This window comes from Juglans regia, chromosome 6 (genome assembly GCF_001411555.2).
Source record: "Juglans regia cultivar Chandler chromosome 6, Walnut 2.0, whole genome shotgun sequence".
NCBI classification, from domain to species: Eukaryota; Viridiplantae; Streptophyta; class Magnoliopsida; order Fagales; family Juglandaceae; genus Juglans; species Juglans regia.
In genome coordinates, this window is record NC_049906.1 from 26,331,531 (window position 1) to 26,403,619 (window position 72,089).

General features: G+C 38.4%; 4 protein-coding genes across 4 annotated transcripts; 3 read left to right on the forward strand and 1 right to left on the reverse strand.

The window, feature by feature from the left end:
- Positions 1–6,574: 6,574 nt before the first annotated feature.
- On the forward strand, positions 6,575–7,882 carry LOC118348657 (protein FAR-RED IMPAIRED RESPONSE 1-like). The gene is made up of 2 exons (XM_035690730.1): positions 6,575–6,742; positions 6,850–7,882. Exons 1-2 carry the CDS (start codon positions 6,575–6,577, stop codon positions 7,513–7,515), a joined length of 834 nt encoding a protein of 277 aa, XP_035546623.1. The 3' UTR covers positions 7,516–7,882.
- On the forward strand, positions 7,622–10,042 carry LOC118348658 (protein FAR1-RELATED SEQUENCE 5-like). The gene is made up of 4 exons (XM_035690731.1): positions 7,622–8,173; positions 8,275–9,121; positions 9,222–9,311; positions 10,023–10,042. The coding sequence occupies exons 1-4, from the start codon at positions 7,622–7,624 to the stop codon at positions 10,040–10,042; spliced, it is 1,509 nt and encodes a 502-aa protein (XP_035546624.1).
- Positions 10,043–22,463: 12,421 nt separating this feature from the next.
- On the forward strand, positions 22,464–25,421 carry LOC118348772 (myrcene synthase, chloroplastic-like). Its single transcript, XM_035691246.1, has 7 exons — positions 22,464–22,699; positions 22,789–23,056; positions 23,153–23,528; positions 24,014–24,229; positions 24,323–24,461; positions 24,557–24,805; positions 24,904–25,421. The coding sequence occupies exons 1-7, from the start codon at positions 22,508–22,510 to the stop codon at positions 25,204–25,206; spliced, it is 1,743 nt and encodes a 580-aa protein (XP_035547139.1). The 5' UTR covers positions 22,464–22,507; the 3' UTR covers positions 25,207–25,421.
- Positions 25,422–63,138: 37,717 nt separating this feature from the next.
- On the reverse strand, positions 63,139–64,411 carry LOC109014300. The gene is made up of 3 exons (XM_035690732.1): positions 64,316–64,411; positions 63,941–64,195; positions 63,139–63,480 (listed from the first exon to the last, which is right to left on the reverse strand). Exons 1-3 carry the CDS (start codon positions 64,409–64,411, stop codon positions 63,139–63,141), a joined length of 693 nt encoding a protein of 230 aa, XP_035546625.1.
- Positions 64,412–72,089: the final 7,678 nt, after the last annotated feature.

The window sequence follows — 72,089 nt, forward strand, 5'->3', positions numbered from 1 at the left end:
ATTTCTAGTCTCATCATTGCATTGTTTACTAATTTCTAGTCAATAGAAATTTATTAAAGAAAATGATACATGAACTGATGCTTCTAGATAATTTTGACCGAGACTTTATTTATGTGATTAAAATTTTTTTATTTAATGATTAAAGAAGTGATTATTAATAAATTTATATATTTTTAAAAAATATTTAAAAATAAATAAATAAATAAATTTTGAACATCGATATACTGGGTGTAAAAACATCGGCCCCCTATCATATCCATTTATCAATACTATTGCATAAAAATAATCCTAATAACTTGAGGTAAAAAGTTTAATTATTAATATTATTATAAATGTTTAATTTAAACTTTTTTTTATAAGTTTAAACTTTTCAAATAAATAGTGATTTAATCGTATAATTTCAATGCAGAAGTCTTAAATTTGAATCCCAATTCTATATTTAATTTTATTTAATTACATATTTTATGTGCTGGATGAATTTATTAAAACGAAGTCTGCCCACACGTGAGCTTTCATCAACTAAATTGATGCTGAGTACTACTTTTGTCTAGTTTATTTGTTAAATCAAGAAAACTCATAATAAATAAATAAATTAATAATTGTTTATTACTAAATTTTGGAAGACCTTAAGGTAACTTAGAATAATTGATCTAGTCAAGCTTGACTAATGATCACCATGTGATAGGCAACTAAGAATAATTTAGCTACGTAATGTCAAGTCCTGTATCTTAATTGCCCATGTGTAAGACGTCCGTTCAGTTAAATATTTAAAATTGAAAAGTATTTATATTTATTATGTTTGGATATTGAGATGAGATGGAAGCATCTTTCCGACCAAACTGGGTCTTAGCCTAAAAAAAAACACAATACATTATTGCCCCTAGTGTACGCACAAAACACGTTGAACGTATATTACCAAACTTTGAACGACCTTAACTAATGATTATGTGTTAGGCGACTTGGAATAATATATATACGTATTTAAGGTGCAAGTCCTGTGTAGAGTTTTTCAAAAAAGTGAGATCATCGTGACAAAATGATTTTTTTCATATGGGTCTCACTTTTTATAATGAACAGTGCTTGCAGACTCTAGACTTTGTACAAATTATTTTCCAAAATTCAAAACATGAACAAAAATATCTAATTAGTGAAACCCAAAAAATAAAAAAGGAAAAAAAATTACCCCAAATTTTTTTTTTTCATTCAAGGAAGACAGATTAAGAGACTAACCCAAGACTTTGGCATCAATAACATTATTAAATAAGACCATTCCATGAAGTACTTGTAACGATGCTCACTAACCATATATAAGTACACCACCTGTGATATGCATTTCAAATAAAATTTGACACCTCGGTTCCATGTCTAATTAAAAATATTTATCGTGCAGAAATATCTACACTTCAAAAATATTTATCTTAATTTTATAGATTCTTTTAAATATATATTTATTCTAATTTTTAGATTTTTTTTTTTATAAGGGTGTTGACATGGCATTTATATGTCATGGGTCAAGTTTTGACTGGTTAAACTAGTTTCGAATAGATGAATTGATGGTAGAAAGACAAGAGGACTTAGTTATAAAAATTTGCATACTCATTGCAAAAATTATAAATAATTTAGACCCGATGGAATGATTTACAAATAGACTAAGGTCTCATTTGGATGATGAGAAGAGATGAAAATTTTGTAAATAGTAGGAATTGTAGTAAAATAATTTGTAAATAGTAATAAAATTGTTTGAGTTAAGATATCGTTTTATATGATTTTGGGAAAAGAGAAAAAAAAAATTAAATAAAAATATTATAAAATTAAAATATTGTTAGAATATAATTTTTTAATATAATTTTTATTTCTAGATTTAAAAAAATTATAATAATTAAGTAATTATTAGATAAAAAATAAAAATAAAAAATATTTATATTTATGATATTTGAATATTGAGATTACTTAAAGCGCGCAGGAAGCCACAATATGCATTATTGCTTTCCTTTCCTTGAAGACTTGCTTGATGACTCCGTGATAGGGCTAAAGACGAGTCAATGCTTTCGTTTCCTTCCAGCCAAACCAAGCTACATGTGCATGTCTATGTGCGTCTATATAAATAGAAAAAAACTATACAACCTCTTATTATTTACTAATCTCTACATATTATATATTTTTTCAATTTTTATTATTTTTTTCTTTTATCAAATATTTAATATATGAATAATAAATAAAAAAATTAAATTAATTTAAAAAAATAAACTAAAAATAAATAAATAAAATATTAAAAATTTTAAAAAATATAATACGTGAAAGTTGAGGAAGTTGTGTAGCATTACTCGTATAAATATAAATATATATATATATATATATATATATATATATATATATATATATATACACTGCCAACAATGACTGTAGGGCATGCCATATAGTACAAATTTTTATTTTTATTTTTTTTAATGTATTTAAATATTTTTTAAAAATAAAGAAAATGTATCAACACACTAAAAATTAATTCTTTAATCATTAAATAAAAAAAAGTAAAAAAAATTTAAATACATAAAATGTCAAAATGAGTAAACAAACTCAGACTATAGTATTTTCCATATATATATATATATATATATATATATATATATATATTTAGTCTACACATTCGAGATTCCGTCTAAAATTATTTCTAGTCTCATCATTGCATTGTTTACTAATTTCTAGTCAAAAGAAATTTATTAAAGAAAATGATACATGAACTAATGCTTCTAGATAATTTTGACCGAGACTTTATTTATGTGATTAAAATTTTTTTATTTAATGTTTAAAGAAGTGATTATTAATAAATTTGTATATTTTAAAAAAAATATTTAAAATAAGAAAATAAAAAATGAATTTTGAACTGATCGATCTATTGGGTGTAAAAACATCGGTCCCCCTATCATATCCATTTATCAATACTACTGCATAAAAATAATCCTAATAACTTGAGGTAAAAAGTTTAATTGTTAATATTATTATAAATGTTTAATTTTAACTTTTTTATAAATTTAAACTTTTCAAATAAATAGTGATTTAATAGTATAATTTTAATGTAGAGGTCTTAAATTTGAATTTAAATTCTAATTCTATATTTAATTTTATTTAATTACATATTTTACGTGCTGGATCAATTTATTAAAAAGAAGTCTGCCCACACGTGAGCTTCCATCAACTAGATTGATGCTGAGTACTACTTTTGCCTTATCCACTAGTAGAAAATTTGTTAAATCAAGAAAACTCATAATAAATAAATAAATTAATAATTGTTTATTACTAAATTTTGGAAGACTTTGAATAATTTAGCTACGTAATGTCAAAGTCCTGTAGGATTTTTCAGAAAAGCGGAACCATTGTGAGAAAGTGAATTTTTTCATATGGGTCTCACTTTTTACAGTAAACAGTACTTGCACACTTTACATTTTGTACAAATCATTTTCCAAAATTCAAAACTTGAATAAAAGATATCTATTTAGTGAAGTGTCACAAAATAAAAATCGTAAAAAAAAATTATTTCTTTCCAGGGGAAACATAGATTAAGAGACTAACCCAAGACTTTGGCATCAATAACATTATTAAATAAGACTGGAAGGAAACATAGATTAAGAGACTAACCCAAGACTTTGGCATCAATAACATTATGAGAAATGATACTTGCAGTCGTGAGCGTGCAGTCGCCGTGCAGTCGCTTTGAAAAAAGTGAATAAATAAGGGACCCACCTGAAAAGAAATTAATTTTTTAATAGTGAATCCCACTCTTTTTCAAAGCGACTGTACGGCGTTTGCGCATTCCACGACTGTATGTAGCATTACTCTAACATTATTAAATAAGACCCTTCCATGAAGTACTTGTAACGATGCTCACTAACCATATATAAGTACACCACCTGTGATATGCATTTCAAATAAAATTTGACACCTCGGTTCCATGTCTAATTAAAAATATTTATCGTGCAGAAATATCTACACTTCAAAAATATTTATCTTAATTTTATAGATTCTTTTAAATATATTTTTATTCTAATTTTTAGATTTTTTTTTATAAGGGTGTTGACATGGCATTTATATGTCATGTGTCAAGTTCTGATTGGTTAAACTAATTTCGAATAGATGAATGGACGGTAGAAAGACAAGAGGAAGGGCAGGTTTGGGGGATGAGATGAGAATTTTGTGTTTTGTTTTGACGTTTAAAATATTATGTTTTAATATTATTATTATTTTGAGATTTGAAAAAAATGTATTGAGATTTGAAAAAGTTGAATTGTTTATTATATTTTGTATGGAGATTTGAAAAATATGTAATGATGAGATGAGATGAGATAAGAATTTTGTGTTTTGTTTTGGTTACCAAACTTGCCCTGTTATAAAAATTTGCAAACTCATTGAGAAAATTTATAAATAATTTAAACTCGATAGAGTGATTTACAAATAGATTAAGGTCTCGTTTGGATATTGAGAAGAGATGAGAGATTTGTAAATAATAATAATTGTAGTAAAATAGTTTATGAATAGTAATAAATGGTTTGAGCTAAGATATTTTATAGATTTTGAGAAAAGAGAAAAAAATGAATAAAAATATTATAAAGTTAAAATATTGTTAGAATATAATTTTTTAATATAATTTTTATTTTGAAATTTTAAAAAAAATTAATTTTTTTCTTTATTTAAAAATATTAAAAAATTATAATAATTAAGTCATTATTAGATGAAAAGAAAATTAAAAATTAAAAAATATTTATATTTATGATATTTGGAGACTACCTTCAGCAAGAATGCATTATTGCTTTCCTTTCCTTGAAGACTTGATTGATGACTCCGTGATAGGGCTAAAGACTTGGAGCCAACGCTTTCCTTTCCTTCCAGCCAAACCAAGACTACAGCCTACAGCCTATAATATATATATATATATATATATATATATATATTGAGTAGATTATTATATATATATATTGAGTTCTTCTATTATTATATATATATATTGAGTTCTTCTATATACCACCGGCTCATGCAACCTTTGGGCAACAAAAAAAAAACAAATGCAAGAAACGAGAGAGAAGATTTATTTCAATACAGTAAAAGAAAACATGAAGAACAGCTCTGTTCCTCATAGCATCGTCATCGTTTTTGGATCTCCCGTGTGTGAATCATAGCTCTGTTTCCTTCCTCACTGCGTCATCTCCATGTGTGAATCATAGGGTACCAGTTTGGCCAGTTTTACCCATTTTTTTGTGGTCCATCTCTGTTCGACTAGTTTGACGGAGAAGAAGGTAAATCTCATCGTGAGCATGAAGAACTTGTAGATCAATCTTGTATTTTTTGTAGTTTTGTGTTGTCTCTGTGGCTAGCTTCAGTTATATCGAAATCATCAAGCCCTCATTTTCATGTGGGTGTCTACCATTTTGTTTGCTGTTAGAGTTTTATTTTTTTTGGTTGTATTTGGGCATTTGAAGGGGAGATTTGCGTGTGGGTGTCTTGTCATGACCATTTTGTTTGCTGTAAGTTGCAAAGATTGAGAAAAAGCGACAGATCATTTTCTGGTGAAAATGAATCCAGTTTGCTTTTTTTTTTTCTTGAAGCGACGGAAGAAAAGGAATGGAATGTAAAAGGTCTATTCTTCAAAATCTTTTGGTTTTATTTTTTTTTTTATTGAGTTTGTTCGATGGTATTACTGGATTCCTTCTCACCAGTTTGATATGGAAGTGGCACCCCATTAAATATTATGAAGATCATACTTACTTTTAAGCACCTATCATTATATTGATTGAATCTGCATTCTGTTCTTGGAATGTCCAAAGTGGGAATAGCAGCATGACTAACTAGATTTTTTTATGACTTATGAGAAAGGTGCCTCAAACTTATTAAATTTTAGATTGCTTAAAGATTTATTTACCAGGACCTTTTATATCATTAAACTGAAAAATTTTAGATTGCTTGTGGCCAGCTATTTTTAGGTTTACATATTTCCATTAGTATAAAAACATACTAATATGGTTAATCTGGAATAGTTATTACTTTTGAATACTTCCCATGCACTTACGTTGCACCTCTCTGCACTTTTAATAAAAATTTTGCATTAACTATCTAAACATAGTTGGGAATTTGTTATTTACTCCTCAGAAATGCAACAAAGCCTGTCTAGATTATTGTTATGACATAGGTTAGTACTCTGCACTTCAGAAAATACATATTTGAAATCATTGGCTCGAAGTAAGTAGGCAAAAGGTGTTGTCCTATTCTAATTAGCTAATGTCTTTCTTTAGCCAGATTTGAAACTTAGTTGTAAAAGTGATTGTATGTATATGATTACTCATTTTCGTATAATATAATTTTTTTTTTTTGTGCTCATCAATCATTTTACTTATAAATTTGTTTATTTTTATACTAATTACATTATTGATATATATATATATATATATAAGATCATGTGAATTATATGATAACATCATATCAATCAATTTCATTTTTAATATTTGATGTATTTACAACTAATTTGAATTGAATAACATAAGTTGTTATACTAAAGCGCCAATATATAGCTCTCCTTGGAATTATCAGCATGGAAAAAGGAGAAGAACACTCATCTCCTCTTATACCATCTAGCTCAAATCCTTTAACTGCTCCAAACCTTTCAAATTACATGCACGGTTGGCATGGACTAGTGGCTGCATGGTCACCGGCTTTTATGCCATACCCAAATGGCGACCAATATCCAAGCAACATTCAGGTGGTGATGCAACTCTGTTTTTGTATTTTTTTTAACATTATATTTTTTTGGAAGTTTAATAGCTTTCATTTTTGTGTTTTAAGCAAAATGTTGGTTACCATTTTCAGTATGGGATGAGACCTCCGATTTCTCTCATCACTACAAGCTCCGTAACAAGCTTAAGAGTTTGTACAGAGGATACACCCGATTGTAGGGAAACTGAAGCGCTATGTACTTCCTCTAAAGTCAATGAGGAAAGTAAAGAGGATAGTCATGCCAGGACACCTGAGTGTGTCCAAAAAGATGGTGGTGATGAAATTGAGGTTCCAAAGTCGGGGATGGAATTTAATTCTTTTGAAGAATTATTGAGTTATTATAAGGAATATGGCAAAAAATGTGGGTTTGGGGTGATGACAAAAAGGAGTAAGAAGGCGGACGATGGGACTATTAGATATGTCACCCTTGCTTGTGCCTGCGGTGGGAAGGCCCGGAATAAATCGTTGAATCTCGCCAAACCACGTCTGACAGGAAAGACAGAATGTAAGGCAAAGATTAATGCCTTAAAAGTTGAGAGAAATGTGCGGTTGACAACAGTTCATAATATCCATAATCACGGCCTTAGTCCACAGAAATCTCGCTTCTTTCGTTGTAATAGAGAAGTTAGCGAGACTGTAAAAAGAGTTCTAGATACAAATGACTTGGCTGGCATCCGAATGAATAAGAACTTTGGCAGTCTTGTTGTTGGCGCGGGAGGATTCGATAACCTCCCATTTTTTAGAAAAAGATTGTCGTAATTATATCGACAAGGCAAGACATTTGCGACTTGGGAAAGGTGGCGCTAGAGCACTTCGAGAGTATATTTTAAGGATGCAGTACAAAAATCCAGGGTTCTTTGCGTTGATGGATTTAGATTATGACGGGAGATTAAAGAATGTCTTTTGGGCAGACCCCCGTAGTAGGGCAGCATATCAGTTTTTTGGTGATGTGGTTACATTCGACACCACATATTTGACGAATAGATATGATATGCCCTTTGCACCATTTGTTGGTGTAAGCCACCACGACCAGTCAATTTTGTTGGGAGCATGGTTGATTTTTAGTGAGGATACGGAGACCTTTGTATGGTTATTCCAAACTTGGTTGCATTGTATGGATGGTATAGCTCTGAAAGCTATTATCACAGATCAGGACAGAGCAATGAAAAATACAATTTCTATTGTCTTTCCGGAAAGCCGACATAGATTTTGTTTATGGCATATACTGAAAAAAGTCCCCGAGAAGCTTGGCTCTCATGGTTCCTACAAAAGTGGGCTGAAAAGTGCATTGATGAAATGTGTCTATGACACTCAATCTGTTGAAGAGTTTGAGAAATGTTGGGATGAGTTAATCACCACGTACAACTTGCATGAAAATGCATGGCTGCAAAGTCTATTCGCTGAGCGTGAGCATTGGGTACTGACATTCTTGAAAGAGTTTTTTTGGGTTGGAATGAGTACAACCCAGTGGAGCGAGAGCATGAATGCATTTTTTTTTACAGTTATGTGCATTCTAAGACAAACCTGAAAGAGTTTGTGGACCAGTTTGACAACGAGCAAAAAAAGAAAATTGAGAATGAAAATAGCACGGACTTTCACTCATTCAATGTCACAATTCCCTGCATATCTAGATCTCCAATTGAAAAGAGATTTCAAGATTTGTACACGAATGCAAAATTCAGGGAAGTTCAACAGCAACTTACCGGCATCATCGATTTGGATCCAGTTTTACTTAAGAGGGATGGTGTAGTAAAAACCTATCTGGTAGAGGATGAAGTTTGTGTGGAAGAGTTCACTAAGTTGGTTACATATTCTGTGGACTTTAGTGAGGAAGATGCAGCTGCAAAGTGTTCTTATGGGTTATTTCAGATGAAGGGGATATTGTGTATGCACATTTTGACTGTATTTAAGTGTAACGGGATCAAATCATTACCAGATAGGTACATTTTAGATCGATGGCGGAAGGACATCAAAATGAGATACACGTTAATTCACAGCAGCTATGACGCAGGGGATCAGTGGGCAGATGCTAACAGATATTCAAGTCTACTGAATATTTGCTATAAGATGATTACTCATGCAGCGGGTTCGAAAGAGCATACTGAGGATGCAATTGCAATGTTATATGCAATGATTGACTTATATTCTGTGGACAACCAAGAACCCCCATCGATCACCCTAACGGATTCCAATGTTGGTTGTACGACGAAAGACACACCTACAGCTGGTAGTTCAAAGCAAGTATTCAGTCCACATGTTGTGAGAGGAAAAGGCAGACCCCCATATTTGAGGAGAGCATCTAGGATGGAGAAAGACATGCAGAAAGTTAAAGCGAAGACAAAGAAAGCACCAGTAAAGAGGAAAAGTAAACAAGTGCACATTTTAAAGATTTACATGTTTGTTTTATATTTTATTAATGCAAATATAATCTAATAAAAAAATGTTATTTGTTACTTGATTATTAGCGAGATGGACGAGATATACCAGTTATGGATACTTGCAGGAATTTATTTGGCCATTCAGAGATAGATATGTCTACAGCAGGTGGCATGCAGGTATATTATTAGTTATATATTTAAAATTGAATTACAATATTCTCCCGTTTCCTGACGAGTATTTATCACCAGTTTGTTCCAGACAGCTCAGCTTTTGACATAAGTGGAACCCAGCTCCAAGAAACAGTGATTCCGAGTCAACAAAGTGTTTGTTCACTAACATTTGAATATTTAAATAGTAATATAAATATCAGATTAATATTTGAATATTATTTGCTACAGATGCAATTTGGGTTGGATGGATCACAACCGGTGCAACTTGACTTGGATGGATCACAACCAGCGCAATGAGATGGTTGCATAATATTCTGATGTCCAATGTGTATATTTTGGTTGTAATTCATTGAAACACAAACATAACACATTTTTGTTGTGTATTGGATGTATTGGATGTATTGAATGTAATATTCTGATGAATAGTTTTTTTGTTGATGGAAATATGTGGAAATATGCTAATCGAAATATGTGGACAAATGGATCTTGAAATACCTTGCTCATGTTGTGAAAGGTCATGTAATATTCTGATGGATAGCTTTTTGTATTGAATATAATATTATGATGGATAGCTAGATAATGTAATTATTTGTATTTTTTGAGCTAATAATATTCTAATGGATAGCTTTATGATTCAAGTAGCCATGATTCCAAGAGTTTTTGCATTTTTGTTAGGCATTCCAAGAGTCAACATGAGTCACATTGATTTTTGCACAGGTTCTGATAATTTACAATAATAATAAAAAAGAACATGAGTCGCATTGATTTTTGCACAGGTTCTTGATAATTTACAAAAAAAATAAGGAACATAAGTCACTTTGATTTTTGCACAGGTTCCTGATAATTTACACAAATAAAGAACGAGTCACATAGATTTTTGCACAGGTTCCTGATAATTTACAAAAATAAAAAGAACATGACACATTGATTTTTGCACAAGTTTCTGATTATAAGAGTTTCATCCATGATTTACAAACCATGACACAACAACTACAAAGGCCCAATACAACCTTCCAAAAATCACCTAAATACTACTAAGCAATATGATACAACAACTACAAAAGCCTAATACAGTCGGAGTAGTGTGCGTAAACGCCTTATTTCATCCGCCATCTTACGGAGCTCAATCTCCCTCTTCTTGATATCGCGGAGTCTCTGCTCAACCTCTTTCTCATTCCTTAACATTTCATTTTTTCTTTCTTGTAGATCCAGGCTCTATGTATTGATCACTATCTGCCTCCTTGAAATACTTGCAGTATAGTAATCCCTGATATTTGCAAACATATATAAAAAATGTTAGATGTACGTAATATTAATCAATTATTAAACATGTTACATTAGAAGTCATGTAATTACCTTTAGAGCATTCAACAAATGCATGTGTAGCGATAGAGCACTCAATAACCAGCAATGAAAGCTCAAATAGTCAAAATATGAGACAAAGTTTTCCCAAACTGCTAACATCAAGGATCTTTTAATGGGAAGGAAAAAACAAATATAGTACTGATGTATAAAGCAAGACATTAGCTTTATTGAATTCCAATTGTGAGATGCAAGGATCTTTCCCAAACTGTGAGATGCAACAAATATATTTGTTATTACTTCACCCATTAACATATTCTATTGGGCAAAGCAGCTAAATATTAGCTTTATTGAATTCCCATTGAAAACCTTCAAGTTCAAATCTGGCTAAAGCAAGACATTAGCTAATTAGAATAGGATAGCACCTTTTGCCTACTTACTTCAATCCAGTGATTTCAAATATGTATTTTCTGAAGGACAGAGTACTGACTTTTGACATAACAATAATCTAGACAGGCTTTGTTGCATTTTTGAGGAGTAAATAACAAATTCCCAACTATGTTTAGACAGTTAATGCAAAAATTTTATTAAAAGTGCAGAGAGGTGCAACCAAAGTGCATGGGAAGTATTCTATAGTAATAACTATTCCTGATTAATCATATTAGTATGTTTTTATACAAAATTTAATAAGTTTGAGACACCTTTCTCATAAGTCATAAAAAAATCTAATTAGTCATCCTGCTATTCCCACTTTGGACATTCCAAAAACAGAATGCAGATTCAATTAATATAATGACAGGTGCTTAAAAGCAAGTATGATCTTCATAATATTTAATGGGCTGCCACTTCCATATCAAACTGGTGAGAAGGAATCCGGTAATACCATCGAACAAACTCAATAAAAAAAAAATACAACCAAAAGATTTTGAAGAAATACACCTTCTACAATCCATTACTTTTCTTCTGTCGCTTGAAAAAAAAAAAACAAACTGGATTCATTTTCACCAGAAAATGAACTATCTGTCGCTTTTTCTCAATCTTTGCAACTTACAATAAACAAAATGGTCACGACAAGACACCCACACGCAAATCTCCCTTTCAAATGCCCAAATACAACCAAAAAAATAAAACTCAACAACAAACAAAATGGTCACGACAAGCAAGAACAGATTTCATTTTGAGATACGTTAAATTATATTACTAATCTGCCAATAAGAAAATGCAATTAACTTGGTGCAATTAGATGCAAGAAAAACCATGATGCAGAAGACGGCTGGAGCCTATTAACTTCATGCATAAGAATGAATAGAAATTCCAAATATAGTTCCTTATGTGATGAAACTGCAAAGTAAGATTCTTTTTGCTTGCTAGAAACATATAGGATCTGGCTTGTCACATATAATTAAGATATAGTTTAATGTATCTTTGCTTACCAAATATATGAACGTGTCCAATACATTGTTGTTTGAGCTTTCATTGTTGGTTCAGTTAAATCATGTTCTGTATTATTAACTTGAACTGCATTTATTTAGTCTTTTTTTTTTTTCATTTTTATGGACCATGTATGTCTCAACCACCAGCAAAACAACCAGCAATAGAGCACTCAACAAATGGATGTGCAACAGATTTGAAATTTTCACTCTTTTAGCTAACAGTTAATACAACTATTTAAATCTCCATCAAGATATCTTCTCAAATCTGACAGACCAAAATTTCTCATGTTGTTGCTATATTATTGTAAATTTCTAGTCCAGGACTCGTGAAATTGAAACGTTATTTGTAATTGAAATCGAAATCAAAATCAAAATCAAAATCGGGGAGGTTACCTCAATGACTTGATTGATTGCCCAGATTCACAAAATCGCTTCCTTCCGTTTCGTGTGGGCGTCCGTGTCTCCAACAAATCTGCCTTCGTGTGCGAGCTTCGTGTTAGGGTTCGGGAGAAGGGGACGGACGCAGAGAGAAGGGAGAAGGGAGAAGGGGAAAAGTAAAACACACCGTTTCACTTGAGTCCATTTGGTCCTTCGGTTGACAGTTCTCTCTTAAATGAAACACACCGTCTCATTAAACTGATGTGGCGGTTACAATTCGGTTGCATGAGCCGGTTGCATTTAGCATTTTCGATATATATTAGCAGCTACCAATTTGAAATCAATTATATTAGATTCTTTGAAATTCGTGCATGAGTGTTCCCATGCATGATATCGTCACAAAGAGATTATAGCCACCATGATCGATATAAAAAGGTCATATGGTTGAAGGCTAAAAGCATATGTTTCACAACAATCCATTTAAACAGAAAAGCAAAGCTTAAGTACTAATGGCTTACGCAATGCATCTTAGCATTCTTGATTCAATCCAAAATTGCAAACTCTCTACATTGCTCCCACCTAAAAGACCCGTCTCAACTTTAACAAGAGGAAAAGGTGGCGATGTATCTCATCCTTTCCAAAGAATGGCTCCTGAAGAAAACTCAAGTATTGACTCTACTATTGTCCGACGATCAGCAAATTACCATCCTACCATTTGGCATTATGATTACATCCAATCAATAAGAAGCGAATAGGTGGTAAAGTGTGCGATTTCTATTTTTTTATTGTTTGTCTCAATAGTTTTTATAATTGTTGTTGGTTTATTTGAGAATTGGTTTATTTGTTATTTTGGATAAATATCAACTAGTTAGATATTAATTATTTATAAACTTTTGAAAATTTTCTAATTCAATAGAGGTTTTACTTGTTAGTTGTAAAATTCAATATTAGATCTTTTATTTACTTATTTATTTAATTTATTAATTATTAAATCTTATTTAAAAAATAAAAATAAATAAACAATTCGAGCTCGAGCTCGAGCTTGAGTTGAGAGTTTAGCTTATTGAGTCGAGCTCGAACAAAGAATAAAAAAAATCTCGAGCTCGAGTATTTTGAGTTGAGCCGAGCTTAGCAAACCAAAGATCGGCTCACTCGGCTCGATTACAACCCTAATCTCATGATCAAATATTTTTTCTTAGGAAAGTGTTTGACCCTTAATATATTTTATTTATTTATTTATTTTTAAATAGTTAAAAAAGTTATCACTAGCTACTCTTAGGTCTCGTTCACTTTTACAAAAATTTTCATCGCATCTTATTTCAACTAATTATTACAGTTTTTTCAAATTCTCATACAAAATAAATAAATAATTCAACTTTTTCAAATATCAAAACAAAAATAATATTAAAAAATATATTTTAACAATATTTATTCAACTTTTAGCTTTTAAATTTTATTTCAATTCATCTCATCTCATCTACAAAAATAAACGAGGCCTTATTTTTTTTAAAAAAAAAAAACAATGTTTAAGAATGCTAAACAAAGTCTGAGTTAAAAGGAACCTGAAATGTGTCGTACTATATGTGTGGTGTGGAGAAGCCTGAGTTAAAAGATTTTGGTTTAAGACTTTATTCACCATGGATCTTTCAGGAAACACGCTAACACTAGGTAGACTTTCAAAGCCACAAGCTACCTTTATTGATACATATTACTTAGTCTAAAGAAAATTTTATGCTATTCTGTTCTTTAAAATATTTTAATCAGGTGGGAGATTGTTGGTTTTGTAACTTAGAAATGATTAAAATATTTGATGTAAAATGAAAATAATGTGAACCATTACCATTGTTCAATGTATCGGTTCGGTTATCTAGGTTTAAATGAAAATGTGTCTTGGTACTTGAACCAATGTATGCCTCTTAGAGATATGAGCCTTAATCGCTTCCCAACCAAACAAAGGGTTGTGCCATTTGGTGAATTAGAAACATTTTCAATGTATTCTCTAATATTTGAGAAGTTGTGACTTCTCAAAAGTGTTCATTCATTTAAATAAGTTGTGACTTTTCACAAGTGTCTTTTTAAATAATATTTGTCCGTTGGAAGAAGAAATGGGGAAGAAATGTTTCTTCCCTATTCCTTAAACACGCCCTAGACTTATCTAGGGTGTCTATATTTTTATTTTATTTTTGTATACCTATTACAAAACCTAACGAAGACATTCTGTTTAGTAAATAAACTTCTTGCAATGACTTTTCAAATGCAAAGTCGTTGCATCAAGTGCCGCAACGTTCGAACGTTAGTCTATTTACGTTCGAATGTTGAGACCCTAATGGTTCCAGTGGATCACACGGGAAAATTCCCACCATTTTTTCATTAACGTTCAAATGTTAATCCATACACGTTCGACCATTCGAACGTGTATTTGAATGGTAGTCTATTTATGTTCGAACGTTTGAACATATCATTTCAACGTTTGAACGTCACCAATAACATTCAAACGGTTTTGTATTTCCATACAATTAATTATATAATTATGTTTTAAATTAAGAATATTTTTGCAAAATATGATTATTTTTACAAATTATTTTATAAAAATACTCCTCATTTAAAGTATGGTCTACGAAAAGATTATAAAAATGATTATATGTCTTGTTATAAATGCATACATGAATTTAATTATATTGTGAATTGTTTTTCCATTATATATATAGTATTAGTGTATAGTAAGTATATAGTAACATACAAATATACTAGTTATTATTATATTGGACTATAATATATATAATACTATATAGTATACTAATATATAGTAATACTAATATAATATTATTATTAAGAACATAATATATTCTTAAAATCTAATATCAATTATTGGGAATTAATTGACACTATTAGTATCGAACATTACTTTAATTTCATTACTTTATACTTTAATAATTTATCCAACATTATTAACACAATTTCAGAAGTTTTAAAATTCTTAATAAATTGCTTTATTTAAAATTACTAATATGATGTTCACATTTAGAAATAAAACAGTATATATTTAATTAACGAGGAACAAATTAATGCATAACATAGACATTTGGCTATAATTAATAAAACTAACAACAATATACTATATTATGCTATATGTTACAATATACATTATAATATATAACATATATTAATAATATAATATATTATTAATCGATTTTTGGAAATTCAATGGCAAAATGTTCGAACATAATATTTTCTCAGGTTCGAACGTTTCCTTCTACATTCGAATGTTAGAATGATGTTCAGATATTTTGTGTATATAAGCCCCAAACCGAAACGGGGAAATGTCATTTTCACGTCGTTACCAATATCTCTCCACCGTTGCATGCCGCCACTAAACCCCGCCACAACCGTCACAAAAAGGTAAGAATCTCTCTTTTGTCCTCTTACATGTCTCTTTTCAAGATTTAGTAGGAAACTTGTAAACCGAACTCTAGTGGTAGCCAGATTTTCAACTCTATTTTCCAGCCACCACGGGTTGCTATTGGCCAAATGGTCACCGTAGAAAAATTTCTTGAAGGGTATACTTCATTTCTTTGGTGGCATTTGCCCACTTAGAATCGTGGTACGTGATTTTCGAGAATGGCTGAGTCAGCCATTCTGTGTCGTAACATTCAAATGTTTTGACAGAACGTTTGAACTTACGACGTTTCAAGTACATAGCCATTATGCCTTCCACGTTCGAACGTACATAATAGAGGTTTTACTTGTTAGTTGTAAAATTCAATATTAGATCTTTTATTTATTTATTTATTTATTTTATTAATTATTAAATCTTATTTAAAAAATAAAAAAAATAAACAATTCGAGCTTAAGCTCGAGCTCGAGTTGAGAGTTTAGCTTATCGAGTCGAGCTCGAACAAAGAATAAAAAAAATCTCGAGCTCGAGTATTTTGAGTTGAGTTGAGCTCGGCAAACCAAAGATCGGCTCACTCAGCTCGATTACAGCCCTAATCTCATGATCAAATATTTTTTCTTATGAAAGTGTTTGACCCTTAATATATTTTATTTATTTATTTATTTTTAAATAGTTAAAAAAGTTATCACTAGCTACCCTTAGGTCTCCTTCACTTTTACTAAATTTTTCATTGCATCTCATTTCAATTAATCATTACAATTTTTTCAAATTCTCATACAAAATAAATAAACAATTTAACTTTTTCAAATATCAAAGCAAAAATAATATTAAAAAATATATTTTAATAATATTTTATTCAACTTTTGGCTTTTAACTTTTATCTCAGCTCATCTCATCTCATCTACAAAAATATACGAGGCCTTATTTTTTTTTTTTTAAAAAACAATGTTAAATGCTAAACAAAGTCTGAGTTAAAAGGAACCTGAAATATGTCGTATTATGTGTGTGGTGTGGAGAAGCCTGAGTTAAAAGATTTTGGTTTAAGACTTAATTCACCATGGATTTCTCAGGAAACACGCTAACACTAGGTAGACGTTCAAAGCCGCAAGTTACCTTTATTGATACATATTACTTAGTCCAAAGAAAATTGTATTTTATTCCGTTCTTTAAAATATTTTAATCAGGCGGGAGATAGTTGGTTTTTCAACTAAGAAATGATTAAAATATTTGATATAAAGTGAAAATAATGTGAACTCTTACCATTGTTCAATGTATCGGTTCAGTTATCTAGATTTAAATGAAAATGTGTATTGGTACTTGAACCAATGTATGCCTCTTGGGGATATAAGCCTTAATCGCTTCCCAACCAAACAAAGGGTTGTGCCATTTGGTGAATTAGAAATATTTTTAATATATTCTCTAATATTTGAGAAGTTGTGACTTCTCAAAAGTGTTCATTCATTTAAATAAGTTGTGACTTTTCACAATTTTTACATGTAGACTTTTAACAAGTGACTTTTTACATGTACCATTTCATTTAAATAAGTTGTGACTTTTCACGAGTCCTCTTTCATTCTCTATAAATAGGGAACCCCATCCACAAATTCATGATCTTCAAATTCTCTACAAAAATTAGAGAAATACTTCCTCTTTCTTTTTGTCTTTCTTTCTTTGGGCTTTGGATATTTTATAATGGGTTCGAGGATTTCCTTTTGTGTGCACCGACGAGAAGATTAACAGGAATCGATATTATTGTATCTTAGGAGTAGACTGTCAAGAAGCTTAGTGCATGTTTATAATTGGAGACGGCAGAATCTACTCTAAGGAAAGTATCCATCTCAACGTGCCTTAATACCAGATTCTTTCTTTCTAATTTATTATTATTATTTTATATATTCTTTAGTTTACAAAATATTTCAAAATATTTTCCAACACCTACTACTTATTCAAACTTCTTGACAAAATTCGTCTGACTGATCACGTGCACATACCATCCAAAAACATGGTTTTCTCAACAAAACAGGATATCTTTATATATTATTCACAACGCTAATCTGTCTTATATATGTTGTCAGCTACACACGTGGGAAAGGGACTTTTTTCTTCTTTTGGGTTGTTGGCACATTTGATTTTTTTATTTATTTATTTAATGATTAAAGAAATAATTTTAATTGTATTGATATATTATTTTTTCTACCATCTACCAACTCGATGGATACGAATGCTACACAAAATCAATTTGAAACCGATCCGTTTAATTATATATATTAGCTAGCAATTATATATATATATTAGCAGCTGCCAATCCTGATCACTAGTCGGCTCCCTTGACAAACTCTAATAATATATACAAGATTCTTTGAAATTCGTGCATGAGTCATGTTCCTATATTTGCATGATATTTAAATATTGCTATTTTCTTGATGAGATTTAAATATTGCTATTTTCAAAGACAGATAGGCCTGAGTTCGAGAATTCCTAGCACGTGCTTCTTTATAAACAAGTGACTCCCTGGGAGTGCGCCATCGTTACTAGGAAGACTTTGTCGGTTTTTTTTTTTTTGTTTGAAACCAGGAAGACTTTGACGGTTGATTGGGAGTGCCAACATTCTGTAGTACTAGATTGATCGTTTAGACCACCAGATATGACAATTCTTCAATACATGGCCAGGCTTCCAGAAAAATTGTCACGTGCTTCTTATCACCATCTCATAATTAAGAGAAATGATATTTATAGTCATGAGTGTGTAAATAACGTACAGTCATTTAAAAAAAAAAAAATAAATATGAAATCTACATGAAAATAAATTAATTTTTAAATAGTGAATCTTACTCTTTTTCAAAGTGACTGCACGACATTTGCGCGTTTTACGATTGTATGTAAAATTATTCCATAATCAAATATTTTTTCTTGGAAAAATGTTAGTTTGCCACGTCATAGATTTGTATAGGGTTTGACCCTTAATATATTTTATTTATTTATTTATTTTTAAATAGTTAAAAAAGTTATCACTAACTATCTTTTAAGTTTCATTCAGTTTCACAAAATTTCTTATCTCATCATATTTTATAAGATCACTATAATTTTTTTAAATTACCACACAAAATAAAATAAACAATTCAACTTTTTAAATATCAAAACAAAAATAATATTTAGAAAATATATTCTAATAATATTTTATTCAACTTTTAACTTTTATCTCAATTCATCTCTTCTCATCTACGAAAACAAATGAGTCCTTAGTGTGTATTTTTTTTTTAAACATATTGTTTAAAAATACTAAAAAAAATCAGAATAAACTAGCGGTATAGTCCAATAACTTAGACTGTTAAAAAAAAAATCACTTGTTTAACAGATGCGAATTGTCTTTAATTATAGATTGTTTGGATGAAGTTTCCTCCAATTCAATATGGTAGGAAACTCTGTCCAATAAACAAAATACACCATTCGGCAATGGCACAATTGGACTCCTCACCTCTAGATCTATCGGTTGTCGATTTTACTGCTCCTCCCTCCTCCACAGGTGTGATAGGCCCATGCACGGGCACCAGCGCTCGTCCCTCCAATGAGCCATGCCACCGACTAGACCATCCAATTTTAAATTTATGACTATCTTGGGAAAAAGAATGTGAATATTTTCGTCAATGAATACAACTTTTTAATATATTTTAACATTCTTAATCATTAAGAAAAAAAAAAAAAAAAACACAACTTCACTAATAGTCACTTTTTTAATCATTATGTAAAAATTAAAAAACTAAAAAAATTAAAATAATCAAGCGGTAAATTTGATCAAGGGCTCCATTAGCATTGTTCTTTAGTTTATTGTATATCAATCAGTATCATTGATTTATTCTATCTTTATTATTTCTCTAGTCTCATTTCCCTATAAATAGAGACATATATTATCTTTATTTTGTTTTATTTTTTAGTAATGCTACTTATCATCTCTTTTACAATCATCTACTGATTATCTCATGATGTGATATTAAATGATTAAAAAATATGTATTATATTTCACATGTAGGCTTATTATTTAATATCACGTTAAGGAATATTGAGATGATGATGATAAAAAATTGATAAATAGATTTTTCTTTTATTTTTAATTTCTACATTTTGTACGCCATCTTCACGTGGTTGGTCTTTGCTGCCGCTAATTAAGTAAGCTTTCATGACTCCATGAAAGCAGGCTATCAACTCCAATACGTACTACTTATTCAAACTTCTTGACAAAATTCGTCTGACCGATCACATATCATCCAAAAACATCGTTTTCTCAACATAACATGATATCTTTATATATTATTCACAACGCTAATCTGTCTTATATTGCCAGCTACACGCGTGGGAAAGGGACTTTTTTCTTCTTTTGAGTTGTTGGCATGCATTAAGTAAATTTTATCTTTCCGTAAAAGTAAGATAGACTTTGGAAATCACATCTGATTTTATATATATTAATGGTATAATAGGCTGGAAATCTTTTCTACCCTCTACCAACTCCATCAGTGCTACACAAATATTTCCGTTAGTTATATTCAGCGTACACGACATTTATTCGATGGGACCCTTTCGAATTTCGCAATCAATCTATTGACGATCAAATCCTCCTGAACTCTGCAATTCAAGTTGCATATAATTGAATCTTCTATTTTAGATAATTTCGATATTCTTAGGATAATTTCCTTTTATGTATCTATTTTTAGAAACTATTTTCTAGATTTTTAAAATAGATTGTAGCCACATTTATTTTGTTTATGGATTTGAGTTTTGACATATATTTAATCTCGTCTTGTGGGATGAATAGAGAGTTTTGGTTCTTAATCGTAGTTTTAGTTTTAGTGTTTGGTTTTTGAGTTTTGAGTTTTGAGTTTTAGAGAGTCTAAATTTAGGTTTCCATAGTTCAGAGTTTGTTATTTGAGTTTCTTTCAATGATGCAGATCTGGAGAAGTAGAGGCGAGAGCCGCATGATTCATCAACTAACTCCAACGAAGAACACCAGTTTTATTCTTTTTCTTTTTAATTTTATTATGAACTAATTTTATTTTCTAGGGCTTTGAAGTAACCTAACATTGAACACACAGTTGATATTTCAAGTTATTTTGTTTTCAATATTTCTATATATGATTGAGTGTTTATTCCTTGTTCTTAATGCTTGCAATTTTCTAACTAACTATTGTTCGATCTTTTGGATTGCAATGAGACCAAGAGTTGATTTGTGATTAAAGCTCTATGATTAAACACCATTAGTTGAGCAAAAGCAGAGATGCGTTACCGCGACTAGTGTGATTTTCAAGAAAAATCTAAAGAACTTAATGATTCTCCAATTAGTTAAATTCACATAGAGATATTGACTTATTAGTTGGAGATATTTTTGGTTTTGTGCAAGAGAAAATATTGAATAGTTAAGGGATTTTTAACATCAACTTTGGATAATCGAGATTCTATAACAAGGAATAATAAATTATGTGGGATTTGTTAGGTGAAGTCAAATGCTCTAGATCTATTCTTATTATTTTTAAAATCTCAATTTTAATGTTCTTTTCTTCAGCTTAATTTAGATAAACCATTCTTCAAATTTTATTTTTCCAAATAGTAATTAATTTAGTCATTTTCAATACTCAATAGCATAATTATTTTATGTGGGTTCGATTACCGTTTTCTTTAAAACACTTTACTACTTGTTATGATTCTGTGCATTTGTAGATATATTTTTATGTGAACATCGATCTTACAAAAAATACCCCGAGGATCAATCTACTTTTATCCTCTTTAAACCCAAGCATAAGAGAACAGTTGAGACTCCAATCAGGCAAGAAATATTTAAATATTGCTATTTTCTTGATGAGATTTAAATATTGCTATTTTCAAATACAGACCATTCATGCATGTTGAAAAATTCGTTGCAAGTTAGACAACCAGCTGAGAGGCACGTGGGGCAAGAAAACAAGCCTGATCAGTTCGAGAATTCCTAGCTCGTGCTTCTGAAACAAGTGACTCCCTGGGAGTGCCATCGCTACTGGGAAGACTTGACGATTCATTAGCCTAGCCAATATTCTGTAATACTAGATTGGTCTTTTAGACCACGAACTATGACAATTCTTTAATACGTACATGACCAGACTTCTAGAAAAATTGTCACGTGCTTCTTATCAAATATTTTTTTCTTAGGAAAATGTGAGTTTGCCATGTTATTTATTTATTTATTTTTAAAAAGTTAAACATAGGTCTCATTCACTTTCACAAAATTTCTCATCTCATCTCATTCCATCTAATCATTATAATTTTTTTAAATTCTTACACAAAATAAAATAAACAATTCAACTCGATTTTATATTTCCGTAAAAGGAAGATAGACTTTGAAAGTCACATTTGATTTTATATAGATTAATGGTTTAGTGGGCTGGAAAATTTTCCTACCATCTACCAACTCGATCGATACGAATGCTACCAATTATATATATATAGATATATATATTAGCAGTTACCAATTTGAAATCAATTTCTTCACAAACTCTTATAATATATCGTCATGATTCTTTGAAATTCGTGCATGACTGTTCCCATGCATGCATGATATCGTCACAAAGAGATTATAGCCACCAGGATCGATATAAAAAGGTCATATGGTTGAAGGCTAAAAGCATATGTTCCACAAGAATCCATTTAAACAGAAAAGCAAAGCTTCAGTACTAATGGCCTACGCAATGCATCTTAGCATTCTTGATTCAATCCGAAATTGCAAACTCTCTACATTGCTCCCACCTAAAAGATCCGTCTCAGCTTTAACAAGCCCAAAAGACTCTACCATTGTCCGACGATCAGCAAATTACCATCCTACCATTTGGCATTATGATTACATCCAATCAATAAGAAGCGAATATGTGGTAAAGTGTGCGATTTCTATTTTTTTATTGTTTTTCTCAATAGTTTTTATAATTGTTGTTGATTTATTTGTGAATTGGTTTATTTGTAGGGGGAGTTATTCACCCGAAAGATTGATAAGCTCAAGGGAGAAGTAACAATGATGTTTCACAACGTGGTGGATCCCATAAAGCAACTTGAGCTGATTGACACTTTGCAAAGACTTGGAGTGTCTTACCACTTTGAGGACGAAATAAGGAGGATGTTGGAAAATAAACACATTACTAATCATAATGGTGATGTTTGCGAGAAGCAAAGTTTATATGCCACTGCTGTTGAGTTTAGGCTCATGAGACAACATGGATTTGATGTACCTCAAGGTAAACAACATACTAGTAATGCTTTGACAAAAATAAATATCATACTCATAAACCATCATTTATTTTTTAACAATTGGTGAGCATTGCTGATTGCAGACACTTTCAAACGTTTCTTCAGTGAAAAGGGGGATTTCAAAGAATGTCTATGTGATGATATTGAAGGAATGCTTGCTTTGTATGAAGCCTCATTCCACTTGAGAGAAGGCGAAAGCATCTTGGAGGAAGCAAGAGATTTTGCAACCAAACATCTTAAAGAGTATGTGGATCAAAGTAAAGATAAATATCTTTGTACGATGGTGAATCATGCCCTAGAGCTTCCATTGCATTGGAGAGTGATGAGGTCTGAAGCAAGGTGGTTCATTGATGCATATAGAGGAAGAGAAGATATGAACCCTACCTTGCTTGAGCTTGCAGAATTGGATTTTAATATGGTACAAGCAGTTCACCAAGAAGATCTAAAAGAAGTGTCGAGGTAAAAAGACATGTTTATCCTCATTTTATAACTTGGATCTTAGCCTAAAAAGCTACAAGGAGGTTTAGGACATGTTTGGATACTTGAAGTATTTTAGAAATTGTGAATAGTATAGTGAAATGATTTGAGTGAAAATGTTTTATAAGAGTTTTGAGAAAGAAGAAAGAAAAAGTTGAATAAAAATATTATAAAATTAAAAAAATTGTTTGAATATAATTTTTGAATATAATTTTTATTTTGAAGTTTGTAAAAATTATATTGATTTTTGATTTTGAATATTGATTAGGTAATGATTAGATCAAAAGATTGGAAATTTGAAATTGAAAAGTATTTTCGGTTTGAGTAACATTTGTGAATGAAATTTTGAGAATTCGCATGTTTGCCAAACATCCCCTTACTTGATATATATTAGCTTAGAGAGGAAAGAAAATGCAATATATGCTCTATTTCTAAAACTAATATTATTTTCTTGTCTCGTACAAAAGGTGGTGGAGGAGCACTGGCCTTGGAGATTTGAGCTTTGCAAGGGATAGAGTGGTGGAAAATTTCCTTTGGGCAACGGGAGCATTATTTCAACCTCAATTTGGACATGAGAGGAGAATGTTAGCCAAGCTCGGTGCATTGTTGACAATAGTAGATGATGTCTACGATGTCTATGGCACTTTTGAAGAACTTGAGCTCTTCACGGATGCTATTGAAAGGTTTGTATTAATAGTAGCACACCTCAAATACTTCAAATATGGCTGCTTATATTTGATGCAAATACTTACATATAATTTGTTCATGTGATCTAGATGGGATGTCAATGAAATGGGAAAGCTTCCCTATTATATGCAAATTTGTTTCCTTTCTGTCTACAACACGGTTAATGAAATGGCTTTTGATACTCTCAAGGAAAAGGGATGCAACATCGTTTGGTACATGAGAAAGGCGGTAAGGCTCGGATTTTCTTATTCATCACTATTTACCCTAGAACTTTTTATCTATAATAACTCTTCTAATTCATTGATCCACCACAAATCTTTTAGTGGGCAGATATATGCAAATCTTATTTGTTGGAGGCAAAATGGTTTTACAACGGATATACACCAAGCCTTCAAGAATACCTTGAATATGGATGGATGACAATAACAATAGCAAATATATTGGTGCATTGTTATTTTTTCGTCACAAATCCCATAACAAAGGAAGCCTTGGATTCATTGGAAGAGTATCCCGATATAATTCGTTTATCATCATTCATTGTGCGACTTGCAGATGATCTCGGAACATCTACGGTTAGGAAAACATACTATCCTAATTCTTTTATCAACATTTATTTGGGATACTTCACATGAACAAAGGATAACATGTTTTTATGTGTTTTTTAACCCAGGAAGAGTTAAAGAGGGGGGATAATCCTAAATCAATCCAATGCTACATGAACGACACTGGTGCTAGTGAAGAAGATGCTCGTCAATACATGAGGTCCTTGATTAGTGCAACATGGAAGACAATTAATGGAAATCGCATTGCAAGTTCTCCATTCTCTGAAACATTTAATGAGATCGCAACGAACATTGCAAGGATGTCCCAGTTCATGTACCAGCATGGAGATGGACACGGCATTGTAGACCGTGAGACTAAGGACCGCGTGCTAGCATTGTTTATTCACCCCATTCCCATAGCTAAGAATTGATGAATGATTGGCTAAATCACACATATATTTCTAATTTTTTCCATGTTTAGTTCTTATATTTGGGGACTGGATCATATGTCAAAGGTAACTTGTCTTTTTACCTCACTAATAATACCGTTCCTTGCGAAAATAAATGATGTACAAGCCAATCTAAATTCAATATGTCTCTTATTTCTCTTGGAAAGAAATACAAGTTTGATCTCTATTACATTATAGATATATCGCATGCTACATTTCTTTCCTGACATATATATATATATATACCTGCATGCACACGATGCAGATTGAGCTGAATTGATTTCTGACTGCGTGCATGTAACTATTTTTACGTACTTTTTTATTGTTCGTCTCAACAAGTTTTAAATAGTTTTTTGTAATGTCTTTTTAATGTTCTCATTAAGATTGGGAGTTATAATGGATTTTTTTTTTTTTTTTTACTATAAAACATATATTTCGTTTCAAAGATTAAACATTACACAGTTTGTCAAACAGCAACTCCCTGCACACTTCCTCAGGGCATTCCTCAATCCAAACTAATTCCTCTCTAAGAGGTAAAGCCAATCTAGCCAGTTTGTGTGCTACCTTATTTCCTTCCCTATGATCATGTATAATATCCCATCCCTCTCTATTAACAAAGAAAGCTCTAATATCATCAATCAAATGTCCATACCAGAGCACGTCTTTTCTGCTATCAACAACTTGCACCACTACCAGTCAAGTTCAACTCCACACACAATTCTACTACCCTTCACAAAGCTATAATCTTAGCCACCATTGACTTAAAGACACCCTTCTTGCTCATACATAGTGAAATCTGAACTTCCTCCATTGAATCTTTTATGATAATGCCATCGCCCATTTTGCTATTCTTCAAGTCCATAGTAGCATCACAATTCAGCTTTAATCTATAATTTGTTGCTGCCTTCCACCTAATCCGATCTCTCACCACACCTTGAGGATGAACTGCTAATTTGGTCCCCTCTTGAGCCAGTTGAAACATCTCCAGACTTCTCTTTGCACCTTGTATTAGCAATTCTCTTTGCACCTTGTATTAGCAAACTTGAATTTGTGATGATTTGTTCAAAGAAAAAATCTATTTCTGCGCATCCAAAGATCCCTCATAGTGTCAGCCACCCATTCTAACTCATCTGCAGATACTCTCTTACAAAGAGAGTCCCATAACACCATGAAGTCCTTCTCTGATCCATGCCATTTCTGAATGGAAGCAGGAAATTCTAGCCACACATCAAAAGCTATGCACAGTAGCCCCATAACACATGCTCTACAGTCTCCACTTCCCAAATCTTCCTTATGAACAAGTTTTTCTTGGTTGGAAGACATTCATTTAAAGTCTTCCTCAAAAAGGTCTTTACATTACCCGAGACATTCAACCTCCATAGCCTCCTCCATACTTCTATTAAGCTATCCATCTCACGGATTAATTGTTGGATCATTAATTGAGTGCTTATTACTAAAAAGAACCATCTAGCTTAACCCATAAGAAAAAAAAAGGTCTGCATTATTTTATTTTGGAACAAAACGCCTCTTGGTCCCGCCTCCTCCACATTATGGTTCGAGATAAATGGTTTTTTCCTTAAGAAAACAAGACAAACACTAAAGTAGTTTTTTATTGTAGCGTCTTTTTAATGTTCTCATAACGTGCATAGCACGTTTGCCTAGTTGCATTGCACGTTATGCCCAGTTATCAAAACTACATGCTTACTTATCTGGTTATGTCATCCCTATTTTTTGCAAATTTTATGTAATGATTATTGACATTTTTTCCCCTCTTAAATATGAGAATTTACACGTTTAAAATGCTCCAAAAAAGAAAACAAATAATGCTAGTTATAATTATAAGTTGTGCAAAAATCAGGTATTATTTTTAAAAAAGAGTCAATTTTTTATTGAGACAATCATTTTTTTATATAGATCTTATATTTAAGTTCCTTTTTTAAAAGAGTATGTAGTGCTTGCACAGTTTATAATTGCAAATATCATTTCTAAACAAAATAAGTAGGTACTAATGGTTACCAAAAGGGAAATATTTTAGTAACAAAAGAATTATATAAAAATAAATCATAAACTTATGTGGGTTGATATAATAAGTTTGATTGTAAAGTTACTTTTGTTATAAAGTAGATCTAAAGAATACCATAAAGGCAAGTCAATTTATGAATTTACTTTTAGGTAATATTTGTGCTATGTAATTGAGGGGAGTTATCCCCTGGGTCAGACTAGGAGAAAGGCCCGGATCGGGGGCCAAACCAGGAGAAACGGCTTGGGTGGGAACCTAGACATGAAGTTTGGGCCAAACCAAGCACACTAAGAAGACCCGGGCCCTAGCCCATCTATAAGGTCTGGGCTAGGTCGTGTATACTTCAAAGTCCCCAACTAAAGAAGATGGGAAGATAGGAAACTGTCGCCAACATATGGCAGGGAAGACAGTCTAGAAACCACTAGCCAACAGACAGGTACACTCACCGACTCTAAATATCGCCACTCATACATGACAGAAAGAGAAGAAAAGCTAAGGAAGGCACGCCGAATTAATGCAGGATATGAAACTTAGAGAGGAAGGCACGCCGCATTAATGAGGTAGAAGGAAACTTAGAGGGGAAGACATACCGCATTCAATGCAACCCAGGACTTGGAACACACTGGGAGAGGCCCAGTGTCAGGAGTGTCAGGACCCATGAAACAAAGTGTAAGGAAGAGCTAACCTCACATGGGAAACCGAGAAAGAGCCAAACTCCCAAGACGAGCGAAGATGGGATTTAACCCATCCCAAATATTGCAACTACAACAAGACTAGTGGCCACCGAACTGAAGATTGTTTTACCAGGAGGCGAAAAATTGAGGAAATAGAAGCTGAAATAGATCAACGTGGTAACGAGAGATGCAGTCAACAACGCGATGATCGTGGGTTCCCTCAGAGAAGCCAAAGTCCTACCAGGAGAAGTAGGAGCCCTGCCAGGAGAAATAGAAATCCTACCTGGAGGAGTAGGAGCCCTGCCTGGAGAAGCATGAGCCTTACCCTGAGAAACCAAAGCCCTACTAGGAGAAGCAGGAGCCCTGCCCAGAGAAGCAGAATCCCTACCAGGAGAAGAACCATAGACCGACATAGAGCAAGCCCACATCGAAGCAGCCCGAATAGAGGATAAGCCCTAATAGGCGAAGGATATGCCGGGGGAGTGACTACCTCATCAACACGAAGGGCCCATGCCAGGAAAGCCAGGTATGAAGAAGTGTTCACCACCTATAGGCCACCCCTAGTATCGTGGGAGCATGAGAGTGTTTTTGGCGATCACGAAGGCGATTTTTTTCTTATTTTGCAATGTCCTATTTTTCTGGCCATTCCATTTTTTGGTTTCGGTTGGTGGACTTTCGGTGACTAGGGTTGCCTTTGACAGCACCTTTTTACCCTCCATTGGCTTCTCCGTCGGCAAGGCCTAAAGCTTATTCAGGTCATGTGGTTCAGTCTTACGCCTAGGTGGTGAACAAGAAGATGGAGGCTCCATCATTTAAAATCCCCATGCGTTTTCCAGTTGAGATTAATGGTGAGTTGGGTTTTATATTCTCTGAAAGTGAGATGACGAAGGCAGCGGAAGAATTGGCTTTGCATTGGTTATGAAATTCATGAGGGTTCGATCATCCATCGACAAAATCCGGTTGTCTGTGGTTAAAAGTTGGGGTCTGCAGGATATACTAACGATAAGTTTTATGGATGATTACCATGTTCTTATTCAGATGAAAAATGAACTTGATTTTGTGCATGGTTGGGCACATGAAGGACGAACAATGGAAGGATCAACTTTCAGCTTTCCAAATGGTCTAAAGACTTTGATGTGAATAAAGAGTCACCTTTGGCACCCCGATGGATTTATTTACCAAGCCTACTAATGCATTTATACATAACAGATTTTTTGGAAATTTTGGCAACCTGTTTCAGTCGATACCTGGGCACAGATAATGCTACTCTTAATATACGAGAGCCTCAGGGGTGCGTATTTGTGTGGAAGTAGATCTAACCATGGAACCAGTAAACGGTTTTCCTATTGTTTTGGCACCCAACACTTGTATCTGGTAGGAAGCAAATTATGAAAAAGTTGGGTTTTATTGTCCAAATGTTATCGACAAGGGCATACATCGATGGCCTACAGGGTTGGCCAAAAGAAAAAAGATGAAGGTAAATAGAAAGATAAAAAGGTATGGCAGGCAAAAAATATAAAGGTTTATCAAACGAATCTACAGATTTCAATGCTCGGGCTGCGGAAGTGGATAATAAGGCAGGTTCGAATAATACACAGGTTACGAAAAAATAATACGCAGGTTACGAATGACGTGAATAATACGGTGGTTATGGCAAATCTTGTGGTGGAAATTCAAGAAACTAAGGAAAAAACAGAGGAAGCTGTCATGGAACCACCGTTAAATTTTAGACAAAACGTGGGGACCGATATACTAGAGAGTAGTGATGAGGAATGTGAAGAAGTGTGGTGTGATGAAAATAGATCCCTAGAAAAATAATGCCTCAAATACAAAATGAAAAATATGAGAACTTTGAGGTGGTGCATACTGGGATTTGTCAAGGGGCTTTGGCGCTAGAATGTGTGTCGGATAGAGAAGAAGTAGAAATACTAACGCTGATGGGAAAAGAAAAATAGTACGAGTCAGATGTGGAACATCGTTCGATTTCTGGAAAATAAAGAAGCTGCTAATTTTTTTTCTGAATTTCCTCTCTGAGAACTCGGGTGTTGACGAGTGCGACCTCTTGGATTTGATTTAGAAACAAATATCTGAGGAAGAGAATTTATTCCTTTGCGCAGAACCTTTAGATGACGAGGTAAAACAAGCAGTTTTTTCTATTCCCAAAGATAGCAATCCAGGTCCTGACGGTTTTGGATCAGAGTTTTACATGTCTTGCTGGGATCTTGTAAAACATGATGTCATTGAGGTGGCTAGAGATTTCTTCAGGGGTGCGCCCCTAACTAGGTTTTATTCCTCCTCTTTTATTATCTTAATTCAGACCGATTAGATTAGTTTGTGTTCCATGGCTTATAAGATTTTTTCTAAGATTATTGTCTCTAGACTAACTGTGGTTGTAGAAATGTTACTCTCCCATGAACAAGGGGTGTTCATTCCTGGGTGAAGCATTTTTTAAAATATCACTCTCACTCAGGAAATGGTTCATTCTTTACATAAGAAGAATGTCGGTGGTAATTTGATGGTGAAACTTGACATGAATGAGGCCAATAACATGGCGAATTGGGGTTTTTTGTTGGAGGTCTTTAGGGCCTTTGGCTTCTCCGATAATTTTTTCAGATTAATACGGCAATGTGTGGAATCCCCATGGTTTTTTGTTATGATGAATGGGACTTTCACTAGTTATTTTAAATCGGCTAGGGGTTTGCGTGAAGGGGACCCTCTATCTCCTCTTTTATTCATTATTATGGAGGAAGTTCTAACAAGATTACTCAGAAAAAATTTTAATTCAGGGCATATTCGAAAATCCCACCATCCAATTGGTGCTCCTCTGGTGTCTCATTTACTCTATGCAGATGATATTCTTATTTTTGTGAATGGGAATAAGAGGTCTATGAAGAACCTTTTTCACACTCTTGAGACTCGTGAGAAGTAGTCGGGCCAAATTAGTAGTAAAGATAAATTTGCTCTGTTTTTGTCGGAGCATATCTCCTTAATTCGTAAGCGTGGGTTGTTGGGACTTACGGGTTTTAAGGAAGGCATATTTCTTGTCACGTATTTGGGGGCGCCATTGGTATTAGGAAGATTGACGTCTAGGATCATGGAGTCGATAATTGAGAAAATAAGGAAGAAAATCACAGGCTGGAAAATGAAGCTTCTTTCACATGGAGGAAGACTAATTTTATTGAGACACATTTTATCAAGCATGCTGATTTCCTTAATGTCTGTGATGAATATCCCCATGGTGACCATGTCTTGTATAAAATTGCCTTTGGCCAATTTTCTTTAGGGTGAGGCCGACGGTAAAACAAAGTTTCATTAGAGATCTTGGGGGAAAGTTTGTAAGTCTATTTCAGAAGGGGGTATGGGTTTGAGAGATCTTAAAGATGTACATAAATATTTTCACATGAAGTTTGCTTACCAGCTGCTAACTACTAAGACTTTGTGGTCTGAATTTTTGCGGGCAAAATATTTTAGAAATGAGCATATTTTGTCTTATGTTGTGAGGCCTACTGAATCCCCTTTTTGGAGGTCGGTTATATCTTGTCTTCTGAAAGTTATGGAGAATATTAAAGTGCTGGTGAGAGGAGGAAATGCTTCATTCTGGTTTGACAAATGGCTTGCTTCAGGCGCACTATCAATTAGAGTTGAGGCTGTGCGAAATTCTAAACTGTGCATTAAGGATTGCTGGATTAATAATTCTTGGAACTCTTATCGTTTATTGGAGTTAGATGGTTCGGAACTAACAGAGGAGATTTTACAAAATGTGATAACTGAAAAAAGTGGACAGGACATCTTCATCTGGAAACCTTCTTCGGATGGTAGTTTCTCTACTGGCATGGCGTGGGAGATGGTGAGATGCAAAAGCTTGAATACATTGTAGCATGACTGGTTCTGGCACAGCATGTTACCGAAACAAATTTTTGTTTGTTTATGGAAAGCTTGGTCCAATTGCTTAGCCGTGGATGACAGAGTACAGGGTAAGGGCATCTACCTGGCTTCTTCATGTGATTGTTGTGCACGGAAAGCCCCATAAACTATCAACCACGTTTTATCTTCAAGAGATGTAGCTTCAGTTGTTTGGTCTCACGCAAGTGCTGTGATGGGAGTTTTGTTTACGCATCAGCTGCCTTGGAAAACCAGAGATATGATCTGGTTTCATTATGCCAAAAACTCCTCCATCAAAGGCACATTAGTTGGTTTAATTCCTTGCCTAGTTACTTGGAGCTTGTCGAAAAGAAGGTGTAAGGGAAGAATGGAAGGCGTGCAGGATAATGCCGAGAAAAACTGGAGGGATGTTCGATTTTGGATGAAGTTATTGGCTTATAATCTTAGAGCTACCTCAACATTATCTATGCAAGACATTAAAATTCTTGAAGAATTTCAGGTTGAACGTACGAGAACTGGGGCGAAAGAGGTAAAAATAGTGACTTGGTCCGAACCTCCCTCCAATTGGGTGAAACTTAACTGTGATGGGAGCTTTCGTGGAAATCCGGGGAACTTGGGAGGTGGTGGAATTATCCGTGATTCTAACGGTGTGGCAAAAGCAGCGTTCTCAACTCACTTTGGGAATGAGCCGAATAACTGGGCCGAGCTTAAGGCGATCGTGGAGGGTATTCATCTTTGTTAGTAATTTCACTTTTTTAATGTCATTATTGAAAGTGAATCTTGTACTGTTGTAGACTGGTTCCAGAAAGGAAGATGTACCTTATGGTACCTTTTGAATTTCTGGTGGTTTATCAATAGAGTGAAGGAAACGGTGCAGTTGATTTTCTGGCCAGAGAAGCAGAAATGGGAAAGAATGAGATTTATGAAGGGCATCATTATCTTCGAAGACGTCTACGAGGTATTATTTGTGTTGAGAAGATGGGTATTCTTTACCTTCGTCAATGAGATGTTGCTTAAGTATTTATAGTTTTGCTCGGTTTTGTGTTTGCGTTTTTAGGCCTGTTTAGATTTTTCTTTTGTTTATCATATAGGTCTGTTTAGATTTTTACTTCTACTAGGCTTGTTTAGAACTTTTTATTTCTCGGTGCTCGTCAAATAGGCTTGCTTAGATCTTTATTGCTTTATTATTTAGGCTTGTTTTAGATTTCTGTTATGTTTTGTTTTGGTTTTGTATTTGGGAGGATTCTTGTATTCTCCTAGATGCTTGGCTTGTAACCACAGTTTTCCTCCGCCACAATCCAAAAGAAACCAATATTTACACACACCCGACTCCAACCAATTAATTATAACTAACGAATCTGACTCAATGAAAACATCCTACAACCTCAACTATTTACAAAAACGAAGACCATCCAGAACATCTTTACATTCTGCAATATTATTAGTGGCATGACCATAGTAATGGGAGAAACTAGCAACTACATCTCCATTTAAATCCCGGATAATTCCTCCTCTTGCTGCTACTCCCGGATTACCACAACATCCTCCATCCACATTTAACTTCAATCTCCCTCTCACTGGTTTCCTCCACAAAATGAGCAAAGGGTTTTTTTTAACAATAGGTAAAATTGGACAATTCAAAGAGTCCAGAATTACCTTATCATTTCCACCCATGTGCCGAAACTTCTTCATATTAGTAGAAATATTCCTCAACCCCACTTTTACTTCCCGAATGACATGTTCAGATTTGAATTTAATTCCTTTCATTCTCGCCGCACATCTAACTTTCTTGAGTTCCTAAGAAATCACAATCGGAATTAACCTTTTAATCCAACCCACCTGTGAACTCAAAGACACCCTTTGCCACCAAATATTCACCATGCCCTTCGAAGTTCGAATATGAGATACATTAATGTTACAGGATTTTGCAAAGAAAGAGCATACCTTCTGAGCTCCTTCCCCCTCGCATAAGATATGGTGCACTGTCTCCACTTGAGGTTTAACACAGCATTCACACCTCGATACCATCAGAATACCTATGTTTCGGATAATGTCATCCACCGGAATAGGCCTTCTCTTAGCACACCATAAGAAAAGAGAGAGCACTTTATAACTTTCAGGGAAACTGACGAAGAAGGCTTGCTGTACCCCCATGATGACACCCTGGTCATAATAGTGCAAATTGCCAACTATTTGACAAGGAGAGTGTTGATCGATAATAGCAACTTCGCCGATTTGCTATTCTGGGAGGCGTTTATTCAGATGGGGATCACACCAGACGGACTGTGCCCAGCGCCGACACCCCTCAAAGGCTTAACAGAAGACATGGTCCAGCCTATCGGAGCAATCACTCTGCCCATCTTGCCCAGAATAGCCCTCAAAACGACATCCCTCATGGTAGACATTCTTGTGGTGAAAGCTCCCTCCTCCTATTAGCAGCCTGCACCACTACCAGTGCATCTCCCTAAAAATGACAGCAGTCAAGTTCAACTCCACGCACAATTCCACTACCCTCCACAGAGCTATAATCTCAGCCGCCACTGGCTTAAAGACACCCTTCTTGCTCAAACATAGTGAAATCTAAACTTCCCCCATTGAATCTCGAATGATAATGCCAACACTCATTCTGCTGTTCTTCAAGTCCATATCAACATCTCAATTCAGCTTTAATCTATAATCTGTTGGTGCCTTCCACCTAATCCCTATGGCTCCAGATACTCTCTTACAAAGGGAGTCCCATAAACACCATGAAGTCCTTCCCTGATCCATGCCATTTCTGAATGGAAGCATGGAATTCCATCTTCAAATCAGAAGTAGCACTGCAGCCCCACAACACATGCTCTACAGTCCCCACTCCCCTCATGCAGACAGGACAAACTGGGAGTCATAAATTGTAACACCCTCTTCCTGTAGGCTAGGAGTGTCACGTGTTTTTCATAAAATAAGCACGGCAAGAGATCTCATATTTAATAAATGAATTTAGAATTTGTTTTGCATAAAAAGTATCTAATAAAATGTCTTCCAAAATCTTAAATGAATAATCTGAATAAAATTTATGTCGTACAAGTAATTTTGTTCTAGAAGGTCTAAAACTAAATCAACTGCTCATTCTAATCGTGGCCTTCCTGCTCGTATTCATCATCCTCACTTGGGTGGTTAAAAAAACATGAAAACAAACTAAAATGAGTCGAAGACTCAGCAATAAATCCATCACAACATAAACATAATAAATATAGGATTTTCATAAAAGTTTTCATACTGAGAGCTTAAAATTCAGGACTATTCATACTGATATTTATGCTATGCATGACTGATTTATCTGAATTAACTGACTGATCTAATTGGCCAACACACTTAATCCTGTGTGGGTGGTTGTGCACCGGCCCCACATTCCACAGCTGTAAAAGGAGCCGCTGATAGTATTCTGGCATACTATGGTGGACTACGCTTGAGTCTGTGGCTTGCACATCCACCCTGAAACAGACCTATATTGGTACCATGCATCTGAATGTCCATCTGATTAACTGATCTGATCTTATCTTGCACTTGAACTTAAGATAGCTTACATGTCTTATACACATGAGATGCATGATAAAATACATATATAATTATAATTTCTGAATTTGAATATGATTCGAAATGACAGGATCGTATGCTATGCTGGATGACATGTTTGTATATAACATGAGTGGTGCATAAATAATGGCTGTCAATGAACTGGCTTGAATAATACTTATATATAAGCTGAACTGTTCTGATCCTAGTTTGTGATCAAATTACTTATCTCGCTGTGCTTCTTCTTGAATCTCACTTCGTAGCTCGTCACCTATACGCAGTATTAACTATCACTAAATCTATCTAGGAACAACATGTACTAATATCCTACTTAATTAAATTCATAATCTAGAAGATAGTCAAAGAAATCTTTTGTTTAACACCATAATCAATAAATCCTAATGTTTTAAATTACTTAAAAATACTAATAACATATTATAATTTAGTAGAATACTTGGGCTATTTTAAAATAACTCATAAAAACCGCAATTATTAAAATATGTTTCCTTTCTTAACATAATTATTCAATCTTATAAGAAATCTAATAAATATTAATATGATTTAAAAATCCTTAAATATTTTCTTTTAAAAAAATAAAGTTTTGGACCAACATATTTATTTAAGAAAATTAAACTCAACTTAAAATGTTAAGCTCAACCCAACTTTAAACAAAATAATCAATTCCACACGAGTCCAAGCCCAAATGAATTTAACCCACTTAACTATTAGAGGGCAGTAGCGTAATTACACAAAATCCATAAGGAAACTTTACAGAAGGAGCTTTGCTGCAAGGGTTTTAAGGGCATCTTTGTAATCTTTTTAGCATTTGTATGTAGCAAACTGAAAACCTAAAAGCAACTAAAAGTAATTTCAAGATACATATATTCTATAGAGAAACAAAGGGTAACGGAGAGAGGCGTGCGATAACAGGGGACTCACCGAGAGAGGCTACATAGCACGGTGGCTCTGGCGGGGGTCACCTCTGAAGGGTCCCCGTGGTGGTGCGATGCCGAGAAAGGGAGAGAGAGTGAGGATCTGTTGAGCTGAAAAGCAGCCGTGTGTGAGAGAGAAAGCAGAGGTAGAGTACGACGGTAGTGGCTTACCTGGGGGAGTGGGTGTGATGGGATTGGGCTGGTTGGTGCTTTCTGTGGTGGCTGAGAGGTGGTTCGACGTCCCTTGTGGGGGCTACCGTGGAAGAAAAGCAGAGGCTTCAGGCTTTACGTCCGTGGCTGCTGCGGCGTGGATTCATGGTTGAGGATGGTCCAATGTCTTCTAAGGTGGTTGGTAGTGGCGTCAGCGTGTTCTGGGTTGTGTGGAGTCACTGCGGAGGAATGTGGGTTATGGTGGTTTGCTGCGTGATAGGTTGTGGGGGTATTGGGTTTACGTGAATGGGTGCTCCTATGGTGGTTCTCGGCATGCAAGTCGGCATGGGGTGGAGGAGATGTGGTTGGGCTTTGGCTTACGGTGGTTCTCTGAACGGGGTGGTCAAATCAGAGCTTTGGCCTTCATGGTTGTGCTCTTTTTGATGAGAAAGAACAGAGGTTGCGTTGATTTCTATACTTGGTTTGTGTTGTTTGCTTGAGGTCTCCCAAGATTGAATTTACCGATGGGGGAGGGGGGGGGGGGGGGAAGGGATAAGTAGATGAAACCGTCTTGATTGTGCCCCAATCAAAGAGCTTCAAGGAGTTTGCTGGAGAAAGAATTGGTGATCATACCAAAAATAGAGGGATAACAACGGGGTGACGTGTAGTGAAGAGTGAAATGTTTGAAATGAAATTCTACGTAGTTAAAACTGGTGTTTAGAGAGAATCTGGTAAATCACTAGAGACTCAGTCTAGTGTTTACATCAAATAAAACTTAATACCGATTTTGGGTTAAAAAGATTCTACTAATATACAATAAATAAAACCTTAGTAATAATAATAATAATAATAATAATAATAGAATATTTATAATTATAATTATAAGAAAAATACATAACACTTATCTTATGGTCTATTCTTAGGATCACGTTGTTACATAAATCTTCCTTATGAATAGGTTTTTCCTAGTTGTAAGACATTCATTTAAAGCCTTCCACAAAAAGGTCTTCACAACACCCAGGACATTCAACCTCCATAGCCTCCTCCATACTTCTATCAAGCTATCCATCTCATGGATTAATTGTTGGATCCTTAATTGAGTGCTTATTATTAAAAATCACCATCTAGTTTAACCCTTAAGAAAAAACGTCTGCATTTCTTTATTTTGGAATAAAACGCCTCTTGGTCCCGTCGCCTCTACGTTATGGTTCAAGATAAGCAGTTGTTTCCTTAAAAAAACAAAACAAACACTAAAGTGGTTTTTTATTTTATTTTATTTATTTATTTATTTTTTGAAAGAGGAGAAAGCCACATAGGAGAAAGCCACCTGTCCATGAGTGACCCCTTCAAATTTTATTAAAAATAACCCTCACTTATGATTGAGGAATACCGTGGAACCAATAAAAAAACATCAACACCTTTCCGAAAAAACCAAACTAGCTCAAGAAAAAAATCAACAAAACATTATCAACCAAAAAGAAAATAGCCTCAAGCTCAAATATTCAGCAAACCCAATTTATCCAGCCTAAGCATACCCCTTAACGTCTTTGGGAGTGAACTCGAATCCATGTATCACCTCACAATACCCCCTTGTCGCGCAAGGAAATCAGCCGTCCCATTGCCTTCTCTGAATTGATGAGCAACGGTGAAACGAAATCCCGTTAACAAAGTAAGAAGCTCTTCCCAGTAATCCCATAAGTACCAGTTCAAGCATTTCCTAGTCGACAACCAGTTGACTACCAGCATTGAATTGTACTCTATCTCCATCTGCATAAACCTCATATCCCTACACATTCGCACGCCAAGTAAAAGGGCTCTCAATTCTGCCATGTTATTTGTATCATGTCCGTAGTGTGCTGAAAATGCACCAATAAAATTGCCCCTTGATCCCGTATCACACCGCCACCTCCACAATTTCCAGGATTACCTCTACAGCTTCCGTCAACATTGATCTTGACCGACCCCTCAACTGGTTTGTGCCAATAAATCAGCTGTGCCACCAACCATTGAAGAGGAAAAACATCCATCACTTGCAGCTTGCCAAATGATGGAATCCCAACCCTCCTTCCCAACTGTAATGCTCTGTACAATTTCCCTTGACTTAGCCTCACCAACCAGCTCCACAAGGCATCCCTTATCCCATCCGTTGTCCACCCAAACATCCTGAATACGAAGTCTAGGATTCTGAATTAAATCCAAAGTCACACATAGGGGCCCACTTGCAAGCCAACGGTCATACCAAAATGAAGAGCCACCCTCTTTGACATGTATCTTAGAATTCTGCAACACCTCTGGGAGCACTTGCAACACTGACTTCCAGAAGCTAGAAGTTGTGGCCCTTGGTTCGGTCAGCAACAAATGGCCATTTCTCACATACTTAGTTTGAAAACATTGTGTCCATAAATTATCCACCAATAACAACAGCCATGCGAACTTCATGTGCAAAGATCGCTGAACCTCTGACGACAACTTACGAAGGCCGAGACCTCCTTCCTTGAAAGGCAAACAAATTTTTTCCCAAGCGTACCATTTCCGTCGAGATTTACCATTCGTCTCTCCCCAAAAAATAGTAGACATTATAGAATTTATCTTTGTTAAAACAACCATAGGGATCTTTAAAACCGCCAATAAATGCATTGCCATACTTGATAAAACATGCTTGAGTAATATGAGCCGACCCCTTGAGAGAGCAACTTCAATTTCCAGCCAACAATCTTTCCTTTAATTTTGGAAACCAACGGCTCTAGATTTCGCGAAGTAAGTCTACTTGAAACAAGAGGAATACCCAGATAGGTGACAGGAAATCTCCCTTCCATAAAACCGGTTAACCTTCTCAATCCCCTCCTTTGAGCCCCTGAAATCAACTTTGAGAAAAAAATTGCAAATTTGTCCTTATTAATCAATTGACTCGATCCCTTTGCATAATGATCAAAACTATTAATAATCCGGCGCAAGGATTTTTTTCCCCATTCACAAACACCAACAAATCATCCGTATAAAATAAATGAGATACTAGGGGGGCCCCACAGGATGTGAAAAATAGCCAATCCGTCTCTCCTCAAACTCTTAAGAAGGAGTCGGGACAAAACCTTTTGCATAATAAGGAATAAGTATGGAGATAGAGGGTCGGTCACCTTGACGAAGACCTCGAGATGGCTTAAAGAACCCTTTGTAAGTCCCATTTATCATAATAGAGAACCATAGTGAATGTACACATTCCGTCACCAAGCTGCAAATATGAGAAGAGAAACCAAAACTCTAAAGTATCCCAAGAAGAAACGACCAATCCCTATCATACGCTTTGGCCATGTCGATCTTTAACATGAGATTTTCTCCCTTCACTTTCTTATTCAAGGAGTGAACCATCTCTTGCACCAATGTAATGTTTTTAAAAATGCTCCGTCCTAGAATAAAGGCTCCTTGCTCATGGGAGATTAATTTAGGCAACAGACGGGTCATCCTTTGAATAAGAACTTTAGAAAATTTTTTATAAGCAACCGAGCACATGCTGATAGGCCGAAACTTATCAAAACTTTTTGGTACCTCCACCTTCGGAATGAAGACAATATACGACGATGAGTAAAACTGTGGCAAAGAGGAACCCATGAAAAAGTGTCTTATTGCCACCACAACATCTTCTTTAACAATCTCCCAGCAAGTTAAATAAAAATCAGACCCAAAATCATCCAACCCCAGAGAGCTCTCCTTAGGAATAGAGCGTAATGCCACAAATACCTCATCTTCTGAAGGGACTTGGCAAAGAATCAAGTTTTCTTCCTCTGAAATATTTGTCTCAATTAGCGAAGACAAATCCAGCTCCTCCACTCATTCGACTGAGATAGAAAAGAATGAAAATGTGAAACAGCACCCTGATGCACCTGTTTTGGACCCTCCAACTTGCTTCCCTCTTCTAAAAACATGTCAGAAATCATATTTCTCTTCCTTTGTTGATTAACAATGGCATGGAAGAATTTGGAATTTTGGTCTCCATCTTGGAGACACTTTTTCTTGGCTAGTTACGACAGTCTTATTTCTTCCCGATGTTCCTAATTGTCTAGTTCCATTTTCGTAATGAGTGATTCATTTTCGGTGTTCTGATCAAAGTTCTCCTGAAGCTGAAATTCCAAGGAATGCATTCACTCTTGCAGTGCCTTAATATGCTGGTCTACCCTACCAATTGTATCTTATTCCACACCTAGTGAGCAACTTTTGTTTTCTTGATTTTTTTCGCTAGCCGAAGAAGCCCCGTGGATTGCACAAGCTCTGTCCATACCCCCTCCACGCATGGCAAAAAATTGTCATGGGCACACCACATATTTTGGAACTTAAATGGCGAAGGCCCGTATCGAACTGCTGGATTCTAGAACCGAATTAGTAAGGGGGTGTGGTCCGAAGTCTTCCTACCCAGGTACTCTAGAAAGGCACTAGGATACAATGAGGCCTGCTGAGTGTTGATTAAGACTCGATCTAGTAGCACCCAACTGCGAGAACCACCAACATGACCATTGCACCAAGATAAACATTTCCCCATGGCCTGCAAATCCATGAGTCCACAACTGTTGATACACCCATTGAACTCCATGGAAGAAAGAGGTCTAGGGTTTCCTCCAATAAGTTCTCCATCGCGACGGAGCACGTTAAAACCTCCTGCTACAATCCATGGTGAGGCTAGACTTTTGAAGAGCTCTAAACTTGACCATAGCTCCCAACGCTGAATTTGTGTACACGCATAGACAAAAGTGACTCAAACTGATTCCTGGCCCAATCTCAACTAGCCTGTGATCATTTGCGTCTCCATGCTCAACACTTCAAACTCATAAGTTTCACGCCAAAGTATCCATAAATTACCATTAGCTGCCGCATTACTACAATTGTTTGGCAAACCTAGGGACATCGTCAGGCGAGGCAATCTACTAGCCTCAGTAAAAGGTTCAGAAATCCCCACAATGGCCATGTTAAACTTCCTAACCAAACTCCTCAATCTTGGCCTCGATGTGCCTAACCCACGCCCATTCCAGACTATAAAATTTTCAAACATTAGTTAAGTTTAAAGGTACAGGTTGCAACCCGTTGAGAATGACAAACCACAATTTTCCCATGCAAATTATGTGTTCCTGGGTCTGAATCAAATGTTTTTGCCTTAGAGAAATGTTTAAAGCTACCCCTATCTTCACCCACCGACAAGTAATCCATGTCAAGAACATTCTCAGATTCAACCCTCCCTTGACCCGTGCATTCCATTTCCAATAGAGCAGTCACGATTTCCGTTTGGCCACGTTCCAATCCATATGCACTTTCCACCACCAAAGTAGGACACAATACCTCCTCACACAAACATCGTGGCCAACCAGGTTGCAAAAGAGCAACCATCTGGTCGCCTTCTTGCTCCCCACCAGGCGGGGGTGGTGACTGAACAACCATGGCATTAGTTGTATCTGTCACCTCTTCAATAACCAGTTCCTCTAAAGCTCCTACCAACTCAGCCACTCCACCATCACCAGCCTTTGTATTCGAAACCTCACTATCCTAGCCCTTCCCATCCCTAATAGGCCGTGTTCCCCTAGAACCATCCCTCCCAGACACCTCTTTCACCTCAACCACAGCATCATTACCATCCATTCTATTTCTGACCCCACTAGTTTCACCTTGTGTATCCTGGATAGGCCCTGATCCCTTAAAGCCATCTCTCCCAGGCACGTCTTCAAGCAACAACGTATCCTTAACATCAAACTCCCTATTTTCCCCTGCGCATTTATCCTTGAACTGATCTATACCCTTCTATTTCCACACATTATTTGGAGCCTAGGGTGGGCCCTCCTTCCCCATTCCACCATTCTGTTTAACCCCGACTCAGCAAACCACATCTGTGTGACCATGGTGGAAGCATTTGGAGTAGTAAAACCCATTCTTTTCATAGTGGGCTTCCTGTCATATTGTCTTGTTACTAGAAACCATGATCGGAAATCCCTGGATGGGATCCTCCTATAAGTCAACCTCCACACATATCCTTGCCCCTGACGCATCCTATGCAAAGTGGCATTGTCCGTGCCTAAGAATCTCCCAAACCGCGTCGCAAAAATCAATAAACAGTCAAGCCTGTACATATGCATAGGCAGAAGGGGTAAAAAGATCCATTGAGCAAGCGAAGACTCTCTCCTCAGATTGAAATCCTTCATCCAATGAAACAGTCTAAACACATGACCTTGAATCAGCCGCCCCTCTCTCGCCCATCCATGCAAAAAATCACACGTAGATTTCAGTTGGAGGAGAACACGAAAATCGTCCATAAAGCTTATGGTTGGCACCTCCAACAGACCCCACGAGTTCAATATATTCCTCCTGATCGTATCAATTGAAGGCCGTGCCCTCATAAACTTTAGCACTAGTTCAAACCGAAATCATTTGCCACTTTTGACATCTCTACATCAAAGAATATAATGCCCAGCTCACTATTCACATCCACCAGGTATCTCATATGTAGCTTGAAAAAAGAAGCCACCTGATGGGATACTGTTGGAGATAAGACTAAGGGACGACACCATCCGCGAAAGACCCCACTAGATGATATATATACTAGTAAATGTGCAACGTGCAAAGCATGTTTGCCCAGTTGCATTGCTCGTTATGCCCAGTTGTAAAAATTGCATGCTTACTTATCTAGTTATGTCATCCCTATTTTTTGCAAATTTTACAAAATGAGTATTGACATTTTTTCCCTCTTAAATAGGAAAATTTTCAAGTTTAAAATGCTAAAAAAAAAAAAAAAAAGTAATGCTAGTTACAGTTATAAGTTATGCAAAAATCACATATTATTTTTAAAAAATACTGAATTTATTATTAAGACAATCATTTTTTTTATGTAGATCTTATGTTTAAGTTACTTTTTTGAAAGAGTAAGGAGTGCTTGCATAGTTTATAATTGCAAATATCATTTCTAAACAAAATAAGTAGGTACTAATGGTTACCAAAAGGGAAATATTTTAGTAACAAAATAATTATATAAAAGTAAATCATAAACTTATGTGGGTTGATATAATAAGTCTGATTGTAAAGTTACTTTTGTAATAATGTAGATCTAAGGAATACCATAAAGGCAAGTAAATTTATGAATTTACTTTTATGTAATATTTGTGACATGTAATTGTGAGGGGAGTTATCCCCTGGGTCAGACCTGGAGAAAGGCCTGGGTCGGGGGAAGGACCAGGAGAAGGGGCTTAGGTAGGAACCCAAACATGAAGTCTGGGCCAAGCCGAGCACACTAAGAAGACTTGGGCCTTAGCCTAGCTATAAGGTTTGGGTCGGGCTGTGTATACTTCAAACATATACTAAAGAAGATGGGAAGATAGGAAACCGTGGCAAACATATGGCAGGAAAGACAGTCTGGAAACCACTAGACGACGGACATGTACACTCACTAACTCTACATATTGCCACCTATACATGATAGAATGAGAAGAAAAGCTGGGGAAGGCATGCCACATTAATGGAGAATATGAAACTTAGATAGGAAGGCACGCCACATTAATGTGGTAGAATGAAACTTAGAGAGGAAGACATATCGCATTCAATGCGACCCAAGACTTGGAATGCACTTGGAGAGGCCTTGTGTCAGGAGCAATCACCATCAGACCTGAACAACCTATAGCATGACAGATGGGCAACATGAGTGTCCGATCTCCTACCGAGTGACACCCGACTACCATGAAGGCTAGACCATTGGGTATAAATAAGCATCGCCAACGATCGATAAATAGGTTAACATCTACGTACATTTCTACTACTGCTTTCATCTCCAACATTGAGACTGACTTGAGCGTCGGAGGTGCCACGGACCCCAAGCTCCCCAGTCTCCTCCTTCCAGGGAAGACTCCGAGAGTTGCCAGCGTGGAGTTGCCTAGGCTTGCAAAACACGAGTCCAAAAGTGGCACCCTCTGTGGGATCTTTGTTTCCCATAAATAGCGTGTCCTTCATATGCTGGCGACAACGTGCTCTCAGAACTCACGACGTGAAGAAGCAAGATTTGAAGCAATGGAAGGAAGACTCAATGAACAGGTTGCGACCATACAGAAACTCATGGACAACATGGAGATCCTTCGTCAGGAAAATGTTGTCCTACGAAAATGTTACTCATGGACAACATGGAGATCCTTCGTCAGGAAAATGTTGTCCTACGAAAATGTTGTCCTACGAAAATGTTGTCCTAGAAGAAGATTAACAAAGCCATAACTCCGAGACTCGTCAATCCCCATACACACCAGCGATGGAGGAAGAATGACATAGGGTGGACTGCCATACCCAAAAGCTCTAAAACAAGTATGATGAGCTGCTCAAATTGGTTGGCCCACCATCGACAGTGGACCAACTTCTCACTAGCGCCGAGCTGCCATACAACGCCGAGGTTATGGTGGTACCTCTACCTCCGAGGTTCAAATTTCCACAGATAGACTTATACGACAGGTCAAAAGATCCCTTGGAACATCTGGAAACTTTCAAGGCCCACATGACCTTGCACGATTTCCCTAGTGGAGTCACATGCGGAGCATTCCTCATTACGTTGAAGGGAACGGCACAAGCTTGGTTTGGGTCCCTACAGCCTAGGACTATTATCAACTTCACTGAGCTGGCCTGTCTCTTACTAACGCGATTCATGGTCAGTTGGAAGAGGAGAAGGCCTGCTGCCTGCCTTCTGACTTTGAAGTAAAGGGACGATGAGAGTCTAAAGTCATACCTCTCTCGCTTCAATAAAGAGCATATGACGAGGGATGACCAACATGAGAAAATCACCTTGGCAGCACTATTATGGGGGATCTAGCCTGGCAACCCCTTCATGATGGTGATTGCTCGAAAAACCCCGACTTCGCTATGGGAGTTGATGGACCGAGCATACAGTTTTATAAATGTCGAATATACACTTTGAGCATTGACCGCCCCCAGACAAATTGAAATGGAAAGAGCATACAATAAGATAGCTGACCAGAGTAGATGGTCAAGTCAAGAAAGCGATAAGAAAAGGACCGATGAAACAAAGTGTAAGGAAGAGCAGACCTAGCTGGGAAAGTCCGGCCACACATACATTCCAGCGTGGCAGTAGAAATCGAGAAAGAGCCAAACTCCCAAGATGAGCGAATAAGGGATTTGGCCCATCCTAAATAGACCAACGTAGTAACGAGAGACGCAGTCAACAACGTGACGATCGTGGGTGCCCTCGAAGAAGCCAAAGTCCTACCAGGAGAAATAGGAGCTCTGCTAGGCGAAACAAAAGTCCTGCCAGGAGGAGCAGGAGCCTTGCCTAGAGAAGAAAGAGCCCTACCCGGAGAAACTGAAGCCTTGCGAGGAGAAGTAGAAGCCCTGCAAGGAGAAGAATCATAGACTGACACAGAGCAAGCCTGCTTCGAAGGAGCTCGAATAGAAGAGAAGTCCTAATGGGCGAAATTTGTACAATAGAAGAGGAGTCATCAACATGAAGGGCCCACGCCAGGAAAGCTAGGTATGAAGAAGTGCCTATAAGCCAGCCCCTGGTATCAAGGGCCAACCAAGAGAGCACTTTATAACTTTTAGAGAAAAAGGACAAAGAAGGCTTGTTGTGCCCCCATGATGACGCCCTGGTCGTAACGGTACAAATTGCCAGCTATTTGACATGGAGAGTGTTGATTGATAATGGCTGCTCTGCCGACATCCTATTCTGGGAGGCATTTATTCATATGGGGATCACGCCAGACCTGCTGCACCTAACGTCGACACCCTTCAAAGGCTTCATCGGAGACATGGTCCAGCCCATCGGAGCAATCACTCTGCCCATCTTGGCCGGAACAACCCTCAAAAGGACATCCCTCATGGTAGAATTTCTTGTGGTGAAACCTCCCTCGTCCTATAACGCCCCACCAGAGACATGGTTTAGCCCTGAATTGCAATGGAAAGAGCATACAATAAGATAGCTGACCAGAGTAGATGGTCAAGTCGAGAAAGCGATAAGAAAAGGACCGATGAAACAAAGTGTAAGGAAGAGCAGACCTAGCTGGGAAAGTCCGGCCACACATACATTCCAGCGTGGCAGTAGAAATCGAGAAAGAGCCAAACTCCCAAGATGAGCGAATAAGGGATTTGGCCCATCCTAAATAGACCAACGTAGTAACGAGAGACGCAGTCAACAACGTGACGATCGTGGGTGCCCTCGAAGAAGCCAAAGTCCTACCAGGAGAAATAGGAGCTCTGCTAGGCGAAACAAAAGCCCTGAATTGCATGAGGGCGGTAACTTCCACATACCATCTTAAGGTAAAATTTTTTACACCATCTAGGGTGGGAGAAATGCGTGGTGAGCAAAACATCGCAAGAGAATGCTATGCACGATAAATGAAGCCTGAAGCAATAAAAGTCCAAACTCTTGAAGAAGACCAAGAAGGAACCATCATACCCCCACCTCTGGCACTGATTGGCCTGGTTGGAGAAGTGAGAGATGAAGAGGCCCTTCGGCAAGCTAAATCCAACGAACCATTATTCTGGGTGCCAGTGGACCCAGGAAGGCCGGAGCACACTATCCAAATGGGGACCAAGATGACTACCGAGCTGAGCCATGCCATGAGACAACTCATTGCCGAACATCGAGACATGTTCACATGGAGCCATGAAGAGATGCCTAGAATTGATGTACCAGTAATTGAAAAGAATCAAGAAAAAACACCGCAGCTTCAGTGCAGAGAAGTATGCGGCCATCGCTGAGGAAGTAGGTCATCTTCTGGCTACAGGGTTCATCAGTGAGGTACACTACCCCGAGTGGCTTTCCAATGTCGTCTTGGTAAAGAAAGCAAGTAGAAAGTGGAGGATGTACATGGACTTCACTCACCTGAATAAAGCCTGCCCAAAGGATAGCTTTTCCCTGCCACAAATAGATTTAATAAAAGATTCAACGGCCAGGCATCCCCTGCTCAGCTTCATGGACGCATACTTAGAATACAACCAAGTCAAGATCCACCTAGATGATGAAGAAAAAACGGCTTTCATCACTAATCGAGGATTATATTTCTTCAGGGCAACATACCAGAGACTGGTCAATCGAATGTTCAAAGACCAAATTGGGCAGAATATGGAAGTCTACGTAGATGACCTCCTAGTCAAGAGCAGGAAACCCGAACAACATCCTAACAATCTTAAATAAGCCTTTGCTTTACTTAGAAAATACAAAATGAAGCTCAACCCGTTGAAATGTGCCTTCGACGTCGAGTCAGGTAAATTCTTGGGTTTTATGGTCTTCGAGCATGGAATTGAGGCCAATCCTGAGAAGGTCAAGGCAATTGTGAGTATGTTGGCACCACGAATTGAGGCCAATCCTGAGAAGGTCAAGGCAATTGTGAGTATGTTGGCACCACAAACGATAAACGAAGTCCAAAGATTGGCATGAAGGGTGGCCACCTTGAGCCGTTTCATAGCCAGGTCAACCGATCATTGCCTTCCTTTCTTCAAGGTCCTTAGGAATGCATGAGAATGAGACGACGAGCACGGTCGAGCTTTCAGCGAGTTAAAAGAATACTTAGCCCATCCACCGCTCCTCAGTCAGACCAATCCTAGGGAGGACCTAACAACATACCTCGCAGTATCACTGAGTGCCATATCCACCGTACTGACTTGGAGCAGGCTAGCGGCAAGTCTACTACATAAGCACAGCCTTCCAAGGAGTAGCAGCTAGATATCCCCGAACGGAAATGTTAAGCATTCACGTTGGTCATCGCCGCCAGACAACTAAGACCATATTTCCAGGCCCATCCAATAAAAGTACTCGTAGATGTCCCATTGAGCAAAATATTGTAGAAACCCTATATATTTGGCTGAATGACTAACAGGGTGATCGAATTGAGCGATTTTGAAATCGAATAACTCCCCCATACTGCAATTAAAGGGCACGTATTGGTAAATTTTGTTGTTCAATTCTCAGACTTTCTAAAAGAGATAACCATTGAACCCCAAGGCAAACCCTGGCAGATTACATCTATGTCTCGTCCTGCCAGGCAGGGGTAGGGTTAGGGGTGCACAGAGTCACAGAATCCGGTGAAGAACTCAACTATGTAGTCAAGCTCGACTTTAAGGCCACCAATAACGAGCCTGAGTATGAGGCACTAATGGCTAGTTTGACAATAGCGAGGTCATTAGGTGCTACAAAGGTCGAAGCAAAAGCTGACTCCCAGGTGGTGGTCAGCCAAGTAATGGGATAGTTCACTGCTAAAGGAGAAAATCTGAAGAAGAACCTCCAGTGAGTAGGAGAGGAACGTGACCTCTTCCAGTATTCCCCTGTACAACAAATCTCGAGGGGAGAAAACCATAAAGCAGATCGCTTGGCAAAAGCTGCCTCAGGCCAAGAAGAAACACCCCTTCCAGATCACACCACAATCCGAACGAATGATGTGCTAGCCATCAGAATTGGAGTATCCACAATCCAGATATTACAGTCCCCAGAATGGGCAATCAATATCGACATCTGGAGGACTAGTTCCGGATGACCGGGAAGAAGCACGAAAGATCAGGAACAAAGAAGCTCGCTTCGTATTGGTGGAGCAAACCCTGTATAGGAGAAGTTTCTCTGAGCCTTTCCTAAGATGCATCTCATTTGAGCAAGCCCAATACATGTTGGCTAAAATACATGAAAGGGTCTGTGGAAACCACTCCGGCCTAAGAACACTGGCAGCACGAACCACACGGGCTAGATACTATTAGCCTAACTACCTCAGAGATGCAGAGTACTTTGCAAAAAAATATCCTATGTTCCAAGAGCACAAGCCTATTCCCCATTGTCCTCCCGAGGAGCTCACCTCCATCATCTCCCCCTAGCCAATCGCACAATGGGGGCTCAACCTCATTGGTCCGCTTCCTGGGGGCAAAGGAGGAGTAAAATTCGTTGTAGTGGTGGTTAATTACTTCACAAAATGGGTGGAAGCAGAAGTCCTAGCAACAATCACGACCGGAGCAATTACAAACTTCCTCTGGAAATCTATAATTTGCTGCTTTGGAATTCCCCAAAGCTTCATATTAGACAGCAAAAGGTCGATTTGATTGCTCCCATTATTGAGAGTGGTGTTCAGAACTCAGAATCAAAATTAAATATTCGTCTCTAGGACATCCACAGGCGAACAAACAGGTAGAAGCCACCAACCAGATGCTATTCAACATTCTGAAGAAAAAGCTAGGAAACCAAAATGGGAGATGGGCCAAAAAACTTCCTAGCATATTATGGGCCTACCGAAAGTCGGTAAGGACCCCTACAGGAGAAATGCCCTTCGCCCTTGTTTATGGGAGCTAAGCCGTGATCCTAGTAGAGGTGGCCATGCCCACATACTGTGTACAACACTTCAACCAAAAGTGCAACAATGGAGGATTGAAAGAAAACTTGGGTTTCTTAGAAGAAATATGAAAGGGAGTAGCAAGCCGAATAGCAACCAACAAATGAAAGGTTGAACGATACTTCAACAAATGAGTCCGGCCTCGAACCTTCAAAGTAGGAGATATGGTCCTAAAGTAGACGGGAGTCACCACCTAGGAGGAAGGAAAATTGGGTCCCTGATGGGAATGGCCTTACTTAGTGACGGTGACTGAAAGGCCTGGCTCTTATCTACTAAAGGATCAAGAAGGCCGCAAATTATCCCACCCAGGGCATGACGAGCACTTCATAAAATATTTTGTGTAAAGGCCATAATGCCACCCCATAGTGTCAGATAGCAACTTGTTAATGAAATTTCTTTAAACTAATTTTAATATTCCATTCTCCTGTCTACTATCTAAAAGCTTCAATAAGATAAGCCAATCCCTAGGCTGGACTTGCCGACTTTTCTGGGGTACAAGCACAGTCTCTTGATTGACCACAACATATTGGCTAAGGATTAGAGGCCTGAGCTCTGTCTGAACAATAGCCAGTCGGAACACAGGTCCCTTGACTTGCCGATCTTCGTGCAAAGTTGCTGCCTACGATGCATTGGCTAAGGACCAAAGCCCTGAGCTCTGCCCAAACAACAGCCAATCAAAACATAAGCTAGTCCCTAGGTTGGACTTGCTGACCTTCGCGGGGTACAAACCCAGTCTCTTGATTGGCCATGGGGTCTTGCCTAAGGACCAGAGCCATGAGCTCAGCCCGAACAATAGCCAGTCGGAACACAAGTCCCTTGACTTGCCAACCCTCGTGCCAGGTTGTTTCCTGCAATGCATTGGCTAAGGGCCAGAGCCTTGAGCTCTGCCTGAACAATAGTCAGTCAGAACACAAGCTAGTCTCTAGGCTAGACTTGCCGACCTTTGCGGGATACATGCCCAATCACTTGATTGGCCATGAGGTATTGGCTAAGGACTAGAGCCCTGCGCTCTACTCGAACAACAGCCAGTCGGAACATAAGCCAGTCCCTAGGCTGGACTTGCTGATCTTCATGGTGTACAAGCCTAGTCTCTTGATAGGCCACAAAGTATTGGCTAAGGACCAGAGCCCTCGAGAAGCACAAGTCAAAGGGCCATCAAGAGAAGCAAAGGGAATGAAAGGAAACAGAAGGAAAAGCTGCAAAATAAAAGAAAAATGCAAAATCATACAGTCGGATACACAAAATAATTTTATTATTTATGCAGGATTACAAGGAGCAAATTATATTATAAAGTCACAAAGTTACAAGGAACAAAAAGAAAACTTGATGAGAAAGAATATAAGGAACAAGTTAAATGATAAGACCGCACAAACTACAACGAGGAGAAGTGTTCTAGTGCCTGACCCTTGTCCACGTTTCTTGGTGAAAGAAATGAGTTTAAGGCCTACAGCTCTTGAAGTAGTTCTTGAAGCAATGACGAAAACAACTCCAAAAATCAAAACATGTAGGAATTGATTTCTACGTTGAGAACCGCTTGTCGGGTGAAAAGCCCTTTTCCACTACTACCAAGCATGCAACGAGTTTGATGCAGGTAGCAAGATGGGATAAGAGTTTTGAAGTTGAGCTCCGCAAGCAAATGGGCAAGACCAAGTGAAGCACAATAAGCAGAAGGTCAAAAACCCCAACAACGCTGGCTATAGGTGGCTCCACCCTCCAACGCTTAAATCGCCATAGATAGTAATAGCCTGAACATCACTAGAGAACCTGCCACCCACTAGGGTGTAAAGATGCCATCGAAACCACCAAGCAGTGAGGCAAGAGTCACAGAATAAAGGAGAAAAGGCAGAAGCAAATGGGATGAATTCCTTAACGTAAGGGAAGGTCCTTATATAGGCAGGGTTGATGCCTATAAAGAATGGAGCCATGGCATAGAATTGAAGGGACACCATTTAATGCAGAAACATAACTGACACTATGTTACCACGTACGTAAAATGCAAACAGTCGCTCGCCATGCGGCCAGGCAAACTGGAAACTTGACACCGGCGTAAGTAAGCGAAGAAATGAATTCGTCCTGGACACGTCCAGAAAGAATTAGTGGCGTAACTATAAGGGATTCATCCCCATCAATAGTGTGCCTTGATCAGCTTCTAACCATTGCTCGATCTGAGTCCGAGGATTAAAAGGGAATGGAAGCAAAAATAAGCAAGGGGAGCAAGGAGGGAAGACAAATAAACATGAAAAGCAAGAAAAAAAGGCGGAAAAGGAAACAAAAACTCAACCATGATCAACAAAACTGAAGGTATATTTATATATTAATTTTTCAAATTACACTAAAAGCCCATGTAGGCATGAAAAAAAAAAGGGAGCTAACATTTTGGAGGAGCATCTCGGAAGGCTAGAGGCATCTCTTCTCTGCCTAGGGTCTTCATATGGCGATAAGACTTGCAGTCTAGAGGCGCTCGATACCTTCCTTGTACCCATAGATCCCAGCGTCATCACAGAGGGTAGGAACCAATATGAGTTGAGACTCAATGAGATCAGGCCGCTGCCGAGTAGAATCTAGAGAAGACTCCAAATGGGCAACTTCAAGTTAGAGCCGCTGAGCAGAAGTCCTTAATTTCTCCCCTGACATGGTAATCCCGATTTACTTGTGAAGCATGCGAGAATGAGTGTTGAAGGCGTGCCTCTTATTCCTCAACAACGTCTCGACCGCTTCTTTATGTCTATTAAGCTCTTTTTGGACGAATTCTGGCTCGCACTCCAGCCTCACAACTTCTGCCCGGGCATTTCCATTCTCGATAAGAAGGAGATTGAAACCCTGGTGAAGGTTGTCGAGCTCCTTCCTAGTGGATTGCAACTCTTGGGCCATTGACGCGATCTGCAGATCCTTCTCCTCAATCTCCAGATCCCTCAACTAGATCTCTTTACCCTTCAGCGTGATCTCCAGGTCCTTCAGCCTTAGACCTAATCTCTAGGTCCTTCGCCTCAATCAACTTCTTATGAGCTCGAATCTTCAAACGACAGAACTTATTATCCACCACGAGAGAGTCATGCTCCACGAAGAGGTCATGGAAGTCATCACTCATCTTCTTTGCCCGCAGATGCATGAGGCTATTAAGTGCCAGTTGAGCCCTAAGTTCCTCCTCGAGAACCCCTTGATCCTTGGTGACCATTTGTGCAAACTGATCGGCAAACTGAGATCATAAAAAATAACAAATATAAGAAAAAGGCAGAGTGACAGACAAAAGCAATAGAAGGAGAAAAACCTACGCCAACAAATAGTGGCATGAACTTCCAAGCCTGTGCCGCAATTGACTCCGCCCTGGCCTTCTCAAAACCTGGCCCCGTCTCCTGTGCCTTAACTCCCCCAAGATGGGAAGAGGATCCTGCACCAACCAACACCAGACCAAGTTGGGGAAGTATGGATGGCGAGACAAACTCCTCCCCCCCCCCCGGAGCAGGAGTTTCGCCCTTGGGACCTCAGCATGGCAGGAACCATTCCCTGTCAGAGGGGATACGGGCGAGGGGCTATCCTCCACTGAGATAGCGTCAGTCCAGGTCGGAGAAGGCCTCTCGACTAGAGGAACCCCAGATTCCTAAGATAGATGAACAACAACAAAACATGAGACAGTGGTATAATAAAAAGGAGTCTGGGCGAAGAATAAAAGAGCAAATACCTCAGAGGTTGTTGGGGGAAGGACCATCTCTAGAAAAACTGGAGGGATCTGCTAGGAGACTGTAGAAGGAGTCACCTCCGTGACCACCGGTGGGCCCTACTCAGAAACCTTGGGAGGGGTCAGCTCCACGACCTCTTGGGAAGTTGGCTCTACAACCTATTCGGAGGTCGGCTCCGCAACTTCTGGAGGGGCTGGCTCCACAATTTTTGAGGGGCTAGACTCCACAATTCTCAGAGCGGTGGCCTTCATAGCCGTCACGGAAGATAAATCAGGAATGGCGTTGAGAACCGTCTGCTCTGGGACTACAGAGAAGCTCAGGGAGTAAGACCTGATGACTCTTGGGGAGATATAAGAGGCGCCATCAAACATTCACCACAGACTAGCTTGACCCTGGCAAGTTTTTCCTCGAAGGGAGTTTGGCCACCGACCGACGGCTCGCACCATGGAACCTCTGCCAGGCTAAGAGTCTCTTCGAATGAAGGGCAAAACCCCCATCGTTCTGAAGAAGAGGGAGGCAATGGGAATGTCATCCTCCTCGTCTTCCTCCGTAGAACCTGAAAGAGAAAGAAGATTGACCTACATAGCGTAACAAGAGAAAAAAATGTCATAGTTTACCAAACTTCAAATATATTACCTATCAGTGGGTCCGCCGGTGGAACTTGGAGGGTAGGAAGAGAACTTGTCGTCAGAACAGCTCAACGGGAATTGATCTCCCCCTTTTGAAGGGCACTCGATGAAGATGGATGCGTGGAACTCTCAGAAACCTTTTAGGCAGGAACCTGGGAACCCAAGTGAGAGCCCCCGAGGGCCCTATGACCTTATGCTTGAGGTGCCAAGTAAGGAGCACCACCATACTCGCTGAAAGGAGACCTCGTTGGCAAGCAGAGTGAGGAACTAGGAAACAAGTCACGGCTATGGGCCTGTGGAGTAGTTTGGGGTGGCCTAGATGGACGAGAGTGAGGGCCCATAGCCCCAAGGCGAGCAGACGTAGAGCTTCCTTCAATTTTTCTTGGACGCTTTTTTCGGCCACCTTCCGGTGAAGAGGTGGCCCGACGTTTTTCCCTCGGAGGAGAAGGAGGAACCATCAAGAACTCCCGACTGAGCACATGTGAATGGTAAGGAAGCATTAAGTAACGCCGAATATTGGTGTCCTTCAGCAACATATCAGACTCAGAGAGGGTGGGGTGAGCCGCCGCCCAAGACATCACGGTGGCAACCCTAAGTTCTTCTCTCTCCGAAAGTTTGATGGAAAGAGATTTGGAACTTGGCACCTTGGCCCATACCACTCAAACTGGGAACTTCCGACCCTCTAACTCCGCTTTTGGGAACTCTCAGCTTGAACTAGAAACAAAAAAGAAATGTCGTTGCCAATCTTTTATTGAAGAATAACGCTCCTCCAGAGTGACAAAGCATTTCTTCAAAGATTCGGATTGGAAATTGCAGAGATTCCCATCAAGCCAAGTGATGCGGTACATTGGCAAAAACTCTTGGGCTATCAAATTAGGATAGTCCTCTGAGGAACCACCAAGAACTATCCGAAAGTCAACGCAAGTAGCCATCATCAAGCGCTAGGCATTGGGATTGAGTTGCACTGTGGCCAATCCCAAGAGGTCCAGAATGTCCCAGAAAAGGCTACAGAATGACAACCGCAGTCCGTTGGAGACCATAAGAGGATAAAGAGCAACTCGTGTCGCCAGTCCATTGGCATCCACTACAGTGGCGCGAGGACCAGGAATCTCCATAACGGTCTCTGGAGGAATGTTGTATGACCTACGATATGCACGAAGGTCATCACTGGTCATGGTGGATAGCCACTGTTTCCCAGCGAAGTAGTTGAAATTGGCTTTAGAATCACCTCGGTTAGCCATGGCAGAAGGAAAGAGAAGATTGGACTTTGAAGTTTCAAAAACAGAAGGGAAGAGGATGAAGATCGAAGGAAGAGGGTGAATGAGAGGTCTGGAATGAAAAGGTGGCAAAAGGGAAAAAAAGAAGTAAGTGTTGGGCTTAAATAGGGTGAGAGGACGGCTAGACTTCTAAAACGGTAGCACGAGATTCAAAGGGATGTGTTAGTTGTGGGAAATTGAATCGGGCTGTACCAACAGGGCACGTGCCTTCGGATGGGAACAACTTCAAATAATGAGGGCAGGGACAATCATTAGCTCTATGCATGGGGAAGGTGAGGCATCTAGGGATCATTTCGTATCACAACAACCTAGAGAAGGTAAACGGGTGAATGTGCACATGTGGATATCATTGCCCTCCATCATTCCAACGTGGTGGAGATCACTATAAAAGCTCCTCGATTTAAATTCAAAGGAACATTAAATATTTTCTTCATAATTTCCAGCACCCAAAGGGTGCTAAAACTTAGCAGGGTACTGTGAGGGGAGTTATCCCCTAGGTCAGATAGGAGAAAGGCCTGGGTTGCAGGCTGGACTAGGAGAAAGGGCTTCAGTAGGTACCTAGACATGAAGTTTGGGCCAAGCCGAGCACACTAAGAAGACATGGGCCTTAGCCCAACTATGAGGTCTAGGCCAGGCCATGTATACTTCAAAGGCCCAACTAAAGAAGATGGGAAGATAGGAAACCTTGACAAACATATGGTAGGGAAGGCAGTCTGGAAACCACTAGCCGACAGACAGGTACACTCATAGACTCTAAATATCGCCTCCCAAACAAGAAAGAAAGAGAAGAAAAACTGAGGAAGGCACACCGCATTAATGGAGGATTTGAAACCTAGAGAGGAAGGCACGCCACATTAATGAGGTAGAAGGAAACTTAGAGAGGAAGACATATTGCATTCAATGCGACCTAGGACTTGGAACGCACTGGGAGAGGCCCAGTGTCAGGAGTAGTCACCATTAGACCTAAACATCCTATAACATGACAGATGTGCAACATGAGTGTCCGATCTCTTACCGAGCGACACCTCACTACCATGAGGACCGGACCATTGGGTATAAATTGGCATCACCCACGATCGATAAAGAGATTAACATGTACATACATTTCTAGTATTGCTTTCATCTCCAACATTGAGACTAACTTGAGCGTCGGAAGTACCACGGACTTTGAGCTCTCCATTCTCCTCCTTGCTGGGAAGAGTCTAAGAGTTGCCAGCATGGAGTTGCCTAAACCCGTGAAACACAACATCAACAGTAATAGTTTTTTTCCAAAATAAGAGAAGGAGACAAGGAAAAAGAAAAAGAAAGGAGAAAGGAGGCGAAATGACAAGAATCTACAGGTTTAGGTGCCGTTTGGATTGTGAGTTAAGATGAGATGAATTGAGATGAAATTAAAATAAAATATTGTCAGAATAATATTTCTTAATATTATTATTATTTTGAGATTTGAAAAAGAGGGCCTACTAGTGAGGAGCTTCCTCACTCAAAAAGCTCTTAGGGTCAAAAGCTGAATTCTCATTTTTTTCTTTTTCTAAAATAATTTGGAAGCTTTTTATTTAAACATCTTCAGATGAAATTTATATATTTGTGGCATTGATTGAGTTTCATATTTCCATTTATATTAAAGAAATAGTATCATACATTCAGAATTAGAAACTTCAGAGTGTATTCTGTCCAAAAAAGGTTATATAAAAAAAATGAGACCGATAATTTTTAAATAAGTTTAAAAAATATATATGTTTTAAAAATAAATACAAGAAATTTGCACATAAATTATCTTTCATTTCTAGAAATCATAAGTTCACTTGCTAACTTTTTTTTAATCAACTAAATGCTTTGGTCGTGTGACTTTGGAAGTTTCGCTTTTCATTAGACAAGGAAGTAATAAAGTAGAAGGTAACATTAGAGAGCAGCGATCAATATTCTCTTTTAAAAAAAATTAGTTTTGGGACAAATAGTGTTGCGCACTGTTTAGCCCAATGCCATTATACAAAAAGTAGCCACATGGAACACACAAATCAACTAAGCAGCCTGAGGCTTTATTAGACATTTCACTTTGAATATAATCCCAATTAAAGTGATGTGCTCCTTAGATCTTAACCTTTTACGACCACCAAATAAAAACCCATCCTCTATCCTATCCTTCTTCACTCTCTCACTTTAATCCAGCTTATTCTATGAACAAATTCTCTCTCTCTCTCTGTCTCATCCTTCAGCCTCAGTGACACCAATTGTAAAGACATGTTTCACACCACCAATAAAAGGGTGGCACTGGTTGGCCTTGGGAGTCTATGAGGCTTAAGTCAGTAACGGAGTATGAGAACAAGAGTATGTCAAAATGAAGTGTAGTGTTTATTACCTGCTGTGGGTTATTTATAGGTGGAGGTGGCGTAATGGCAACTAACTCTAATCACCTTTCATGTGTGCGCATCATTCATGATCCCTCATTAAATGGGGAGGATATCTTCTATTTTGTAGGAGTTATATTGCCTAAGATGATCGTATCCAACTCTGGGTTCTATCTCCAACTCTCTGGGAGTTATCTGACACGTGGTTATGGTTAAGGCTCTTTGGTCGTGGCTCTCTCAACCCTAAGCTAAAGCTTTGGGCTTGCTTCCTAGTCATGGGCTTGGTTACCCAGGAGGATCCAAATATCCCTTCTAGTTACCCCGCTAATTTTCTTTGTACTAGTACATAAGAAATTGAATTTTTGGATGGTTCTTTACAATTACTACCTGGTGGTCCTTGGGCGTGTATCAATTCCTTTCCCATTATTGGTTAGGGTCTACAGTAGTTGGTGTGCTCCCTTTTTCTGAAGGACGTGGCTTATGTCAGTGGCAACGGTTCTCGTGCTATTTTAAAAGAAATGGCTACCGTCTGCGCAACCAACCTTTCAGATTCCCAAGACTCTCATGATTAGTTCCCCTGATCCTCCTTGATTTACTCACTTCTGCCCGTAACCCCTCCTTTCACATTTGTTTCCCCTTCCTCATTTGCACTTCCTTTCATTCACATTTCCCCTTTTCGCATTTCCTTTTTGCCGTGTCTTCCTCAATAACTCATCTTTCTAGCAATGGCTAGCCGTGGTCCTTCTTGCACCAGCATTTGATCTTTTGGCTCCACTCAGGCAAAGGGCTCCCTTTCTCCTGCTACTGAATCTTCCCTCACTCGAATCCTTAGCTCATTTGAGCGATTTTCTTGGCGTTCTACCCTGTTTAAGAGGGACTTAGTGAAGCTGAGGAGATCCTTCCAAATCCCATATTCGGTGAAGCTTTCCATCCCCACTGTGGTATGTGTTGATAAGGAAGGGTATGCCAGCGACGTGGCCCAGACGGTGAGTGCTTTGACACACAGACTACGACTCCCTTTCATATAGCCCGTTCGTGACGTTCTGGATTTTCTAGGGCTAGCCCTTGCCCAACTTCACTTGTACGCTTGGTGTGTCCTGATGTGTTTGTGCGTGGTCTTCTGCATGGTCTTAGAGCCCCTGGGGGATGCTTACCCGGACCTAACAACAAAAGAATTTCTTTCCTTCTATGGAGTAAGTTATTGTTGGGCAACATTTACAGTTTTCGTGTTAGGTCCCAGCATTTGGCAGCCTTCGAGCCACTCTATTCTAATGCCAAGCAGTGGCAAAATAAGTTCCTTTTTTACTTCTTGTAGTAGTTGGGAGTACCCCACTAATGAGATGCATATTCGAGACTACCCAGTCAGTGCCAATTGGGGAAGGGTCCTCGACAACAAGAGCTTGCTATTGGATTTGACTGACATGGAGTATTCCTGTGTTGACATCATCCTTAATTGGGCGAAAGAAAATGATAAGAATGGTTTGGTGATGGAGGACTTGCTCTCCGCCGCTAATATTGACAAATTTTTGGTGACACCCCACTGGGCCCATGTTCGGGGTTGTAAACTCAAGGCCGTTACTCCCCCACAACCTCTGGCAAAGTGAGATGCTCCCCCGCCAGGGGGGAAAAGGAAGGCTTTTGAAGCTGAAGGTTCTTCGCCTAAACGCCTTCGTGATGGTGTTGATGCGGTCGAGGTTGTTGTTCCTATCATGGGGGTGAAGGTGGATTGAAAGGTGCGCTGTGACCCTAACCTTGCTACTGGTGAGAAGGATCTTTATGCTTCCCCTGGAGAGAAAACGCCTAGAGCTTCCCTGGTAAGGGTCTCTCCCCCTTTGTCGCTAGGTCTTGACGACCTTCCTGGGCTCATGGGCCAAGCCCTTGCTGACCTAGAGCGGCTTTTGATTTTGATTTGCTTACCAAGGGCACTAAACCCATGGGGATGCCACCGTTGGAATTTCCTTCTCTCCTTTCGCTGACCTCAACGCCCACTATCGGCGACCAATATGAGGCGCCTAGCCCAACTCTGAAAACGACCACGAGGAGCGTGGATCCACCTTGAGTTTGCACCCTATGACTATTTATGGGGGTGAGGCCCATGTTACTGTCTAAGAGAGGGTCTCAATCCCTTCTCCCTCTCCATCCTCATTCAGCGGTGAGGAGGATTCCCCCACTCCCCCTGAAGGTGGTGGGTCTTCCTTAGGAGATGGTGGCATTGGAGAAAGTGGCGTCGATGAGAGTATGGGTGACGCTGACCTTAGAGGGCAGGTTGATGGTTCGGGGGCGCCTATAGTTGATTTTGGAAGGCGTGTTGAAGGTTCATGTACGCCCGCGGCTAAGTTGGGTGATTCAAGCACCCTTTTGGTACTCTATATGCCCCCACGCCAGAGGGGGGCCTGTGGTTGAAGGACCAGGTAGGGTCATGGAGGCTGGTCCCCGGTGTGCTCCTTCCCCTTCGCAGTCGGTCATGGAGATATCAAAGCGCTTAAGGGCCATGCTCTCTTCTGTATTGTGTTTGCTTTTGCTTAGCATATTTACTTCTGTATTGGGGCACCTTCTTAATCATTTGCCTGTATACAGTGTTGACGAGTTGGCAGCTTGGATCGTGGGCGAGCATGCCGAATTGGAGTATGGGGTTAAGGAGTAGTAGAAGTTTGGATTTTTTGCCAAGAAGGAAATGACCAGGCTCAAAGATGAGAGGATTGAGATTTAGTGCTACCTGGAACAGGCCGATGGGCACATTTGCAACTTGGAGACCGACCTTGAGTTCCTCCATGATGAAGTGTACGATCTTCGTGGCGAATTGCTTCGAGCTCAATCTATCCAGCACGTGACGGGTTTGTCTTGCAACTAGCATACTCTAAAAGGGCATATGCTCGAGCCCAGTTATCTAGGTTGCGTGAGGCCCTGTCCGCCTCCAAGCAATCACAGGCGGACACTGAGCAACATTCCCAGGAGTTTATTCAAACATTAGCTGCCTCGGAGGAGGAGCGTAAGAGGCTTTCCTTTGAATTATTAGAAGAGAATGCGTCATGTGTGGAGAAACGTAGTCAGTTCAACCTCCAGCTGTCTGAGGCGAAGGGGAATTATGAGGAAGTTCAATCCAGGTTTGCTGCCTACAAGTAGGTGCGGGAGGATACTAACACCACCCATGGTAAGATAGCCCAAAGTCTGCAGCATCTAAACACTACTACTAAAGAGATGAAATAGCAGTTGGAAGGGTTAGGGGCTCAATTAGCCTCAACCAACGGGGATTTGGCCTGTTTGAACCCTCAACTGGTCGTCGCCATGACTGTTAGGGATCATGCCTTCGGATACGGCTACGGGGCTGGTATTGCTCGTTTGTGGCCCTACCTACTAGCTAACCCCCGCACCAACCTGATGAAGCTAGACTTGAAAAAGTTTGAGCCTGATGAAGTATCTTGCTAGTTCATGGACACCCTGGGGTGCAAAGAAATGCCCAAATCCTTTCCCCACCCGGCATCCTCTGCACGCCCTGGTGGGGCATCCTCGTCATGAGAATTTGATTTCTGTTATCTTTGTGTTTGATTTTTGTTTGCACTCTGGACAATGTTTGGCCATAGAATTGGCCTTTCACTTTTGTATGTGATTTTTGTTTTTACCCTGGGTAATGTTTGGCGTTTTGCTTTTGTATGTGATTTTTGTTTTTGCCCGTAGGGTACTTACTTTCTGGGCATTCGTTTTCAAATGAGTTAAGCTTGGTGGCAAATGCCCATTGTTGGTCAGTTGTAAGGTCTGCTGTCCTCCATGCCCTTTTAGTTTGCCTAACTAACCACTCTGGACTTTGACGGCTAGCCATTAGTTGGCTGTGGAATCTTCTGGCCTCTCCGTCCGTGGGCTTTCCCCATGAGTTGTGCTCGAGCCTGGTGGTTATCTGTTGTAGGGTCTTGTGACCTCCACACCAGTTTTGTTTGCACCGCGTGTGTATAACTCATCCTTTGGTGGCTAATTGTTGAAAAGGTTGTGGAGTCTTGTGACCTCCATGCCCGTTTTGTTTGCAACGTGAGTGTGTAACTCGTCCTTTGGTGCCTAACTATTGAGGTGGTCGTGGGGTCTTGTGACCCCAACTCCCATTTTGTTTGCATCGCGAGTGTGTAACTCATCCTTTGGTGGCTAACTGTTGAGTGCACGGCGAGTGTATAACTCATCCTTTGGTGGCTAACTATTGAGTGGGTCATGGGGTCTTCTGACGTCCATGCCCTTCTTGGTTGCACTGTGAGTGTATAACTCGACCTATGGTGGTTAACTATTGAGTGCACTGCAAGTGTCTAACTCTTACTTTGGTGGCTAACTGTTGAGTGCACCACGAGTGTGTAACTCGTCCTTGGGTGGCTAACTATTGAGTGGGTCGTGAGGTCATCTGACCTCCATGCCCTTCTTGGTTGCACCACGAGTGTATAACTCGACTTTTGGTGGCTAACTGTTGAGTGCACCGCGAGTGTGTAACTCATCACTTGGTGGCTAACTCTTTAGTACACCGCGAGTGTGTAACTCGTCCTTTGGTGGCTAAATGTTGAGAGGGTTGTGGGGTCTTGTGACCTCCATGCCTATTTTGTTTGCACCACGAGTGTATAACTCATCCCTTGGTGGCTAACGGTTGAGTACATCACGAGTGTGTAACTCGTTCTTTAGTGGCTAACTATTGAGTGGGTCATGAGGTCTTCTGACCTCCACACCCTTCTTGGTTGCACCGTGAGTGCGTAACTCGACTTTTGATGGCTAACTGTTGAGCGCACCATGAGTGTGTAACTCCTCCTTTGGTGGCGAACTATTGAGTGGGGCGTGGGGTTTACTAACCTCCACGCCCTTCTTGGTTGCACCGCGAGTGTATAGCTCGACCTTCAATGGCTAACTGTTGAGTGCACTGTGAGTGTGTAACTCGTCCTTAGGTGGCTATCTCTTTAGTGCACTGTGAGTGTGTAACTCATCCTTTGGTGGCTAACTATTGAGTGGATCGTGGGGTCTTCTTACCTCCGTGCCTTTCTGGATTGCACTTGTTTGAATGTCTACCCACTTTTATTGCTTTTAGTTCCATCAAAGTGTACATTTCAAAAACTAAAACGATCTTTAAAATAAATGCATAAGAAAAAAAACTTTTCAAGGTAAAACCTCTTTAGGTGTTCTGCATTCCATGGGTATTGTACCTCCCTTCTTTTGCTGTCTTTTAGACTTTATGACCCTAGACGGTTGTTGGCCACTACTACGTTGGGCCCTTCCCACTTTGGGCTGAGCTTCCCATCATCATGGGTCGTGACCCCTATTTCCCTTAGGACCAGGTCCTCGACCTTGAATGATCTAGGTTTAACCCGCTTGTTGAAGTACTGCTCAACTTTTCACTTGGTGAGGATTTTTCAGACTTCCGCCTCCTCTCTTATCTCTTCAAGTAGGTCTAGTTGCTTGCCGGTAGCTTGGTCATTCTCTCCCTAGTTAAAGTGGCTGGTCTGGTACATGGGCAACTTCTGTGGGGGCGACTGCTTCACTTTTGAACGCCAAAGTGAAAAGGGTCTCCCTTGTTGGGGTCTTCACCGAAGCTCTATAGGCCCACAATACTCCTGGAAGCTCTTCTACCCACTCGCCTTTTTGGTCGCCCAATTTCTTTTTCAGGATCTCGAGTAGGGACTTATTTGTTGATTCTGCTTGCTCGTTTGCCTGAGGGTGCCCAGGCGATGAGTTTCTTACCTTTATCCCAAGTTCCTGAAACAATGTTTTGTAATCCTCCGAATCGAACTGCCTTCCATTGTTAGAGATTATAGTGTTGGGATCCCAAATCTGCACACAAAACTTTTACATAGGAACCTGGTGACGACTTTGGTTGTTATGGTGGATAGAGCTTCTACTTTCATCCACACTGTAAAGTAGTCTACTGCTATTATCATGTGCTTCACCCTGCCCTTTCCTGGTAGGAATGGTTCAACCAAGTCGACCCCCACTGGGTAAAGGATCCTAGGGAGGTGATGGAAGATAATTTTTCTGGTGGGCAGTGTGGGACTGAGGCGTACACTTGACACTGAGTGCATCTTTTGGTGAATTGTTTGGCATCTCTGACGGCATTGGGCCAATATTACCCTGTCCTTAGGGCTTTTCTTGCTAAGGCTTTCCCTTTTGAATGATTACCATAGACGCTCTCATGTATTTCTGCGAGGACATACTATGCTTCTTCGGGTGAGATGCACCTTAGCAAGGGGTTGTGAAACCCTTCTTATACAAGACGCCCTCGATTTTTACAAACCGTACCGATTTCCACTTGTTCTTCCTTACTGCCTCCTTTAGGGAGCTTCCATGTTTCTAGGTAGTTTTCTATTTCGTTGGCCCATTCTGATGTCTTAGGGCCGACGTGCGCTACTGGGATCCCAACGGTTGGCACCTCCATCAGCTTCCTCATTACCTCCCAAGTGAATTCTGTGTCATCCTTTGCTGATGTCGCCCTGGCCAACTTGTCTACCACTGCATTGTCCGCCCTTATAATTTGTACTATGGAAACGTACTAGAACCGGTCGCAGAGCTCAAGTACCTGCTCAAGGTACTTCTTCAGTTTGTCCCCTTTGGTTGCATAGGCCCTTGTTACCTAGTCGACTACTATTAGAGAATCAGCTTTCATTTCGACCTGCTTGGCACCCAGCGCCTTGGCGGCGGATAGTTCTGCTATTAAGACCTCGTACTCTGCTTCATTATTGGTGGTCTTGATGGTGAGTGTTGCCATATAGTGGTGCTCCCGACCCTCGTTTGTGATGATGTGGATGCCAATGCTGCCCTTGTAACGCCCCTATCCCGAAGGTCCGAAGAGTTAACTCTTAATACTTAATATCAATTCCAATATAACAACTATAAAATCCAAAAAACTCGATAAAATATAAATTCATTTGCGCAACCCAAATATCCATGTTCCTTCATAGGGACAATAAAGAAATTTTCAATAAAATAAATTAGAAACTCCCCAAAAACTAAAAAATATCAATAACTCATCGTGTCAAAATAACCAAAAATAATCCATTTACTAACTATGACTCTCAAATAAGCACTTGTACACTCGGACACTTATTCCTCTACGAACATCAAACCTCTCTAACATTGTTTACTCTTGTTCTCCAGCAGAACCATCAAGATCATCTGAAAAATATTTGGAGACAAGGGATGAGTTATCAACAACTCCGTAAGCCAAGAACATATACTAGTGTGTAAACATGAACATTTACAGAGTTTAGAATGCAGAACAAAATACTTTCTTTCAGAATGTAGAACAAAACTGTTTCTTTCAGAATGCAGAATAGGAACATTTACTTTTAGAATGTAAAGTCAAAATATGTTATCATAATATCAGAGCAAAAGTTCAAAATATTAATAATCAAAATCCTTTTGCCATAGCATAAACTGAAACATCACATCTTATCTTATCATATCAGAACAGAGACCGTGTTTAAACCTCGTGGTATGGTTGTGCAAACCCCAGCGGCCAACCGAGCAGAAATAAAATGTGAATCTCCCCCTTATTATTATCGGAGCCTCGAGTGGGCACACAGGAAAGACCACACAGAAAACCACTTTGCTTCCAAAGTGGGTGCACTGGAAATAGAAAAGTTGGTACCAATCCGAATAGAGGCCACAATTTTACACCCATGATATGGTCAAAATGGAATAGAAACAGAAACATAATGTTATGCCAGAGGTTTTCAGAAATCACATCATATCATATCATAGTACAGAACATATTCAGAACGGAACATAATTAGATCATGAAAACATAATTTATGCACAAAATTTCATATTCGCTCTCTTTTGCACAGTTCAGAAACAAAATGCTAAAATAGCTCATGTCTACACTAGTCATGTATGAAAATACTTTATTCTTAAACAGAATCTCATAAGTAATGTAGAATAAATAACTTGTAACTCGAAGGGAAATAATGTAATTAAAACATTTGTTTTTATTTTAACCAAATAGCATGCATCAAAACATACGTAAACCATCCTATTAAAATTTGTAAAAAGAAATAGAGACTAATAAACGAACGGAGGCTCACCGAGAGAGAAGTGAAATGTGTGGCGGAGCAATGGGCTGGGCGGTGGACGACGGTGGTCATGGTGGCAGGGTATTGAGAGAGAGAGAGAGAGAGAGCTGCGCACATTGAGAGAAAAAAACAGAGAGGTACTGTAAGCTTCAGCGATGGCTCATCGTGAGGGGTTGCTACTGACTAAGGTGGCCTATGTGTAATAGCTCGCTAGAAATTCATTGTTAGTCTATCAACATAGTGAGTGTTGGTGCTAGAAATATGAGTTTAATTATTTGAAATAGTTAGAAGTGTCAGAATGCATTATGGTCTACGTCGTTAGACTCAGTGGATTATTTAGGATTTTATGGCGCAATAGCCTACTTTCATAATTCCGGACGAAACATTTGTTGAAAATTGTGAAATTATTTTTAGGGGCACTTCGGGGTTGAATTTCGGTGAACGATTTTTACTATAGGTTAATATGAATATTTAGAATTTTTTAGAACTAAGTTTATTATGAATTTTTTTGAGTGAATAGTAACCTCGATAAGCGCACCCAATGCAGTATTTTCAAAATCATAGTCTGAAATGTCCAAATTAGGATGGAAAAGTTTATTTGGACACTTGGCAAGATCTTAGCCACATATAGTGAATAGTATTAGACACTTGGCACCATGAGGAACCATTAGATGGATTTGTGAAGGAAGTTAAGGTGTGAGATCATGCCACCTAAGCAAAGCTCTATTTCATCTGATCAACTAAATTGTGCCAGACCAAAGAGGGTTCCAACCCTAGCTAAACCTAAATGGTTGGAATCCAATTGAAACCCCAAAAGCTTGGTTGAAGCCAAAACCCTAAACGGTTTTCTCAAACCCTAAAGTTGGCTTCCAGACCCTTTTTAATCAGATTTATAGCATTGTGTTTAATCACTTGATTAAATTACTTCCACTTGCTATTAATTAATCAAATCCTTGTTATGACATCATTATCCAACCTTTTAAACCTTGAAAATTTGATTGGGCCAAGAAAAAATTAGTTTTGGGCTTGATTGCATCTCAAACCCTAACCAAACCCCCTTTAAACCCCAAATTGAAGCCCACCTGGTGGGGCCCACCAAGGCCCACGAAATTGGCCACCTTGGCAAAGCTTCTTGGAGAAGTTTCCTCTCCCACTTGGCAGACCATCCACTGCCATTGGCTTCATCCAATAGTGCCTTGATGTGAAGGAGAAATCCACTCCATCAACCTCCATCTTTCACAGCTGCAGCAGGCAGTCTTTGCACCTCACTATTCTCCACTTTATGTCACATAGCCACCTCCAATCAAGGGTCATTCCAGCCCAAAACTTCCCCCTCCAGGAATCTATAGTCGTGCAAGGCACTTTTCATTCCATTTTATCACTTCCTTCCCCCTGTTCTTAGAGAGAAACCCAAAATAGCTCTCTCGGGCAGATTTCTGAGACATTTTACGTGGCCATTTACAACCCTTTGTAAGTATTTTTGCACGATGATTACTCACATAAGTTGTTCGTCTTTAAGTCTAGTTTCCGTGGATATCTTATTAGTCTCATTCCATGCTCATTTGATCGGTTAAAAGTATTTTTAACCATAGAAGGTCATTCTGGGCGTGAAACTGGAGAGTATGTTATGTTTTGGAAGTTTTGACCAAGCTAATGGACATATCTTGGTCCGAATATTTTATGGAATGTTGTTAACATGTGTTTATGAATGTTCATTGAGGTTTTGTTGCTTGAATAAAGCTTTTGATGATAGATTTTCTTAGAGTTAGAAACTTGAAAACTGGAAGTGGAAAAACAGTTTCTGTTTTGTGAAAGTTTGAATATTTCGTGGTTTAATCTTATTCCAAAGGCTTTGATATTTTTATATGATGATACTAAGCCTCTCATATACATGTTAGGATGTTATTTCAAAGATATTTAGTATTAGTTTTAAAGATATGATTTTCTATGCAAGAGGATTTCGGTTAGGCCTAAACTTTGATGTTTTTGAGTTAGATCCATGTTTTATTAAATTTTAGCCATGTGATTTTAAGTTTGATGGTTGGATCTTCTTTAGGACACATTTTTAAACCATGTGATGTGTTAGTTTGAAGATCACATGTCTTTAAGCCATGAATCAAGAGATTGATTAAAGTTAGTTCGGAAAAACGGTTTATGTTTTGGACTAAGTTTAAAACCAAAAACTCCAAGTGTTGTTTTGTGATTTTTGGTGAGTTTGGTATGATGATTTAAAGCATATGTGATCTTAGGATGATGTTGTGAATATGTTAGAAGTAAGATTTGATTTTTTGGAATTCTTGGAGATGTTTTTATTAAGGTCAAAACTTGTGATTTAAGGTTTACTTTTTGTTAAAAAGTTTGGGTCTTTTTACAAAGAGTTTGGTGTTGATGGTTTGCTTTTCTTAATGGATATTTTTAAGTGTATTTTTAAACTTAGGATAGGAAGATCCTTGTTACAAAATTTTGGTTTAATCATGGGTTTTGAATATGGAAGAAATTGCAACCAAAATCAAGAGAAATGGTCTATGAATGTTTTGGTCATTGTGAGTTTCCATAGTTGTGATTGGTTTTAAATTTTTCTGAGTTGTTATTTGAGTCTAGGACAAGATTTACATGAGGAATGTAAATTTTGGTAATTTCTGGAGTTAGGATGTGAAATCCTTAAGTTAGGGGTAAAATGGTCGTTTGCCCACATGTAGAGGGTAAAATGGTAATTTTACTCTAAGTTGTCTCTTTTCACATTTTTAATTGTTAGTAATTAATTTCTAACATTTAGAATATCCTCTGACAGTTCCTCGTATTTCGCACTTTATTCTAGTAGAACGCGACGATCGAGGTAAGTTAGCTTTTAACTTACTATCAGTTTAATGTGTATGAGTGAAAAGTAAGGAAACTAAATTGTATGTATGCATGTTATCATATGTGCCATGCCAAGTCATTACATATTTATCTGTTACATAGAATTTATTTTGTCATGAATTATTCATCTGTTACACAAGATATTCTGTCACATATTCCTATACATTGCAAGTATGTCATGTTATGTTAAGTATGTCATCTGTTCCATGTATTTCATGTCACATAATATTCACTGTCACATGTTACACCATGTTAAGAAATATTGTCTGTTATATGGTATGCCATGTTACGAAATGTTGCATGTTACATGTATGCCATGTTATGAAATGTACTCTGTTACATTTATGTCTTGAAGTATGTCATGTCTTTCATCTTACGTTCATGTCATGTTATGCTACGTCAGGACTTTTGTCTTTTATGTCATGTTCATGTTACGTCACGTTACGAAATGTCATGTATGCCAGTTAAGTCATTCATGTCAATCACGACCCTAAGCGCTAGGATAGGGTAATATCCTAGTGGAACTCCTTTGTTCACGCTGGAGTGTTTAAATAGGTGTGAAATTCCCTGGGTTGACGAAGTACAGTCAACAGGTTGCGAATGAGGCCTAATTAGCTGGTCACCGGAGTGCGCCAGGCACTAACGCCGATGGTGCCACACATTATGTTACGTGTGTCCACAGCAAGTGTGGCACAAATAAATAAGTCATGGGGCCACAACAACTGTGGAGCATGCACTACGTGAGACACAACAATTGTGACACGTAGAATACGTGGGGCCACAACAACTGTGGAGTACGTATTAACGCACTCACACCTGGTATAGACACTTGTGATGTGATGCGGTAATCGACAGGGACACACGGCTCAAGGGGACCTGTGTAGTACCCATATTGTCACTTTAATGATTAAGTCTATTGAATAAGATTTCAAGTTTATGTATTTCACGTTCAAGTCATGTTTCAAGTTCACGTTATGTTATGTTCAAGTTTACGTTCACGCAATCATGGTAATCCCATGAGACAAGAATACGTTTCAAGTTCATTTTATGTTATGTTCCAAGTTCACATTTATGTTATGTAATGCTCAAGTTCATGTTCAAATTATGCATGTTCACGTTTATGTTATGTTTCAAGTCCGTGTTATATTTCAAGTTCACGTTCATGCTATGTTTCAAGTCCATGTTATGTTTCAAGTCACGTTCATGCTAAGCTTTAGTTTCAGTTTAAGTTATGCCAGTTATGTTGTGTTGTATGTCAAGTTATGCTATGATTACTTATGATTTGATTATGCATTCATGCTTTTACTGCCATGCATGCATCATTAACTTGTGTGGAAGTCCCAACTACCATTCCCCCCGAATGGTAGATTTTGTTATAGGATCTGAAGGAGAACTGGAAATCGACCAACTGGAACCGGTTGACTAAGCGACGGTGCGACGTAGATGGTAGTACAGTAGTTACCTCAGATTACTACTTGTATTTGTGGAGTTCAATCTCCAGTACTCTTTTGATCATAACCTTATGGATTATTATTGTGATCTTCGTTGTTTAGTATGTCGTTAAGTATGGAGTATGTTTTAAGTATTTGGGATATTTTAGTTTGGTGCATAGTATTGCTAAAGAAAAAAATTATCCGCTGCGAATATTGCATAATGCTAGATGCATGTTAGAAATATTGCATCTTGTATGTCATGAACGGAGGCAGGTAACATTGTGTTGCATGTCTCGACGCTTCAAATGTTCGTCCGATCCCAAGCAGAATCTGGGGGCATCACACTATGGGTGTCCCGCATCCTTTTTCGTGTGAGTGGCGACAGCTTGGAGCGGCTGGTGTGGTGCGGTAATTTGGTTGGTAGGATCTCTGTTTCGGGTGGCTAAAAATAGAGGAGTTCGTGGGTGGTGTTTCTTTCAACGGCTGAGCAACGGTGGTGAGGGGTAGTGTTGTGAAGGCTCTTGACCTTGCAGGGTGGTGGTGGTCTGGGGAAGAGCAGTTACGTGGTTGGTTTTGTTTTTGGGGAGGTCGTGAGGGGTGCTGTGCATGAAGCGTGACGGAGGCTGTGCCCCAGTGTGTCAATGCGGTGGTCTGTTGCTGTGTAAGCATGCTACGAACATACGTGCATGGGTGGAGGTGTTGGGTTGATTTTCAGACGGTGTGAAGAAACTAAGCTCAAGGGCAGTGCTGCATGGTCGTGGGGGGAGTGCTCAAGGGCAGTGCTGCATGGCCGTGGGTGAGGGCTCAAAGGCCGTGAGCATGGCCATAAGCGAGGGGTCCATTGGCTGTGGTGCATGGCTATGGGCGGGGTAACCTCTAGCCATGGTGCCTGGGCGGTGCTCCAATGGGTGAGGGGAGACCTCAATCGTGATCTAGCCGAGGAGTCCTGTCCACGTTTCATGCACTGGGTACCATTGCCCGCCACTTGTCAGCCGCAACTGTGGTGCTTAGGCAGGACAGGCCATGCCGTTGGTCCACATGGTGGTTGCCGCCACCCCTACTGTACCACGGTGGGACTGGGCCGAGGAGTCTCAGCCATATGTAGACTCGTGTCCATGGTTGGCCTAGAGAGGATCTTTGCCGAAGGAGGTGGTTGGGGACCACTCCAAGAACATCAGACATTGCCGGTAGTCAGAGTGGTTGCTAACGGTGAGCCCATGTAGCTCGTGACATGTTGCTGCGAGTACTTGGCGTGCCTCACTATGCCAACTTTTTAGGATTGTGAGGGATGAAAAGTAAAATTGAAATAAAAGTAAAGCAAAAGGAGAGATAAAAAGATAAACATGCAACAAAACAAAAGGACAAAGAAGGAAAAGCAAAATTGTGGAGAAGCCACGTTCCATGATTGTGAGGGACAAAAAAGTAAAATTGAAATAAAAGTAAATTAAAAGGAGAGACAAAATGGGAAAGCAAACTAAATAAGGGGCCAAAAACGTAAATCAATGATCAAATGAAAGAAATTCGAGGGATAAAAATGGGATATTTGAAAAATGGAGGGGCAAAATGGAAAGAAAATGTAAGATGAAAAAACACTGTTCTAGGATAGACACTTTTATATATAAGAAGATATATATATATATATATATATGACCGTTGGTGGGCTGTCTTATTTTAATGTTGTTGTCTTTTCATTTCGGTAAATGAATGTTTTACGTACGATATTAACTCATCATGAAAAATCATTAAATTTTTATAAAAAATTATTCTCATCATTCTAAGACCACACATCAAACATATTATTTTTCTTTTACTAAATATATAGTGTATGGATGATAAATAGAAAATTCTTTTAATTTAACAAAAATAAAAAAAATCAAATATAATAAATATGTAGTATAAAAATGATGAATATACGCACTCGGTTTTCCTAACGGAAATAGTAACAGCCATGGTGGTGTTAATAATCTACAGAATCTCTTTTACGAGAGTGGGCTTGTATCCCGTGAAGGCCGGCAAGTCCAATCTAGGGACTAGCTTGTATTCCGATTGGCACTTGTGGGTTGGTAGAGACCAAGGGTTG

Coding starts and splice junctions, on each gene's coding strand:
- LOC118348657 (XM_035690730.1), top strand. CDS start 6,575: ATGGAAAAAGGAGAAGAACACTCATCTCCTCTTATACCATCTAGCTCA. Junction 6,743..6,849: donor AATATCCAAGCAACATTCAG/GTGGTGATGCAA, acceptor TACCATTTTCAG/TATGGGATGAGACCTCCGAT.
- LOC118348658 (XM_035690731.1), top strand. CDS start 7,622: ATGGATTTAGATTATGACGGGAGATTAAAGAATGTCTTTTGGGCAGAC. Junction 8,174..8,274: donor TCGCTGAGCGTGAGCATTGG/GTACTGACATTC, acceptor GTGCATTCTAAG/ACAAACCTGAAAGAGTTTGT. Junction 9,122..9,221: donor AGCACCAGTAAAGAGGAAAA/GTAAACAAGTGC, acceptor CTTGATTATTAG/CGAGATGGACGAGATATACC.
- LOC118348772 (XM_035691246.1), top strand. CDS start 22,508: ATGGCCTACGCAATGCATCTTAGCATTCTTGATTCAATCCGAAATTGC. Junction 23,529..24,013: donor GATCTAAAAGAAGTGTCGAG/GTAAAAAGACAT, acceptor CTCGTACAAAAG/GTGGTGGAGGAGCACTGGCC. Junction 24,462..24,556: donor TTTGGTACATGAGAAAGGCG/GTAAGGCTCGGA, acceptor CAAATCTTTTAG/TGGGCAGATATATGCAAATC.
- LOC109014300 (XM_035690732.1), bottom strand. CDS start 64,411: ATGGCAACACTCACCATCAAGACCACCAATAATGAAGCAGAGTACGAG. Junction 64,196..64,315: donor AGGCGCTGGGTGCCAAGCAG/GTCGAAATGAAA, acceptor GACCGGTTCTAG/TACGTTTCCATAGTACAAAT. Junction 63,481..63,940: donor AACAAGTGGAAATCGGTACG/GTTTGTAAAAAT, acceptor TTTTGTGTGCAG/ATTTGGGATCCCAACACTAT.